The sequence below is a fragment of the Syngnathus typhle genome, linkage group LG14 (assembly GCF_033458585.1).
Source record: "Syngnathus typhle isolate RoL2023-S1 ecotype Sweden linkage group LG14, RoL_Styp_1.0, whole genome shotgun sequence".
NCBI lineage: Eukaryota > Metazoa > Chordata > Actinopteri > Syngnathiformes > Syngnathidae > Syngnathus > Syngnathus typhle.
In genome coordinates this window covers 10,487,646-10,550,000 of record NC_083751.1, presented here as the reverse complement: position 1 = coordinate 10,550,000, position 62,355 = coordinate 10,487,646, and the positions used below count along the sequence as shown (strand labels likewise).

General features: G+C 43.5%; 1 protein-coding gene and 3 non-coding genes across 4 annotated transcripts; 3 read left to right on the top strand and 1 right to left on the bottom strand.

Annotated features, from left to right (window-relative positions):
• Positions 1 to 10,788: 10,788 nt before the first annotated feature.
• trnah-gug (transfer RNA histidin (anticodon GUG)) lies at positions 10,789 to 10,860 on the top strand. Its single transcript has one exon. It is a non-coding gene; the product is annotated as a tRNA-His (tRNA).
• Positions 10,861 to 10,925: 65 nt separating this feature from the next.
• On the top strand, positions 10,926 to 10,997 carry trnah-gug (transfer RNA histidin (anticodon GUG)). The gene has a single exon. It is a non-coding gene; the product is annotated as a tRNA-His (tRNA).
• Positions 10,998 to 11,318: 321 nt separating this feature from the next.
• On the top strand, positions 11,319 to 11,390 carry trnah-gug (transfer RNA histidin (anticodon GUG)). Its single transcript has one exon. It is a non-coding gene; the product is annotated as a tRNA-His (tRNA).
• A 6,930-nt stretch (positions 11,391 to 18,320) lies between these two features.
• Positions 18,321 to 41,579, bottom strand: brinp3a.1 (bone morphogenetic protein/retinoic acid inducible neural-specific 3a, tandem duplicate 1). The gene is made up of 8 exons (XM_061298402.1): positions 41,079 to 41,579; positions 40,353 to 40,663; positions 33,216 to 33,406; positions 31,548 to 31,732; positions 24,775 to 24,880; positions 24,221 to 24,457; positions 23,466 to 23,688; positions 18,321 to 20,103 (listed from the first exon to the last, which is right to left on the bottom strand). Exons 2-8 carry the CDS (start codon positions 40,607 to 40,609, stop codon positions 18,987 to 18,989), a joined length of 2,316 nt encoding a protein of 771 aa, XP_061154386.1. The 5' UTR covers positions 40,610 to 40,663; positions 41,079 to 41,579; the 3' UTR covers positions 18,321 to 18,986.
• Between the last annotated feature and the right edge of the window lie 20,776 nt (positions 41,580 to 62,355).

Here is a 62,355-nt window from a genome sequence, read left to right as displayed (position 1 = left end):
CTGAGTTGAAACCCAGATGGTACTCAAAATTGGCATCACACATTCGAATTATTTTGGTTTAACTTTACAACAGTGAGTCAGATTTTTTTTGGCATTATTTTGGGCAGGGATAATTAAGTAATTTATCTATTTATTTATTGTTTATTTATTTGTTAGCCTATGGGCGGATATTATTAACGGAAACTTGTCAGCGGTTATTAATGAAATGAGAATTATTTTATTCACATAAAATGTTTCCAAATAGGTAATTAAAAGGTAAAAGTAGCTTGGATAGGCTTCAGCTCAGCTAATGAGGACAATGTTCGATGGAGTCCTTCCATCTTAGACAACGCTCAACATCAGAACGCCTAATAGTGAGCTAATACCAGCATTTAATGGACTTATATGTTATACAGTATTGATATTCACCCGTGGAAGTGGCAGTAGTTAAAAGACGCACCCTGGGAGAGCAGGTGCGATGGCACGATGGCACCTCGACGCATACATGTGACTGCACCGTGGTATCAAGGCTTACTTTGTGCATAATGAGAGGTCTTTATCAGTCGTAATTTTATGCAGGTGAAGGTCTGCTGACACATTCTGTTAAAAGTACACACACACGGACACACTCTAGTTCCAGATTAGTCCAGGTCCCGAAGACAAACGAAAGTCTGTCGTATACTTTCTAAGCATGGAAGAAGAAAACGTAGCAGTTGGAGCAGGAACAATTTTAACGTTTGAGAGTCCCCACCTTAGTGACATTGATTTTTTTAAGCTTTGGATTGCTACAGTTGGCCTGTTTTTAAAGCGTGACCATGTCAGTGGCAGTTTGCCTTTGTTGACGGAGCAGTTAAGGGACAAAATGAGAGTCGCTTCCAACATGGGCGGCCTCCGGCGGTCGGAGACAGATTTGAGCAGACAGTGTGTTGACACTGAAGTTGGTAATGGCTCGCAGGAGAGCACTGCCACCTAATTCACAGTCATGACCTGAGCAAACACGGAGCTTTGGGGACGCGCGACTGTCATATCCGCCCAAGCGCACTGTATTTCCACGTAATGAGCACCGGTGGCTTGCTTGTCTGCTATAGACTGGACAAGATTTCTGGCTTGGCCTCAAAATTTTGTTAGAGTGGTGACAGAGCTCCGGGCTACTGGAGGGATGCCTGAGCAGCTGTCTTGACCCTGTATTTGACTGTTATTATTTTGTACAGGCAGAATATTAAGCATGTAAGATCTTATCACTCACCACTGAAAGGCATTTTAAACCATTGCAATATTGACAAAACTCGCTGGGCAGGGTTGTAGCTGACAATGCTCCTAAACTCACATGACAAAATTGTTGATCAATAAAGACCTTTTTTTGTTTTTTTGACTGAAGGCTATTGTGCCTAAAGGGCATATAGTGTGCCGGGCAAAGGAAGTGACTGGTTGTGGAGAAATGCAATTTATGAAGCACTGTGAGCTTAATGTCATGAAACATTTATTGGTGCATTCATGTTTAATTTAGCATTCCTTCCTGTAATAAGCCATTAGGTGCTATGCTATTATTCAGCATTTGGTGCGATAACGTCACTCAGATGTCCTTGAATTTCGCACAAACAATACGCCTGCCTGCCCTAGTGTGGATTTAAAGGGACAGGGTGTAAAATGTTGTCATTATTTAATGTTCATTTATTACAAAAAACAGATTAATTTTAAGAATATATATAAACGTTCTGTTATTCAAGGTACATTTGTTTCTATATATAATCTACTACCGACGTATGAGCAAAGCAAGGGAATGCAGACCAGGCTTGTGTGAAGAAATGTGTCTCATAAAATTGCCTAATTGTATGCAGCATTATACCAGACAGATGAAATAAACAACCTCGCCACCGGATTCATTAGCTTGAAGAAATGTGTTTGTGCTTTTGAGGATTGGAGTCTTCCAGTGATGAAAAGGAATGAAAAATATGCAAAGGTGTTGCAAATCCCAAAGCTTCCGTGGCTCGCCATCGAGGCGGCGTTTAACTGAGGCGGACAAGTCAATGCTAATGAGATAAATAACACGCTTGCTTGGCTCATTGTACGCTAATGTATGATTCATTACGACCTCAAGTGACTCGGAACCTCGATCTTGTATGACAGTTAAGAAGGCGGTTGCGGCATAACCCGAGGAAAGATGACCACACCGATGACTTCAATGCAGATTGGCAGCGCAGACTCGCCAAGGTCGACGGCTGCAACAGAAAAGGTTATTTCTCCGCCGCCGCCACGTTGCTTCTCTCGTAAACTCTGGGCTGCTTTCACCCAGCTCATCCCGTTAAATTCTTTTGCGCTCTTTTCGCAAACAGTCTGACACCCGGGGCTTTAATACAATTTCAGTTTTCATGACCACAGGTGTCTGATGCAGATTAGAAAGATCAGAAGGTGAGAAAAGCCGAGCAAGGCCAAGGTGTTCGAACGCACTTCACATCAATTCAAACAGTTTTGCATTCACTTGGCAGGTCTTAAAACTTATTAAGCTCACAAAGCCACGATGACTCGGGCGCCAGACGGCAAAAACACCTCACGAGGATAAATGCCAGAGTTGTATTATTGGTCAAAGCAGTCATGGAGATAGTGAGAATGAGATTCTCTGACCTTGTGAAGGCGTTTATAAGCCACGAGGTGATAAAATTGTTGTGCTTGCCACTGTAATCGAATGATGAACTGACTCTGCAGTTTGCGCAACACACACACCCGCCCCCACTAAATTTGCAGTTCTTATCCTTCAGGTGGGAGCACTGGCGTCACAGAGAAGGAGAACAGAACAAGATTAGAAGCTTTAAAAGTGCACATTGTGCATGTACAATAAAATGGCAGACTTTTGCAACGTTAAACCCGACGCCAATAAAATCTTTTCCGTCAGGAATGTAACCGACAACACTCAGTCGGGGGAAGGGAGGGCGAGAGGGAGTCAGCACACAAGGTGCCTCCGATGAACCCCAAATAAAGTTCAGGCATTCTAGGAGGCTTTTGCTGCCATATTTGTAGTCACGTTTTAACGATGGACACGTTTCAACGGGCTCATCCTATCTACATGACCTGCCTTCGGAGTTTCAATATGCCGTTGCGGTGCATCGTGGGAAGGCCTGGCCAAGGCCACTGATATAAGCCCTGCAAGTCACAGCTTTTGAATTTATTGCTTGTGATAAAGTGCAAAGACATATTTTATTGGCTTGAATCATGCGCCTGACACTTTTTATGCTCAAAAAAGAATGGCATGAAATATTGAGCCCCAACAACTGACTTGATGGTGGTTCATGGTAACAAGAGGACAGCAGCGCCTAACGGGCGGGTCGCAATGTAATGAATTTGTTTCTGAACATTAGCGTGAGATGCTCGCTCATCAGGAGCAGCGCAGAGTCGACTCGCTGCTCCGTCGCATTATGAGGACCAAGTTGAGCCGGCTCGGGCTTCTGGTCAAAGCGGCTCCTGGCGAGAGCTGACGACTGCAAGGGGTGTTGTAAAGAACGTCTCCCTGACCACACTGGTATTTAATTTACTTATTTATCTCCATATAAAATAACCACATTCATAAGCAGGCCACCACTTTCAAATGGCTCTGTGAGCACGTCTGGTTCTGCTTGAGCTGCTGCCTGTTGTCTCGCTCACGGATCCGTAGGGGCAAGGCAATGTGTCATTTTCCTGCCCACTCCCGAAGTTGGTTTAAAGGTCACCTACTCAGGGTCACATTTACCGCCACCACTGAGGCTTATTGCTCCATGACTCTGCCCTCCTCTGTGTCAGCTGTCACTGCTTCAAGCTCCAAACAGGAGCTCCTCAAGCGTTTCCTTCGCTTCGCTTTCCACGAACATATCGACTTGTGAAGGCAGATCTATAGCGCTCGTATAAACATTTTTGAAATGCCGGAAACAAAAAATGTCTATTCAGCGATGCAATTGTGAAGCTTCTAATTTGTAAATGATTTCACAAGAAGGAGTCGTGCATTTTTCACAAAGACTTTTAATTCTACTTTATTCTGCACTTGCGGTGCCGTCATCGCTCCAAATGGCCAAATGCTCTTTAGATGAAGGCAGTCTCGAGCACTTTTACACGCGTGGCGACATTGTATGCAATCTGTTCATGTGAAAACATGCGATTTGTGCTCTTAAAGTAAAACAAGGCAAGCAACATTATGATAATGAGCACTCACGCAGCAGCACTACAATTACTTGACTGCTCTGCTCTTTAATGTATTTTCTGAAAATAATAGTCGGTGGCAGTCTTATTTATTGCACTGCATGGCGGGGTTATTTCGGGAAGTCACCTGAAACACAAATGCACTTCAGAGAATCTTTGAGCAAGTATACATCAAGGCCATGTCGCATTGACACATTGCAAAAAAATAAAAAATCAAGTGGGGTCTATTTATGTTGCTGTTCCGAGGGCCATTAGTTGGAAATAAAATATTGTATTTTCCGAGTTGAATGCAAAGCAAATCAAAAACTGCAATAACCCACAATAAGAAGAAGTTGTGCGAGCGACCGTATCGTAGCGCTTTGATGCATTGGGTGGCTTTGAAAATTAAAAACAAGCAAAGTTATGATGGGAGGCAAAAATCATCCCTAGGTAGTCCTTTTCGATTCAGGAAACATGTGAAAGTCTGATGTTTGAGTGAGAATGGGCCAAAACCAACATGGCCTGAGACAATTAGGGCCCTGATAAATGAGCAGCCAGTGGCAAGGTGTCAACACGAGCCGGGATATGAGCTACGGGGGACGTATTGAGGATAGCGCGGCCACGGCGGTGTTTTGGAAGCAGACTAATGGGACGCCATTTAGGCTTTGCCCAAGATATAATTACAGTGCCCACCTCGCCCACTCAATGAGGCCAGGGGCCTCACGGGAAAAGGCTATTTCAGTCAGGTAATGGAGAGCCCCTGCCTGGGAGTGTGGGATCAAATTGTCTGCGCCATTTCCCCCCCCCCCCTCCTGATTATCCCCAAAGACATAAAGAGCTGAGCCAAGTATTTTTACCTCTCTATTAGAGACGGTCCCCTTGGCAAAATAATGGATCGCTTGTGTAGCTTTGTGGAGCTACGCTTGTTTTGCAAGCTGCGAAAATGGTCGCCAAACATCATTATAATGTATGTGTTGTGGTGGAGCGGAATGCATGAATGCATGAAGACGCTCTTGAAAATGTGCCGAGCAAGATGACGAACACATACATATGCAACGGCATGTGGACAATGATAGATTGGGGATAGAGAGGCATGGCAGAACCATCACATTTCAAAAAGTCAATTTGACCAATTTGTACATGGGAAAACATAGTCATGAACTGTAAATGTGTGGACTGCTCAATGTCCCTCGCTTGGGGTGCGCTTTGAGCCGATGGCAGCCCAATGGGACTAAGTGACAGCTTACACCCATAACTGATGACAAGTCAATCACACGAGTGACGAACAACCATTCACACCTACGGGACATTGACAGTCGTCAGTTCGCTCAACATCCACGCAGTTGGATTGCGGGGTCCCAAGAGGGTCTTGGCATCTGTCATCTCTTCTGTCCTGCTGGGTGTGGCTGCCGCCATACTGCATGATTGGCGCCAACGTGTGCTGAAAGCCTGCTCATCTTCTTCTTTCAATTGGAAATGTGTGGCTGGCACATTTCAGCAACTTCACGGATGCTCACGTGCACTGTTGCTATTCTGCTCAAAATACACCCAATGGAAAGCACTTGTTGATTTCCGTTTGAAATTGCAGATCAAAATTTACGTTTATTGCACATGTGGCAAGTACACAGCACCAAAATTCATTTTGCAGTTCCCAGCTGTCTGTCACAGGCAAATAAAATGACTGTCGTCACCCGACCTCCCCTAGAAGGGCTTGTGTTACCATGGCAACCGGGGGCAACTCTGCAAAAGAAAACTCTGTTTTCAGCCCGGAGTCTGAGGACAACGGCGACGCAGGAGCAGAACAGAAGAAGACGGACATTTGGATGTGTGGAGGCAGCGCGTCATCACTAAACTGCCAAATTATTACACAATTCCTTTGTGGATCTGAATACATGACAGACAATGCAAATGCAAATAGGCGCTACTTTGATGCTACTGAGGTGCAAACTACTGAGCACAAGCATCAGACAGAAAGAGGGATCAGAATAATGAGGACTGTTTTTCTTCAGGGCAATTTTCTGCTCCTCCAGGTAACATTTCAACCTCCACAACAGATAATCCAGAAACCGTGTAAACCATGTTGAATATTTTGCTTGCCCACATTGTAAAATTGATCGCACACAACTAAGATTTTGTAAGACGATTGCAATTGAGTATTTGAGCTGGGTCCGAACCACCCACAAACGGCAGGCGGGGGGGGATTAGCGTAGCCTCGACATGTCGATGTTGTCAACATGTTGTTTATGTTGTCGCTGAGTGTTTATCAATATGTGACAGCGTAATCTTCCTTCCTTCACTACCCTCCATTCGCCGTTCCTTTCTCCTCCGTCTGGCCTCACACATTTGAGTGATTGATTTCTGGCACGGTGCGGGATTGTCTTCAATCCCCACGGAAATTAATCTCACGTTTGCTTCCTTCATTTGCTTTACTGGCCTTTTAATGACCCGATAAATGAAATGCAATCTCACATCAATTGTTAATGCCGTTACATGGGGTCATCCTTGCAATCTTTTATTTTGGCATTGTGCTGGTGGAAGTGGGCCATCTGAGACGTGAAATAACGACTCATTTGAGCCACCATTGGAGAACAACGAGGAGGTGTTGGAGTTGTAACCAGCGTACTCGTAAAACCGCCGCTGGCAATGTCGGACAAATGAATTCCAATGCACCAAAATAATATTTTATATGCTATTAAGTCACAGGGACATGCGGCTACTGTTCATGATGGGCATCTCGGTTTGGGAAACAAGCTGCAAGTAGTGATGCAGTCAAAATGTCTTGGGAAACTCTCATACGGAGCTTTCGAACCCGAAGTAAAAATTTGGTCCGGTCTATTACCTCGCTGGCATATCCCAAGATGGTTTAAATATGCCGAGTGATGTAAATATAAGGACTCTAGCTTATGACCTCTATATATCCTTCCTATATATTTTAGTGGCTGCCATATTGGAAACGGAGTGCCCCACTAAAAGCATTTCATCATAATCATAAAGCCTGTCCCTCGGGAAAAGGCCTCACTTCTTCATTTGGCTCTGACACCTGAGGTTAGTGAGAGGTGAATGTCTCTTTATCTTCCACGTTGAGAAGAATAGAGCCTCTTGTTTCCTTTCTGGCCCCTAAGCGCTCTCCATTTCGGGCATCTATAGTGTGAAAATGCTCCTCCTCTTTCATTCATCATCACCCTTATAATGTCTGCAAGAAATATGCTGCTCTCCGTGTCATCATTCACGGGTGTCACAGCAGGATTCGCACACCTTCTGTTGGCCAGCGGGGGGCATGACATTTTTTCCTCCACGTACAAACACATTCTAGTTACAAATGTCCAGGTAGACATTTGACCTGCATGGCTCACTCCGAAAATGGTAGAAAGAGGAGTGCGATAACTGAAGACGTTAGATTTGACAAGAGCAACATTACAGTTTTGCAGGGCATTTGGATCATTTGCCTTTGTTAACCAAGGTGATGGAATGGTCCAGTTTGGAGCAAGAGAGACTTCTCCTCAGACATGTTTGTTCACCTTAATCGAAATGATGGCAGCAGCAAAATTAGTCTACAGATATTTTGTTTTCCACGGAACTAATTATTCAGCGCGCGGCGCCAAAGTGTCAAAACAACAAAGCATGTCAACGGGGTCCTGAAATAGAAGGTTTCACACCACACAAAGCCTAAAAGAAACAAACCTCCCTGTTACTTTTGAATATTTAATACAAATTCTAGATTTAACGAACATATGTCGTAGTAAATGAAAAGTCCTTCCCAGTGGTTTGGAAAACAAAAATGTGCATTTCCAAACAGCGCTAGTGTTTGCTAACAGTCTCGGATTTACAGCCGCAATGAAGTGGATGACCTTGATCAAATATGAAGGATCAACAACAAAAATGAAGGACTTCATTTTCCACCAGGTCTTCGAGAGAAGCTCCAGACATGGCAAACGAGGAAACTATCACAAGTTTCATTTTTCTATCATTTCTGAGCTCAGGCGAAACGTCAGCAATTAATGACTTGTTGGTCATTTTTATGAGGACTCTGCCAAATGCATATCACCGAGGGATTTGGAGATTGCTTCGTGTGTCTTGCCCTATTACCACTTATATGAAACAATAAAGAGAAATATGACCGTGACAGCGAGGCTAAGATTATATGTCACATATAATTTACATTTTGTTTTCGGCTCAGCATATTATACTGCAGTAATATGAGGATCCACCCGCCCGGTGGGAAAAAGCTGCAAACACTTGCAAACACTACTACAATGCCACCGGTACTCTCTTTCATTCAAATGAACATCGGTTGTGTGTGGCCCTATTAAGGACAAGATGTGTGTATACGTATGTATGTGTATAAATATGTATATGTATGTTAATGTACTTCTTTGTATACGTATTTATGTCTACGAATGTCAATGTGTATATGTATGTATATATACACATTGACATATATATATATATATATATATATATATATATATATATATATTAGGGGTGTAAATCGCGGGTTTTGTCACGATACGATATAATATCGATATAAAGAACTACGATACGATATTTGCCGATATCTTAAAGCCTGCTGCGATTCATTCACGATATATCGCGATATAGTGCTCTACGATTGATTTTTTTTTTTTTTTAATAAAAAATATAGAACAATATCCTGATTTATAGCAATTCATACGCAAAATCAACAAGGTACTGCAAACTCTTTATTTAGGAAATGACAAGAGTATTGTAGTATACAAATTGCTTACTTTAACACTGAACTTTGATGTCGTGTTTTTTCTTTAAATGTGCGGCGAGATTTGTGCTCCCTGAATATTTGATCACCGCATGGCAGGATTTACAAACTGAACATGTCTTGTCCGTTGAGCCATCTTTTCTTTGGAATCCAAAGTGCTTCCAAACGAATGACTTGAAGCCTAAAGGGGAGCAAATTTCCTCGTCTTTTTGGACACTAGCCATAGCACCAGCCCAGGAGCCGCGTACTAGTTGTCGCCTCCCCTTTCACGTGCGTGCTCTGCTCACAACACAACAACGCCGGGCGCACTGCTCCCGGAAAGAGGAAGCAAGCAACAATGAACTGGATTTCAAAATAAAGTCGCGTCTAATGTCCGAGGTCAAACACGGCGATATAAATCGATGTTTACCTTTATCATCGATGCCAATAAATCGTAGAGCATTATATCGATTAATCGATGTGTATCGATGTATCGTTACACCCCTAGTGGTTAGTACTCTGCGTTGTGGCCGCAGCGAATCCGGGTCACGGCATTTTAATCCGGTTCACAGTCCTAACAATTAAATAAACGGAGAGCTCTCGCCAGAACTCGAGCACCAAGCCGTGATCGTATAGTGGTTAGTACTCTGGTTGTGGCCGCGGCAACCCTGGTCCGAATCTGGGTCACGGCATTTCAATTTGGTTCTCAGTCCTAACAATTAAATAAAGAGAGAACTTTCGCCAGAACTTGAGCACCAAGGCGTGATCGTATAGTGGTTAGTACTCTGCGTTGTGGCCGCAGCGAATCCGGGTCACGGCATTTTAATCCGGTTCTCAGTCCTAACAATTAAATAAAGAGAGAGCTCTTGCCAAAACTTGAGCACCAAGCCGTGATCGTATAGTGGTTAGTACTCTGCGTTGTGGCCGCAGCAACCCCGGTCCGAATCCGGGTCACGGCATTTTAATTCGGTTCTCAGTCCTAACAATTAAATAAAGAGAGAACTTTCGCCAGAAATTGAGCACCAAGCCGTGATCGTATAGTGGTTAGTACTCTGCGTTGTGGCCGCAGCAAATCCGGGTCACGGCATTTTAATCCGGTTCTCAGTCCTAACAATTAAATAAAGAGAGAGCTTTTGCCAGAATTTGAACACCAAGCCGTGATCGTATAGTGGTTAGTACTCTGCGTTGTGGCCGCAGCAGCCCCGGTCCGAACCCGGGTCACGGCATTTTAATTCGGTTCTCAGTCCTAACAATTAAATAAAGAGAGAACTTTCGCCAGAAATTGAGCACCAAGCCGTGATCGTATAGTGGTTAGTACTCTGTGTTGTGGCCGCAGCGAATCCGGGTCACGGCATTTTAATCCGGTTCTCAGTCCCAACAATTAAATAAAGAGAGAGCTCTTGCCAAAACTTGAGCACCAAGCCGTGATCGTATAGTGGTTAGTACTCTGCGTTGTGGCCGCAGCAACCCCGGTCCGAATCCGGGTCACGGCATTTTAATTCGGTTCTCAGTCCTAACAATTAAATAAAGAGAGAACTTTCGCCAGAAATTGAGCACCAAGCCGTGATCGTATAGTGGTTAGTACTCTGCGTTGTGGCCGCAGCAAATCCGGGTCACGGCATTTTAATCCGGTTCTCAGTCCTAACAATTAAATAAAGAGAGAGCTTTTGCCAGAATTTGAACACCAAGCCGTGATCGTATAGTGGTTAGTACTCTGCGTTGTGGCCGCAGCAGCCCCGGTCCGAACCCGGGTCACGGCATTTTAATTCGGTTCTCAGTCCTAACAATTAAATAAAGAGAGAACTTTCGCCAGAAATTGAGCACCAAGCCGTGATCGTATAGTGGTTAGTACTCTGTGTTGTGGCCGCAGCGAATCCGGGTCACGGCATTTTAATCCGGTTCTCAGTCCCAACAATTAAATAAAGAGAGAGCTTTCGCCAGAGCTTGAGCACCAAGCCGTGATCGTATAGTGGCTAGTACTCTGCGTTGTGGCCGCAGCAACCCCGGTTCGAATCCGGGTCACGGCATCTGAATCCGGTTCTCAGTCCTAACAACTAAATAAAGAGAACTTTCGCCAGAAATTTAGACCCAAGCCGTGATCGTATAGTGGTTAGTACTCTGCGTTGTGGCCGCAGCAACCCCGGTTCGACTCCGGGTCACGGCATCTTGATCCGGTTCTCAGTCCTAACAACTGAATAAAGAGAACTTTCGCCAGAAATTTAGACCCAAGCCTTGATCGTATAGTGGTTAGTACTCTGCGTTGTGGCCGCAGCGAATTCGGTTCACGGCATTTTAATCCGGTTCTCAGTCCTAACAATTAAATAAACGGAGAGCTTTCGCACGAACTTGAGCACCAAGCCGTGATCGTATAGTGGTTAGTACTCTGCGTTGTGGCCGCAGCGAATCCGGGTCACGGCATTTTAATCCGGTTCTCAGTCCCAACAATTAAATAAAGAGAGAGCTTTCGCCAGAGCATGAGCACCAAGCCGTGATCGTATAGTGGCTAGTACTCTGCGTTGTGGCCGCAGCAACCCCGGTTCGAATCCGGGTCACGGCATCTTAATCTGGTTCTCAGTCCTAACAACTAAATAAAGAGAACTTTCCCCAGAAATTTAGACCCAAGCCGCGATCGTATAGTGGTTAGCATCTGCGTTGTGGCCGCAGCGAATTCGGTTCACGGCATTTTAGTCCGGTTCTCAGTCCTAACAATTAAATAAACGGAGAGCTTTCGCACGAACTTGAGCACCAAGCCGTGATCGTATAGTGGTTAGTACTCTGCGTTGTGGCCGCAGCAACCCCGGTCCGAATCCGGGTCACGGCATTTTAAACCGGTTCTCAGTCCTAACAATTAAATAAAGAGAGAACTTTCGCCAGAACTTGAGCACCAAGCCTTGATCGTATAGTGGTTACTACTCTGCGTTGTGGCCGCAGCGAATCCGGGTCACAGCATTTTAATCCGGTTCTTAGTCCTAACAATTAAATAAAGAGAGAGCTTTCGCCAGAACTTCAGCACCAAGCCGTGATCGTATAGTGGTTAGTACTCTGCGTTGTGGCCGCAGCAACCCCGGCCCGAATCCGGGTCACGGCATTTTAATTCGGTTCTCAGTCCTAACAATTAAATAAAGAGAGAACTTTCGCCAGAACTTGAGCACCAACCCTTGATCGTATAGTGGTTAGTACTCTGCGTTGTGGCCGCAGCGAATCCGGGTCACGGCATTTTAATCCGGTTCTCAGTCCTAACAATTAAATAAACAGAGAGCTTTCGCCAGAACTTGAGCACCAAGCCGTGATCGTATAGTGGTTAGTACTCTGCGTTGTGGCCGCAGCAACCCCGGTCCGAATCCGAGTCACGGCATTTTAATTCGGTTCTCAGTGCTAACAATTGAATAAAGAGAGAACTTTCGCCAGAACTTGAGCACCAAGCCGTCATCGTATAGTGGTTAGTACTCTGCGTTGTGGCCGCAGCGAATCCGGGTCACGGCAATTTAATCCGGTTCTCAGTCCTAACAATTAAATAAACAGAGAGCTTTCGCCAGAACTTGAGCACCAAGACGTGATCGTATAGTGGTTAGTAGGGGTGTAAATCGCGGGTTTTGTCATGATACGATATAATATCGATACAAAGAACTACGATACGATATTTGCCGATATCTTAAAGCCTGCTGCGATTCATTCACGATATATCGCGATATAGTGCTCTACGATCGATATATATTTTTTTAAATAAAAAATATAGAACAATATCCTGATTTATAACAATTCATACGCAAAATCAACAAGGTACTGCAAACTCTTTATTTAGGAAATTACAAGAGTATTGCAGTATACAAAGTGCTTATTTTAACACTGAACTTTGATGTCGTGTTTTTTCTTTAAATGTGCGGCGAGATTTGTGCTCCCTGAATATTTGATCACCGCATGGCAGGATTTACAAACTGCACGTGTCTTGTCCGTTGAGCCATCTTTTCTTTGGAATCCAAAGTGCTTCCAAACGAATGACTTGAAGCCTAAAGCGGAGCAAATTTCCTCGTCTTTTTGGACACGAGCCATAGCACCAGCCCAGGAGCCGCGTACTAGTTGTCGACTCCTCTTTCACGTGCCTGCTCTGCTCACAACACAACAACGCCGGGCGCACTGCTCCCAGAAAGAGGAAGCAAGCAACAATGAACTGGATTTCAAAATAAAGTCGCGTATAATGTCCGAGGTCAAACACGGCGATATAAATCGATGTTTACGTTTAGCATCGATGCCAATAAATCGTAGAGCATTATATCGATTAATCGATGTGTATCGATGTATCGTTACACCCCTAATATATATCTATATATCTATCTATATCTATATCTATATCTATATCTATATCTATATCTATATCTATAGAAAGATATATATCTATATCTATATCTATATCTATATCTATATCTATATCTATATCTATAGAAAGATATAGATATATAGATATAGATATAGATATATACCCCTCCGTGGGTCGTCACCTTATCGTGGTGGAGGGGTTTGCGTGCCCCTATGATCCCAGGAGGGTCACCCATGGCGAACGGGTCCTAGGTGAGGGCCTAGACAAAGCACGGCTCACATTAGCCCCTTATGATGATAAAAACAAATGGATGTTGTTTTCCCTCACCCGGACGCGGGTCACCGGGGCCCCCCTCTGGAGCCAGGCCTGGAGGCGGGGCTCGAAGGCGAGCGTCTGGTGGCCGGGCCTTCGCCCATGGGTCCCGGCCGGGCACAGCCCGAAAAGGAAACGTGGGTCCCCCTTCCCATGTGCTCACCACCTGTGGGAGGGGCCAAAGGGGCTGTGGCCGTAAGGTCATTGGTGCCTGTCGTGGCGGCAAACCCCTAACCCGCTGGTGGACACCGGCGGTAAGGGATGCCGTCAAGCTGAAGAAGGAGTCCTATCGGGCCGTTTTGGCCTGTGGGACTCCGGAGGCAGCTGACAGGTACCGGATGGCCAAGCGGAACGCGGCTTCGACGGTTGCTGAGGCAAAAACCCGGGCGTGGGAGGAGTTTGGCGAGGCCATGGAGAATGACTTCCGGACGGCTTTGAGGAAATTCTGGTCCATCATCCGGCGTCTCAGGAGGGGGAAGCAGTGCAACGTCAACACTGTTTACAGTGGAGACCGTGTGCTGCTGTCCTCGACTCGGGACGTCGTGTGTCGGTGGGGAGAATACTTATACCTCGTCAATTCCACCTACACGCCTTCCATTGTGGAAGCAGGGCCTGGGGACTCTGAGGCGGACTCTCCAATCTCTGGGGTCGAAGTCACTGATGTAGTTAAAAAACTCCTCGGTGGCAAGGCCCCGGGGGTGGATGAGATCCGCCCGGATTTCTTAAGGGCTCTGGATGTTGTGGGGCGGTCATGGCTGACACGTCTCTACAACATTGCGTGGACTTCGGGGACAGTGCCTCTGGATTGGCAGACTGGGGTGGTGGTTCCCCTCTTTAAGAAGGGGGACCGGAGGGTGTGTTCCAATTACAGGGGAATTACACTCCTCAGCCTCCCTGGTAAGGTCTATTCAGTGGTGCTGGAGAGGAGGGTCCGTCGGGAGGTCGAACCTCGGATTCAGGAGGAACAGTGTGGCTTTCGTCCTGGCCGTGGAACAGTGGGCCAGCTCTTCACCCTCAGCAGGATCCTCGAGGGTGCATGGGAGTTCGCTCAACCAGTCCACATGTGTTTTGTGGACTTGGAGAAGGCGTTCGACCGTGTCCCTTGGGAGGTTCTGTGGGGGGTGCTTTGGGAGTACGGGGTACCGAACCAACTGATAAGGGCGGTTCGGTCCCTGTATCACCGATGACAGAGTTTGATCCACATTTCCGGCAGTAAGTCTGATTCGTTCCCAGTGAGGGTTGGACTCCGCCAAGGCTGCCCTTTGTCACCGATTCTGTTCATAATTTTTATGGACAGAATTTCTAGGCGCAGCCGAGGCGTTGAGGGGTCCGGTTTGGGGACCTCAGCATCGCGTCTCTGCTTTTTGCAGACGACGTTGTGCTGTTGGCTTCTTCAGGCCGTGATCTCCAGCTCTCACTGGAGCGGCTCTCAGCCGAGTGTGAAGCGGTCGGGATGAGGGTCAGCACCTCCAAATCCGAGTCCATGGTCCTCGATCGGAAAAGTGTGGAATGCCCTCTCTGGATCGGGGAGGAGATCCTGCCCCAAATGGAGGAGTTTAAGTATCTTGGGGTCTTGTTCACGAGTGAGGGGAGGATGGAGCGCGAAATCGACAAGCGGATCGGTGCAGCGTCGGCAGTAATGCGGACTCTGTACCGGTCCGTTGTGGTAAAGAAAGAGCTGAGCCAAAAGGCAAAGCTCTCAATTTACCGGTCGATTTACGCTCCTACCCTCACCTATGGTCACGAGCTATGGGTCGTGACCGAAAGAACGAGATCCCGGATACAAGCGGCCGAAATGAGTTTTCTCCGCAGGATGTCCGGGCTCTCCCTGAGAGATAGGGTGAGAAGTTCGGTCATCCGGGAGAGACTCGGAGTAGAGTCGCTACTCCTCCATGTTGAGAGGAGCCAGATGAGGTGGCTCGGGCATCTCATCAGGATGCCTCCTGGACGCCTCCCTGGGGAGGTGTTCCGGGCATGTCCCACCGGTAGGAGACCTCGGGGACGACCCAGGATGCGCTGGAGAGACTATGTCTCTCGGCTGGCCTGGGAACGCCTTGGGATCTCCTGGGAGGAGCTGGATGAAGTGGCCGGGGAGAGGAAAGTCTGGGAGTCCCTCCTAAAGCTGCTGCCCCCGCGACCCGACCTCGGATAAGCGTAAGAAGATGGATGGATGGATATATATATATATACACGTATACATACATGTATATGTATGCACTCACTTCATGTTGCAATTTTCTTCTGCTTGGAATTCACCATCAACCGTTTCTTTACCGCCACTGATGTCTTTGTTTCCACCTTATAGCGCCTGTCGTCTTTGCCCTTCTGCTCTTTCTCAGCATTTCATCTCTTAGTTTCCAACCAAATTTACGTCCCGTGCATTGTGTGTATTTGTTCTCATCTCTATCATGTCCACTTGTGGATCCCTCCCATCTCTCACCAACCAAGCCCCGTTTTGTCCTCCATCTGTGCCTGACTAAACAGAGCCGCGACTTTATTTCCCTGCCTCTATCAGGGATAGCGAGACTGTCAGCCCCAAGCTCTTTTTAATCACTCAGCCAAGCTGACAGTCCAGCAGCTGGCCGTCAAGTTCCTTAGCACAAAAAGCAAGCGCAATAGGCGAAGGGAGTGAAGAAAAACTAATCCAGCTCCATACGGAAACGGGATATTCTGTGTCTTTTCAAGACTTTAAATATCATCTTAATCATGGGCAGTGTAATATTTTCTTAACAGGATCAAATGGATATTCTACAGCATATTAAATCACATGACATTCCCTTGACCAAATGTGTTCATTTAGTTCCTGCAGCATATATATTTGCTGTAGTGAAATAAACCAAGCCATCTGTTGGTCCTGAGGCTGTGGACCATCTATATTGACATGCTTGCAATTTGGCAGGTGCGGTGGCTGGCCGTCTCCGGTGTTTACAAGAGAGCATCATTAGCCCGGCTGTCTCGCTGCCTTGAAATTTCATAAATCCGCAGTAATGAAGTGAATCCCCAAACTTGCGTGCCTGCTGCAGCGCCTACATTAATCCAAACATTCCAACTCTGCGACCAGAGTCCCTCTACTCATTAGCCGTGGCACAAATCAAGATCGGAATAATGAGCAAGCGCCCGCAAGTCAAGACAGAGATTCAAGTCCAAGGAACAGGAGAGATAGCAGGAGAGAGCCAGTTACCTGGAATCAGATTACTGCAATGTATATTTTTGCTTAGAAAAGGTGAGACATTTTTGCTCCTCGGAACATACATCCAAAATGTGCTGATTAACTTTGGCGTGTCTCGAGGTGAAAAAAAAACATGAATGCAAAGAAGCTGCTTAAAAAGCTTTTCCCAGGTGTGACCTGTTTAGATTTTATTTCCAGGGAAGTAATCTGCATCCGATTCACACTTTTGCAGCTTTGCAGGAGTATTTGCAACCAACCGCGAGAAGTTTATTTATTTGAACACAAGGAATGTCATTGTGAGAACTAACTTGATGAATATGATGATTTCTCTCACTTTGCATGACCCACCCCAGTAGAAGTTGGTAGTGTTGATTGAGGAACACATTTGCATTTAGCTGGCCAAATCACTATTTTTATAGAGCTTCCTTGCGAGTACACATTGCCCCACGTTAATGGAACTTGCAGATGAAATTAGTTCTTTATGTGCGCTGATGCTTGTAGGCCATTAATTTCCTTTTTATGGCTGCTGAATTAGATCCACTTGGATTGAGGGCCAATGTGTGCTTTTGTTGTCAAAATATTCTGCTTCAGTACGACGGGAAGGCCAAGGGTCACCCGCACCCTTTGCTGGCCAGATGTTGCTGCATTTGAATATTGGCCAGCGAACATTTCAGGATGTACCCAAAAGATAGCCAGGAGAGGCTCGAATACATTAAGGCACAGGTGTCAAACTCAAGGCCCGGGGGCCAGATACGGCCCGCCACATCATTTTATGTGGCCCGCAAAGACAAATTGTGCATCAAATTTGTGTCATTACTAGAATTGCAAATTGTTTTAACTTTTAATATCTTTTTTTTAAAAAAATATTGGACCAGTTTTTACTTGTCTGATTTGAAAACGAGTTATTTGTCAGTTTGTTTTGTAGCTTTTACATTTATTTGGGTTGACAGTCATAATGGCCCTCCGAAAGAAGCTATGACTACAATGCGGCCCGCAAAAAAAATAAGTTTGACACCCCTGCATTAAGGGAATGATTTGACATATATGAGTGTGATAGATGTGTGGGAATTTTGTTGCTTTGGCTACAGCACAAGTTATCAAGATGCAACTGTGTCATTCTTCAAAATCATGTACAAAATCTGTCCTTTCCCTGCAGGGAAAAAAGCATCTGGCAGACAACTCTAAAGCCAATCATCCCCCTCACGTATATTCTGATGTTCAATGTTATCTTTTGATGATGTGACATGTATAGTATGTGGGAGACCGCCGCTTAAAAGTAATCGTCTCTCTGAAAGCAAAATGCTGCATTTGGCCACTTTCAATGCGGTGGAAGCGTCTTGTGATGCGAGACAATCATCGCCGTGCATGATTACTTGCATTTCATTTTGCCACACATTCAAGACCATGAATGCCAGCCTCAAACATAGTAAATACGTAGTCAAGCACATTTCACATGTATGCTACACCGTCAGTGGAACAAAAATGATTGCAATTACAAATTTTGGTATTCCCAGGTCTATTTTTGTAAATATGAAATGCAAATTCCAAAGATTGATCTTGACTTTATAGTCCCCACTCAATTCATGAAAAAAACTGAATTTTTCAAAACTCAATGCGTCATATGATATTGGGGAAATGCACTTTGTGTCCCACCACAAGACACGTACGCTAGCTACAGATCACACGTAAAAAGCTTTTTATTTGGTGTAATAAAATTTCTATAATACAATTTTATACGCAACATATTTTTTTCCCACAAAGCACAATAATATAAAAATAAACACAGATGTAACATATTGTGATCATGGTCTATTTTGAACAATTCTTGTGGAGTACATGTTATTGGATATAGTCGCTTCATACAAATACGTGTAAGACTTGATCTTTCAAAAACTGTTATCGTCACAGGAAACTCTGAAAATAGGAGCTGCCACTCAAGTCACAACTTCAAATCAAAGGTCGGGATATATCAGCAAAATATCGTGTTTGTCTTGACCGCAAAATACAGGCTGCCAACAAAAAGAGAAAATACGGCGGTGGAAAAATATATGCATCACATTGTCTGAACTGTAACAAAGGCTTTTCTTTGCTCTTGAAATTTCTGCCCTGGTGGTGTCAACTTAATAGCGATCGTAAAATTTGATTCTAGCGTACGTATTTCCGTTTTACAAAAAAAAAGGAAAAGTGAGCGAGTCTAATGTTGTACATTTACGTGGAGGCTGAAAGTGCCCTCTTGAGATTGATGACGACCTTGAGAGCGTCCCTCACACATCCTTTCCAGAAATGCTCTTAACCGTCATCGGGAGTGTGCGTGACGACAGTTTGGCCATCTGTGCGGCTGGCCACCTGCCCACTTATTAGCTACATAATTTGGTTGTTTCATATTCCATCGAATTGGGCTGCTTGGCGCTGAAGGTCTGCAGCGCAGCCTGGATCCGGGCCACGTCTGTGGTGGACAGTTTGAGTCGATGCCGCAGCAAGCACGAGAAGAGATCCAAAGGCTGAGGCCCGGGCGGGGAAAGACGATTAACCCGGTCCCGGATCTCTAGCAGTTGCAGCAGGGCCGAGTCTTGCGATCCCTGAGTGTACGGGTAGTCCAGCTGTAAAATCAAGTCTTGGATTGCGTCCGGGTCAAAGTGCATGCTATACCCGTACACCTGGATGTGGTTTATTTTCATGTAGCCAAAATTTTGCCCCGGTTCCAGGTACTCCAGCGGTTCGTAATAAACACTTGCGTTCCCGTTGCTCGACGGGCCCCGGATCCGACTCCGTAAGTAAAAGTGAACTGTCTCAAAAAAGGTTTTCCACTTGTTGCCCAAAGTCAGTGTCCAGTTATAGCAGTCATGGGAAAGGTCTAATTTGGCCCTCTTCCAGTCAGGGTAGTTGTTTTGCTCGGTGGGCATGATCCAACTCTCTGAGTGACTCCCCCCAAAGGGATTGATGTAGACAGAAACCATCGGATCCACCGTGATGTTCTTGCTAAGGCAAATCTGAAGAGAAATCCCCCAAAGCATGTGGACGTGGTTTGACTTGTATTTGTTGCTTTTTAGCGTCAGCAGCATTCGCTTGCGCCACGACGGGTCAAACCAATTATTGAGCCTGACATCGTTGCTGACAAAGATGCCGTGGATGCCGACGCGATCGTCCTGTTTTTGCAGGAGGTATCGCAACTCCAAATCCTGCAGGTCCGTCTCGAAGCCGATGTAATGGTCAATGGAGTCCGGAACTTCTCTGCGACACGTGCCCTGACTGAGCATGTAGCCCTGGTTGCACGTGGCACAGCGGGAGCGGTTCTCGTAGGAGCAGGAGCCACACACGGTGCCTTCGCCCACAGCGCAGGGGATGGCGCTCTGGCAGGAGGGATGCTCATAAGGGCACGAGCAGCTGCGCATCTCCTCCAAGTACGAGCCGATCTGATTGTTTTCGCTGCAGTACATTATGGACAGGATGTAGTTCAACCAGTAGCTCACGGGTCTGAAACAGAGACACATGACAGGCGCCTCAGTTTTCAGACACGGACAAGACTTAACACATTTTGATTCAATATTGACATGGTTACTCAACTAATCAATTCTGAGTCATTGGTGGTTTATCTGGACTAAAACAAACCAACGGTGGAATGTTTCCAGAAACTAAATTACTGAACAATATGGATGGATGTTGTTAGCACCATTAGTGCTGCTGGTGTGTACCATGCTCACAGGAAATCAGTTGGCTAATCAATTTCAGTTATCACATCCACACTAGTATGATGCAGTAATTGACTGTTTTCCACAACCCAGCTGTCACGAGGGGTGTGCGAGGTTGAAGGGAACCAGGGAGACGGGGAAAGATTGCAAGACATTTTAGTTTTTTGTTTAGTTTTTTAGTGTAGTTCAGTTTAATCAGCAAAATATATACCATAATTTTCGGACTATAAGTCGCTCCCGAGTATAAGTCGCACCAGCCATAAAATGCCCAAAAATGCGAAAAAAAACATATATACTGTAAGTCGCTCCGGAGTACAAGTCGCATTTTGGGGGGCAATTTATTCGACAAAATCCAACATCAAGAACAGACATGAATGAGCAACAACAGGCTAAACGATACGGTATGCTAACGTGACAAACACAAACGAGGAGCTCAGAACGGGCCTGACGTAACATTCAGTTATTTTAAAAAAACTATCACATAAATAATACGTTTATAAAACCATCTGTGTCACTCCAATTCATTAAATCCATCGATCGTCCTTTGTCAACAATGCCGTGTGCCGCGCCGCAGTTCAAATTATTCCACAGGCCCATACAACGCTATATAAACTATATTTTAAATAACTATCACATAAACAACAATATTATCAAACCATTTGTGTCACTCCAAATCATTAAATCCATCGGTCAAATTTCTCGTCCTTTATGTCATCCTGGTGACAGAGGACATGTCCAGAGGATATGGCGCTTTAAAGTGTTAATTACTTTATTTGATTTTTTCTCTCTATTTTTCACATTTTGAATATGTTCAAGATAAAGATATCAAAGCATGTGAAGTGATCAACTATGCTAAAAATAACATGTGAAGTGGTAAACTATACTTGTAAGTAAGTGAAGTGTTAGTGATCAAGTAAAAATTTGTGAAAAAAAAACATATATAAGTCGCTCCTGAGTATTAGTCGCCCCCCCACCCAAACTATGAAAAAAAACCGCGACTTATAGTCCGAAAATTACGGTACATCATATTCAGTACGAAATTATCCACAGAAAGCTAAGAAAACAATAGCAGAGAAACAAAACAAAATGAAAAGAGCCCTAAAGCTCAAAGTTCACACGGCTGACCGAAAGGGTGAAGGCTGAAGCTAAATAGCTTGTAAATGCCCTAACCTGTTTACCTTTAAGTATTACATGTAGGCATATGCAGTACACATGCATACATCTAAATACACATACGTATTTACAACAACTAGTGCATATGTTCATACATATACATACATGCCCATATACACACCACCTACCGCCTATACATTTAAATACACATACACAAATAATATAAATATAAAATGTCCCATGGGTCCTGATTTACCTTCCATCATATTTGTACTTCTTTAGAATAAAGTTTTTGTCAATCTTTTTTAATGTCAAAAGAGCTAAGAAGGAGGCAAACAACCACATGGAAGAAAAAAAAAACAAAGTCCATAGAGAATTGAATCCAAGTTACAAACATATGACTTGACTTGGCGACAGGACAACTGACAGCAAACACAAACAGACGCAATGATCCAACAAGACTGAACAGAAGCAGGGCACAAGCTACCCAATGAGGAACACCTGAACGACACAAGTGGCTGAGGGAGCCAAAAAAACAAGACATACCACAAAACCAAACCAAAAACAACCCGGCGAAAAACACAAATCATGATGACACTGACTTTTCATGCTCAGGCCACTTGAGTTGTGTTTTCAACAAATGACAAAATGCGATGTGTGCGGCTATCTCATCTCACCAATCCCTGTTAGTCAGGGCAGACATTTTTTTCTTTCATATGCTCAAATCTAATACACACTGTGTTGTGCCCAGCACGTTGTTCTGAGCGCAAGCGTCCAGGGTGTCACTTAGCCAGGAGAAGGTGCAACAGAGATGTCGTGATCAGACTGCGAATTTCCAAGCACGGGACACACTGTCCGTGCCTTGTGATGAGAGCAATTTTGTCTGTAGTGTTGACGTCGCCACGCAACTATCATCAAGGAGCATACGCTTTGGGAAATTGAGATTGCTCTGAAAAGCACATGTGAATAAATTCACAGAGAAGATTTTTCAGATACATCCAATGTCACTTGCAAGAAACCGTTTGTTGAATCCCATAAATATAAATATAAATATAAATATAAATATAAATATAAATATAAATATAAATATAAATATAAATATAAATATAAATATAAATATAAATATAAATATAAATATAAATATAAATATAAATATATACGTATGTATATACGTACATATATACAGAGAGAGACAGAGAGCAAGAGAGAGAGAGAGAGAGAGAGAGAGAGAGAGAGAGAGTGAGAGGTTTGTTAAACTCGAGAACAACCTAACAATTTGTAATTCATCTCCTTATATCGTGAGTGTGTTCAAAGGTTTGCCGTTTCCTACGTTTGCCATCTGTTTGTCATGCACATCTCATTGCAGCCGAGGCTGCGCGCAGCAGGCGAGAGGAAGCTGTTGCGCCATCCGAATGCACACGGTGTCAGCGGGACATGTAAAGTGTCATGGAGACACAGTTTGAGCGACAGGCAAAGGACGAGCTGGCTCCTAACACTGCTCTCTTCTAACCTCTCTTCATATCCATCATCACAATCGTTTAAATTCATGGAAACCAATTATGAATAGAAACATGTTTTACAATCTTTTCTAAGTTATTCAGTTCTGCTAGAAATCACAGCGAATGATTATTTGACTTCTCACGCAGTGTAGATTAAACATGGGGGAAAAACAGGATCCAAATCGTTGCTTTGTCTTATCTTCACCAAAAGCTTAAAAGTCCAGCAGAACTTTGATTTTTCGAGTACAGTCAATTTCCTAACAGTAAGGCGGCTTGTGTATAAATACAGCCCGATAATCAGATGTGAAACTGAAGCCAACATCAGGAACCCTGAATCTCAAAGATCGTGTGGCGGATTAGCATAATGTCAAGTCGAGGCCATGCCAAAAAGTGCTGCGCCGAAGAAAAGAAATGAGCTGTGCCACTTTCCAATTGCTTGAAAGGACATGTGACGTGCGGCCGGAGGCGTGAGCACTTGCCGGCGTGTCCAAAGCAAGGTCAGCAGGAATGCTCGAACAATGGCAGACTTGCTCACCTCTCCCTCAGCAGAAGGATTTTGGGCTTGCTGCGGCACCTCTTGCTCAGGCTGAAGAGCTTGTTGACGATGCGGCCGGCTTTGGCGAGAAGCTGCCGGCCGCTGAGCTCCAGCTGTTTGTAGCGCTGATGAATGGCCGGTTCCGTTTTCCACAAGTACTCGATGGCTGATGTGTTCAAAGCGTACAACGTGGGGAGCCTCCGAACAAAGTTCTGGAACTCGTCTGGAAGGCAGGCGGAACAATGTGAGCGCTCTCTTTTTTCTTTTTTTTAATTTTCACACACAAGCCTTCTCCGCTTTGCTCCGAGTATATTTGGCTAATTTAATCAGACCAAATGAGAGAATCCCTTCACGCAGGCCACACGGGCAGCTCCCGGGCTAACTGGAAGTGAAATTGTTTGATGCATATGATAATGAAAAACGGCAGAGCTAAATAACAGCTTGGGGTATTGCTTTTTTTTTTCTTTTATGAACTGCCACAAGCTTTTCCAGAGCTTATTTCTTTTTGGAAAGAAAATAACTATGACATGGAGCACAAGGGAAGGCAAGTCTCTGAGCAACTTTCAAACAAATATAAGCACAAGTTAAGATATGGTGCTCGTTTAGAATTTATTCATTCTGACTGATCTGAAAGTCGGACTGCTTAGGAGATTGGCCCCTAAAAAGCTCAGGTTTGCCTCATCATTGGATATTTGTCAGCATTCGCTGGTGTCAGCAAAAGGTCACAGAATGTGAATGGGAACAAAAACACTGACCTGACTCCACAAAGTCCTGGTTGGCCATGTTCCAAGAATGTCGAATTTGAAGCAAACTGTCCTCCATGGACCTCAAGTCCGACTGTGGGCAATTACATTGCGGGAAATCGGCGGCGCACTGGCACCAGCAGTCATTGTTGCGGCACACGAAGCGGCCCTCCCCGTTACAGCCGATGTAGCTGAGCGCCGCCTGCACAAACTTATCCCGCAGATATTCCGGCAGGATGGCGTGAAGGCCTGAGTCGGTCGGGGAAAACAACATGGAAGACAAATGTTTCTGCAATACGGCTCGCTCGGATTCTCTCGTGTTCTGACACATTTTACGTGTTCTAAGCATCGCATGCAATATGCTGATTGAACGTTTCACAATTCTGCTGCTTTTGTTCTTAGTCATTACCGCCTGGTTGACACTTCAAAGTCCTCCAAATGCGGATTGTAAAAAAAAAAAAATGGGACTACAGCCAGCTCGATTGCTTGCGACACAAGTTTGCCAGAAAAGAGCGAGTGTGACAATTCCATCCGAAATGGTGCGAGTTCAATTATGAATGGCCAACCTTGCAAATGAATCTTGTTTTCGGGGCTCTGAACCAAAACAGAACTGACGGAGTCGAGGTTGTCATAGTTACTGCATCCAAGAGGGCCTGTCCTTGTTTCAGTCACCTAAACGGGGAGGGGAACAACACAGATGCATCACGATTAAATCCAATTGAAAAGGGACACGGCCAAAATATGATGTAGACTCCTATTTTTCAATTCAGTTCGAGGAAAAAAAAAACGTTATGTTTCTATTTTGCTTGGTATGCGAACGCAGGTTGAGATAAACAGGCTGGTAAGATAGCTAAAGAAAAAGATGAAGGTGCTGTCACTCACTTGCTGGAGGCAACACGAGCACTAAAGATATTTCAATGTTTGGATGCTCGAAAACAAATGATTTGACAGTGCAGAAATAAGCCATTCCCCACTGCAACGATGAACCTGATTCATTTACGTTATCTCTTTTATTGGACTGTCGTGACTTGGATCAAATGATTTGTTTGTGTGGGATAAAACACTCAGCAGTACTCGTTTGCATACGCAGCTTGTTGCAGTTTGTTGTTGAAAAAGTCATCCAGCAGAGGACACGGAGGTAAGGACAAGGACGTTGTCAGCTAAATGAATGCTTGACATTTCTACTAAGCACGCTAAGGTAGATTCATGTGTATGGTTCATTTCATACGCAAGGGTGATGATGATTAAGAGTACAACATTTAAAAGAGGCAAAAAAAAAGAACTAAGTAAAAGCACTTTCTAAAAAGAAAAAAATGCTTTTGAGCAGGGGTGTCAAACTCATTTCTATTGTGGGCCGCATCGTAGTCATAGTTTCCTTCGGAGGGCCATTACGACCATCAACAAACTGATGAATAAATTTGAAACCGGGGACTAGTAGTTAAAACTGTAAAACTTCTATTTTTAAAAGATCAATGGTAACAAAAATTGCTAGCAATATCTGTATTTTTTAAAAGTGAAGACAATTTGTAAGTTTATTATTGACAGATGAAGTTGATGTACAATATGTCTTTGAGGGCCACATACCGTTTTTTTCCGTGTATAGTGCGCCCCCATGTATAGTACGCACCCCTAAAAATGGCATGCTGATGCTGGAAAAAAGCTTGTACCCATGTATAATACGCACCCAATTTTTATGAATTTCTTTAAAAAAAAAATTTTTATTTTTTTTTTTTTTTTTTAAGTCCCAATGATCGTCACACACGCAGGGAGGCAATGGGTCCCATTTTTATAGTCTTTGGTATGGTCTTAACTAGGCTGGATGTAATTTTTTTTGTTGGCGTTGATTTCTCCGACTGCCCGTAAACGCACCACCGCGCTCCGTGCGCATGGAGCGTGTTTGAAGTGAACAGCAGAGAAGAAAGGAACAAGGCAAAGTGTTGTGAAATAAAATATTACCTGTAATACGGATTTAGGTAGAGAACTGAACTCTCGCTCTTTATATAGCTGACGTGTCTTGCTCATCCGTTCTGCGCATCTGTAATGGCGGCCTCCGTATGATATCCGGTTTGCGTGTGTGCGAGAGCGAGAGAGAGCGAGAGAGAGAGCGTGCGAGAGAACGCTCAACCGTAGCGCGCCGCCGACCGCCCAACTGCACCGGGCTGGTCGATTATTGTGACAGAGCCGTCGCTGAAATTTAGAAGATATTTTTAAAGTCCTGATGTACTTTCTAAAATTTAAGTGGACCTCAGTGCGCACTGCGCAGGGAGCTTAATTTGGTGCGGTCGCGCAACCGCAGCGCGCCGGGCGCTCACTGTCGCATTGCTTAAAGAGCGCCTTTGTGTTTTAGGATGAACAGCAGACACCAAAGGAACAAGGCAAAGTGTTGTGAAATAAAATATTACCTGTAATACGCATTTTGTTATTTGCTGATTGAAACTGCTAATTAAACTGTGAATTGAAACTAATAGGAAGAAAACAACTCTCGCTCTTTATATAGCTGACGTGTCTTGCGCATCCGTTCTGTGCATTTTATTTCACAACACTTTGCCTTTCTTCTCTGCTGTTCACTTCAAACACGCTCCATGCGACCGCAATGCTCTCGTATCAGACGCTTGCTCGATCACCTGCTCGTTTGCTGTCCCGTGCGCGCACGAAGCGCGGTGGTGCGTTTACGGGCAGTCGGAGAAATCAACGCCAACAAAAAAAATTACATCCAGCCTAGTTAAGACCATACCAAAGACTATAAAAATGGGACCCATTGCCTCCCTGCGTGTGTGACGATCATTGGGACTTAAAAAAAAAAAAAAAAAATATATATATATATATATATATATTTTTTTTGTACCCATGTATAATGCGCACCCCAGATTTTAGGATAATAAATTAGTTAAATTTTGCGCACTATACACGGAAAAAAACGGTAAAATGATTTGGCGGGCCGTATCTAGCCCCCGGGCCTTGACTTTGAAACCGATGCTTTAGAGCAGGGGTGTCAAACTCATGTTTGTCACGGCCGCATTGTAGTCAGTTTTCTGCGGAGGGCCATTATGACTGTCAACCCAAATAAATGTATGAACGCCTCATATTGTATACAGTGTAAGCTACAAAACAAACTGACAAATATGTTTTCAAACCAGACTAGTGAAAACTTATAGTTTTAAAAGATTTTAAAAAGTGAAGACAATTACCAATTTTAGTAATGACATGAATTTGATGCACAATTTGTCTTCACCGGCCACATAAAATGATTTGGCGGGCCGTATTTGGCCCCCGGGCCTTGACTTTGACACCTCTGCTTTAGAGCATGAGACCTAGACTTCCATAACTTGAGCACTAAGAGTCCATTTATTATCCCGTTTATGTGCAGCACAACCAGTAAATGCCGCTCCACCACGTTTGGTTGGAATTGTGGGCTCCACTATTTTGGTTTCACATGTACAGTCATGTGGGAAAGACCCATAAGTTGACCCTATCGAGGATAAGTGCTCAAATTGTCTGGCTACTTACGCGGGACGTTGCCGCTTTGTGTGTGCGCGCCCGCTTATGCTGATCAAAAGCCCTCCGCTGCCGCATCATATCCAATTACTGCTCACTCACCCTGCCGCCGCTCCGCTCTAACGGCATTCGGCTTCAGAGTGGCTCATGGACGACGTCAATTGTGACCACTGGCCTGCACCCATGCAGGAGTCGAGAGCCATTCAAATCTCCTGCGCAGATTTATTTGAGGTGTCGGTATCCATCCATCCGTCTGTCCGTTTAATTATCTGTCCATCTATGTTACTAACAGCCACAGGCAAGGGTGAATGCACTGCTGGATCATTTTTGTTATTTTCTAAATAATGAAGGAGCTAAGGCCTGAGAAAGGAGCGCAGTGTATAATGTAAAAATCAAAGGCGTTTCTAGGACCAAGAAATGCAGAGCAGATAAGAAAGTAATTTCATGACATCATATTGCAGCATACCTCTGAGTCATTGCTGCAAGTCATTGACTTTGCCCCCACAGTATTTAAACTGTTAACATGGTCCATTGAGACGCATGGCTCTGAGGCACATCCATTATTTAAAAATGAAAGAATTAGCCGACATATTAGCAAGGCAGTTGCACGAGTGTATTTTACTGATGAACCTTTAACTACGCTCATGAATAATTCCACAAAACCAGCATAAAAGTGTCACTTGCAGCGCTCGCATTGTGAGATGACATGAAGCCCTCCACTCCATTTTGCTTACTGCAAGAAAAAATGGAGGTTTTAATATTTCATGAAAAGCGTGGCTTAGTTGGAAATTGCCTCATTTCAACACCTTGGAAAACTGTCATTTGCCTAATACGAGACGCGCAGGTTTGCATTTGCATCTTGGATGCAATTGTGCCTGTTTATGGTTTAGAATTTGAACTGCCTTACACGGCAATGTCAAGCAGGGAGGAATCAGCTTTTCAACCACGCACACAAATAAAATGGGCTGGGTAGCATCACAATGAGAATATTGTGCAGTCTCCAAAGGAAAAAATAGATACTCAAAGTCTCAATGGGGGAAAAGGCAGTCCGAATTCTATGGGAGGAGGCAAATATCAAAATGGAAAAATGCCAGGTATTGTAAAATAACCATAATCATAACAATAATGATAAAAACAACAATACAGTACAATAAAACTTCATTTATATTATGCTTTACACATAATAGGTGAAATATAAAATGACACATACCGTTTTTTTCCGTGTATAGTGCGCAAAATTTAACAAATTTATTGTCCTAAAATTTGGGGTGCGCATTATACATGGGTACAAAAAAAAAATTTAATTTTTTTTTTTTAAGTCCCAATGATCGTCACACACGCAGGGAGGCAATGGGTCCCATTTTTATAGTCTTTGGTATGGTCTTAACTAGGCTGGATGTAATTTTTTTGTTGGCGTTGATTTCTCCGACTGCCCGTAAACGCACCACCGCGCTCCGTGCGCGCACGGGACAGGAGCGTGTTTGAAGTGAACAGCAGAGAAGAAAGGAAAAATTTAAAAAAAAATCATAAAAATTGGGTGCGTATTATACATGGGTACAGGCTTTTTTCCAGCATCAGCATGCCATTTTTAGGGTGCGTATTATACATGGGGGCGCACTATACACGGAAAAAAACGGTAATTGGTCACGTCACAATGGAGCGCCAGGAACGTTCACCTTACATGGTGTATCAGGCATGCATATCAAGATACAAACATGTCTAGCTAATTCTTTCAAAATATGAACCTAGCGCAAAATATTTTGTGAACGTAGAATGAACCGAGTTGTCAGAACAATTTTGACATGAAACAAACCTGTGGCCAAGTCGACTCGTTCTTATTTTGAGAAATATAAACCCAGCATTGATCAAAGAAATGATCAAATACTTTTCAGAATCTTCAATGGTTACATTGAAGCGAGAGGAAATGATGATATAGCCAGAGACAGACTTAGCCAAATATTTTTGGGATATGTTCAAAATTTCCTCCCAATGAGAAAAACTGAGTGCTGGCACTCGTCTGGCGAAAGACTTTGTGCCCATTTTCGACCTTGAACGAACCTGGCGAAAGCTCAACGTTGGCTACCTCGGCCAACTATCTTTCGGGCTTCAGAGTTTCAAGTCAACAAGAGTCATCGCCAGTAGCGGGCACCAAGGCAGAGTTGCGCTTGTCTTTACAAATTTTGCTACGCCCATTCCTCAGCAGCCATTATTTGTTATGTGAAGCTCAGTCCGAGCGGCGTTCCTTCCTGCTCTGACAAGTCAAGCGTGCTACCGCATGACTGACTGAATCTTCAAGGCAGGCGCAGCAAATTGGGTCAGACATTTCTTATCACTTCTCCTCCCCATCGATGAAAGCCCCCCCCCCCCCTTCCGTACTTTAATGAATCTTCAATACAGCGCCGGGCTGCAAATCAAAAGGTTGAGCATCGATTGATGCTGCTTTTCTGCCATACCTAATGTCGTCCTTCCGTCGTGGGCTAAAGGCCTGCTAAATAGGACGCGCGTGTCCTCATCAAGTCTGGCGTCAAATCGCTTTCGTTCGACACATCAACGCCAAATACAAATAAAAGAGGCCCTCAAAGGAACTGGCAGACGTTGAACTTTTGATTTATGCATGGGGAACGCTTCTTCTGAGGATGTGAGTTCAAATCCGGGTTTCAGTACTCCTGCGTGGCATTTGCGAGTTCTCCCTGTCCTTGCTTGCTTTTTCCTGTTGGTAGTCCCCCCGCATACCCAAAACTGAAGTTTTTTTGACCAGCGTAGTGTGTGATGATGACAGGCTTTGTACAAGAAGAGCCTTAAAACGCATTAAAAAAACACAAATGTGAGAAACCAGCTAAGAATTCAGTGTGCAGTGCAAAGGGCAAACTCAGCCAATTTCATTCATGGACCATGATAAGAAGTGACAGAGTGATGAATGAACACACCCCGAAGGTATTAAGTGCTAAAAGATGCACAGTGATATTTACATGCACAAGCATATCTCGATATGCAAAGTTGGCTGTTTGCCTTCCGAGCCAGAGAACACACGCAAGAGAGAGAGATGAGCAAACGGGAGCCCTCGCTTCATCTCTTGCTGCTTTTGTGGATGTCAACTCAGATGGCACGTCACATCATTGACTCGTAGCTGAGCTGGGAAAATGTTTGCCGCACAAGACCAAAGCAGCATGATGCTTTTCAACAACTTTGTACAGCATATTATGAATTTCAAAACCAAGATACGATCTCTGTTGGACTCTGCTGAGGTGGAAACACCTCGGCTGTCATCGAGACGGCATGGCAGCATCGGCACGCCCTGAGGGCTGCTCAGGAAAGAATCTGCCAAAAGCTGCGCGTGACCCCAAAGAACATTTTGCACCGAGGCAGAACGACGGCGGCTCCACAGAGCACGGGATCGTTGCCCGCTGCCGGAAGGAGACTTTCACGTCCCGTCACCTCAGAAGGCTATCGCAGGTGACAACGAGCGTGCTGCCCGGCACCTCTTTTGACACGCTGCCATTTGAAAGTTGCCAGCAGTCCATCACGAGTGCAAAACACACAGACGACTTTGTGGATGTGTGTCTTAATGTCATTGCACTGACAATAAAAAGCATCCATGTATAGTACGCCTTTTTTTTTTCCGCCTCTGTACTTGTGTAAAATACTGATTTGCTGCTGGTTCTTGTTAATCTGAGCGACTCACATGAAAGCACATCAATGAGGTGTAAATATTTTTTTACTTCAATCCATTTTAAAAACAATGGGGGTTGGGATTTGGGTTAGGGTTAGGGTTAGGGTTAGGGCCTAACCGTTAGGGTCTTTGAAAGTATTTTTAAAATCTTATTTTCGGGATTTGGTCTTTTACCTTGATGACGGAGGAGGCAATCTGCATGTGATGCAGCCTGTGCAGGGTGCTCTCCCTGTCGATAAAGTAGGAGGCGGCCAGCTGGTGGAGCGCCTCCAGAGTCACAGCTGTGCCATTAGCGTCACTCAGCTCACTCGATCGACTCAACTTGCGCTTGTCCACAAAGATCATTAAGGACTCTTCTCCTATGAATTGACATTCAAATCTCATTAGAGGTGATTCAATGTCAAGTCAAATGTCAAAAACAACAACAACGGGAGACTCATTCACAAATTAAAGCATCACTCATCCAAATAATGCTTCATTAAAACTCAACATGTTTGCAGTACGATTTTATAAAACGTTTCTATTTTGCAAACCTGTGCAAATGCCCCAACCCTTGAAGGACACTCCGGACATTTTATTAAGGACACTCAGTTAAAGAGAACCTAATAAAAAACAACAAAAACAAATATATATCTCATGTATTTTGTGCAAGTTTGTGTGTGTGTTTCTCCACAATTGACTAGATGATTGTGTGGCTTCAGCTCAAGCCAACTTTCCCATCATGCAAATGTCCCATTAGGGCTCTCAGATAGTTCTGGAGCAAATACGGAGCTGTCAGAGCATTGTCATGTCATAGAAGTTAGCGATTGAAAAATCCTTCAGCCAAAATGAGCGCTAATGGCTGCTGCGCTGCTCATTTCAACAGAGCCTGCAGCTAACAAAGTGTGGTACAGAGAGCATGACACTTCCAATTTCAGGCTTTCATACACTGAAAAAAAAAATCAAATTTTCATCATACCTAATGTATTATTTCACAATTTTTGTCTTAATGTCTTAAGAAACGATCTTTGCAATTGTTCAGTCTCATTTTTATCTCCTAGTTTGGCTTGAAATGAGTTATGCAAATGAACTGCTGCTCAGCCTTTGTTGTGTTGTCAATACAAAGTGTGCCTTTCGCAGGAGCAGTGCATGAAGTACAGGTACAACACTTAATTGATTAATTAGCCACTAACTCAATTTTGACAACCGAATAATCGTGTAGCGACCTTATAAAAAATATCTATCTTGGCCCCATCTAAGTGCATAAAATTCAAGGCCAGTCGAGAAGTACCACACGCAGCTGACGCAATGGAGTTCCGGTTTAATCAAGAGGCTGACTTTAATACAAGCTCCTGGAGTGCGTGCATGTGTGACCTTTCGGATGATTAACAGATCACAACAAATAATCGCCTGTGATGTCTGGCAGATTGCGCATGTTGGAGATTTAATTAATCCAGTGTCTGTGCGCTTTGGGAAAAGCCTGCCACTATCTGCAGAATCAAAATTCCACTTCACCGCTTTGTATTTACATTTGAATTAAGGGTTGTTGGTTTTTTTGCTTGCCTTTTACATATTTGTTTTTACTCGGCAATCAATTACATTGTTTATGCTGTCCTATTGTATTTGGTGGATTTTTACTCCTCTTACATTGAATACAGTACATTTATGTTGCATTAATTATAGAATAGAATTATTATTATTATTATTATTATTATTATTATTATTATTATTATTATTATTATTATTATTATTATTATTATTATTATTATTATTATAACAGACCCAAAGAAAAGTATGAACGGAAGCGATTCAAACATGGGCAGGCAAGGAAAAGACAATTCTATTTTCTTTGCGTGGATTTACCTCCCAGCGTGGCAGAGAGGAGGAAGTGTGTTCCATATTTCCTAATGATGTTGTCAGTGATGGCGCTGAGACTGGGCCGCCTTCCAAGAAGCCGAATGGTCTGCAAGAACTCCGGGTCCAACGGAAAGGGCAAGCCGTTGTTCACGTGCCTTTCCAAGGCCAGGCTGTTCACCTTCCATCGTCCAAACTCCCTGAAATGTCACAAAGAGAAGGCTGACCATTCATTATGGGAAAATAAACTAGTCAAGGTCATCTGACTAGTTAAAAAATGCTCACATGCAGGTGTGATCTTATTTTGTTCCTTCTGGCTTTGCAGCACAGTGGAAAAAACACAGCGTTTCTAACTTCAGGGGATTATTCATAAATATATTGCCCAATCTTTTCTCATCTACACTTGCCATGTGCTCTTTTTTTGTGCCTTTCTTGGTTTCTTGGATAGACCCTTGCTGCTGTGAGCACTTCTTTTGGTGCAGGCTAAATCTGAAAGCATTTGATATCGAGCCTGGCCTTGGAGCATGCCAAGCCGTCTTTATCTGTCGAGTGCACAACCACACGCTTGATACTGAGATGAATACTACTCAAATACTGCATACAGGATATTCAGTGATTTGAGACACCTTTCGATCTCATAGCTACTCAACGTGTTGTCCGATGTATTTGAAAGGTAAATGCATTTTAGTTCTTTTTTCTTTCCCCCTATATAAAGACAAATGGAGCCACAGATATGGCAGCAGCAAACAGCCAAACAAAGCTGGACGAGTTGAAACCAATTCTCGATTGCCCGGAATATCATTCAGTCCCTTCGGGTGCAGGGCTGCTGCCAATCAATTTCCCACCAATAAAAATGGTCGCTTGGGAAATACACGGAACCGAAAACAACTCATTAAATCTGCTCTCATGTCTGCCCCTCCCTTGACGAAGTCACCATGAGAGATATTTATTCGTCATCCACGGGGATCTTTTTTTAAATGGATGCATTTGAGCGAGTTATGCACTTCCAACTCGTTGACACTGGAACTCTATACACACATCATCGACAAAATCATATCTACAAAAGGATAGATGCTTCTGCAACACTGATTTGGCGCTGAGATCTTCAGTACCTCTAATGGCCAATCACACACGAGAGCCTCAAAGCACGTCTATACCTGTCAGCTCCTCTTTTCCTGAGATTGTATACCAGCGGGACTCAGCTACAGGGCTGTGATCAGACGAAGGGGTAGTAACCTGTTACCTGTCCGTCAGAGGGCCGCTGTCTCGGATCCATCTCGGCGGTGAGGCCGCTCGAGGGTGCAACCCTGTGCTGAACATAGCAAATTGGGCAAGCGAGCTGAGGAACGGCCGATGCAGTTAAAGTACACCAACCGTAACAATGCCGGAGACGAGCACTTAGCGCAGCCACTGATAAGTCATTTAACAAACAGGGAAAGAAAATGTGGCATCATCGTGTGCCTCACCGGCAGATAAGGTGGGTAGAAAGAAAATTGCTTTCAATTATTTATTCTATAATCTCTGATCAGAGTTCCATCCCGTTCTGCCAAATTGGCTATTTGGCTAATCGGCAAGAACCATAACAGCACAGGTAGCATGAAGTCTTCTGCCCTCTCGGAGGGGCGTTTTGAAGGCTCAGCTGAGAGAAAAATGCGCAAAATGTCTGACAAATTTACATAGGGAGCTATTGGGTGAGTGCTGTTTTCGCTTGGTCTGTTTAGACTTCTATGTTTGTGAACGAAGAGTCACAGTAGGTTGAAACAACCTTGAATTGTTGAATGAAGGTACTTTGCAATTCTGAAACCTCTTCTTCTCACTTACAACTAGAATTTGCAATTCCTGAAGGAATTGCGTGTGAAGGTGAAGAAGTTGAATAAATATTTAAGGAATGTTGCAGAATGATGTTGAAACGAGTTGAATCGGTTGAAAAATGTAGAAATGAGAAGGGAAAAAGGAAATATTGTAGAATTGGGTGTGGATTTCAAAATAAAAGATGTGAATTATTTGGTAAGTTGTGGAATAGGTAGAAAAATGATGAACAGTTGAAAGTTGGAATGGGTTGAATCGCTTGAAAAATGTAGAAATGAGAAGGGAAAAAGGAATTGGGCGTGAATTTCAAAATAAAAGATGTGAATTTTTTGGTAAGTGGGAAGTTGTGGAATAGGTAGAAAAATGATGAACAGTTGAAAGTTGGAATGGGTTGAATCGGTTGAAAAATCTAGAAATGAGAAGGGAAAAGGGAATTGGGCGTGAATTTCAAAATAAAAGATGTGAATTTTTTGGTAAGTGGGAAGTTGTGGAATAAGTAGAAAAATGATGAACAGTTGAAAGTTGGAATGGGTTGAATCGGTTGAAAAATGTAGAAATGAGAAGGGAAAAAGGAATTGGGTGTGAATTTCAAAATAAAAGATGTGAAGTTTTTGGTAAGTGGGAAGTTGTGGAATAGGTAGAAAAATGATGAACAGTTGAAAGTTGGAATGGGTTGAATCGGTTGAAAAATGTAGAAATGAGAAGGGAAAAAGGAATTGGGAATGAATTTCAAAATAAAAGATGTGAAGTATTTGGTAGGTTGTGGAATAGGTAGAAAAATGATGAACAGTCGAAAGTTGGAATGGGTTGAATCGGTCGAAAAATGTAGAAATTAGAGTAGAAAAAGGAAATTTTAGAGAATTTTGGTTGAATTTCAAAATAAAAGATGTGAAGTTTTTGGTAAGTGGGAAGTTGTGGAATAGGTAGGCAAAAGATGAATAGTTGAAAGTTGGAACGAGTTGAATCGGTGGAAAAATGTAGAAGTTAGAAGTGAAAAACGAAATTTTATGAAATTTTGCAAAAATGTATGCAAATTTTAAAAGTGAAAACGTGAAAATTTTGAATTTGGCAAGTTTGGGAATGTCCCCAATGTGATTTGAATGTGTTGAATCATGTGAATTTGAAACTGGAACAACGTAAATGTGAAATGTTGAATCTGCCATTAAGAATGAATGGGGCAAAAATCGCCATAAATTTGTGAATTATGCGAAAACGGAAGATTTTTGGAATGAGAAAAATGTGAGCACCCATGCCATGAATTTTTGGAATAAGTGAAAAGTGGAATGGAGTGAATCGGTTGAAGTATGTGGAACTAGTTAAGCGCCAAAGAAAGCTAACGGAAAGCTAGCGCAAAATGTTGTAGAATAACAATAGTGTGAAGGTCTTCACCTTCACACTAATTATGTATGAAAATATTAGGCATGTCTTTTTGTCAATTCAAGTAAAGCGGGAGAAAACAGCACATGCTTCGAAACTACTATTGATCAACCTCCAAACAGCACGTGTCGTCATCTGAAGCTCCATTGTACTCCCGAATCCCACTCAATTTGCCAAGGACATCAAAGTGAGCCCACCTCACGAGTGTCCAGTCAATGAGAGGGCTGAATGCTTCGAAACGGAGGCGATAATTCACAGTCAGTCTCAAAGTAACCAAGCATGCTTGTTTCCCGCCGGAGGATCCCGGCGGAGCCAAAGGGAAAACATTCAAATCCAAGGTTAACGATTCAACGGGCAACTACTCAACGTTTCTTCAACATGCTAATGTATGCTGACCTACACAGTGTACTCCCAATGCGGCTAATCACTCGACTAATTAAATGTCACACAGAAGGAAAGCAAATAAAATAGCGTAGTTCTATTTGTGCGTGCTGTACTGTAACCTTGCTTGGAAAGGAGAAAAGAAGTCCTGCTGAGCGGGGCAACACACTTGAGCGTAATGCTGCTCTGAGCATCAGTTTTGGTGAGATGCCTGAGCCAGGTTAAGGCTTTTCCTCGATTATTTGACTGAATGGGCATCGATTGAAGTTGTGTCGATAATCAGCAACTGAGCCCACTGTGAGTCGGTGAGATTCCCACCGATGATTCTTAACGACTGAAAAGCATGCGTGTTATGTATGTTGTCTGCAAAACATAAAACAATAATACAATTAAGAGAAGCATGATACCTTGTTTCATCCATTTGCAGATTTATCTTAACGAGCCAATCAAACCTCACGACAGAGTTCAATCCTGAAAGAAGCGTGACAATAGCACACAAGTGCAGGAAGAGACTTTTTATGAAACAAGGAAATTGCCGTATTGATTTGTTGCTTCCGTGAATGCCACTGCACCCCTGACAATAGAAAACAACCCGAGTCAGCGAGGGAGCCTGATTTGCACAACGCTATGCTGACAGCCAACCTACTGATCCCTTTTGTATAGCAATTTGTCATTGCGCGTTTGACAACCGATGAGCGTTCACGCGCAAACAAGAAAGCCACTCAATTGTTTGATACATAATGAAGCATGAGTGCGCATTTCTACCTAAGGTGCAAACATCCACAAAACACAAACAACAGACGGCAGTATCCAGAACGGTGCTCTTTACGATACGCCGACTCTCTGGAGGGTCGCTACACCGTATCGATTTCAAGATAAAACTCAAATATAAATTATAATAACAATAATGCCGTGTAGCTGCACACAAACACACATGAAAATAAGCATCTCGGCTGTTTGATCTTGTGTCAGCATAGTGCGTAAAAGTCTGAAAACAACCATCAGTGATGCTTCATCTTTTCAACATCACATTTTACGGCGGGTAGGGATCTTCCCTCCATCTCACACTTGTCACAAGTCATAAGCTCCGCGCCGTCTGACGGCCTCGTCATTGCCGTTGCGGCTGATAAGGAGAAGGACTTTGCGCTATTTCTTCAAGACACGCTCAACTTATGACTGCGGGACAAAACAGTGCCCTCGTTCACAACTGCCGCAGCGGACATACGGTCATTCATGTGTACGTACGATTTTGAAATAAAAAAAATAAAAACAAATAAAAATTTGTCTCAAGACACAATCACTTATGCCAAAAGTACAGGACTTAGTACAGTACCCTGATGGACTAATAGTGCCAAGACAATCTCAAAATTGCTTCAGAAGAGGTTTTGCTAAAATGCAGCTAAAGTACAAAATTACTTTTGGGGGAATTTTACTCAAAACATCACACATTTATTGATTTGTCTTAGGGCACATGTTTTCATGATAGGGCTTTTTAACATTTTCATCGCAATTGCCAGATGCAAATAATGGTACTCGGTGCTGGGGAGGACTCCAAGATAAGTGCTCGTACTTAGTCTGGAAAAAGCGGCAGCGTGCATCCCTAATAATTGTGGAACAATTACAAGGGCTATTTACATCCAAGAAAAGCTTTAAGACACTCCGAGGGAACAAGAGAAATGAGCAGATAAAACATGGCAGATGAGGCGTGATATCAAAGTTATGGTCCATGAAGAGGAGAAAGGAGGAGCTGACATTTTGATGAATATGCTGATGCCCAGACTATGCGAGCCTCTCATCTCCCGTTCTCAACACCGCATAGCAAGATTTTGCTCATTTTACCACCAATTCCCACCTCTGTTACCACAAAAAAGAAAACACATCTGAAACTCCTTCTGTCAGTGTGAGAAGGAAAATTGTCAGTGAGGACTGACATTAATTGCCTGACAATTTCTGCATGCATTGCAGTCAAATTGCTTCCCGCAAGTGCTTTCAGACCTGCGTTTCATCGCTTCCTCTTTAATGAGTCCATTAATACGTCGAGACAGCAAATTACCAAACCTACATTATTTCACATCACTGTCTTGCATTTTTTAAATTTGCACCTTACTCATATGCGAGAGTCTGTGCTTGCCGACTGACAGATACCCTGTTTTACATTTTATGCTATTTCAGAAATATTCCGTTCAGTCGGGTTTCTGCAAATTGGTCTTACGAGTGGCAGCCACCCACCAGCAGGGGGTGATAACCAACGTGTCGGTTCCCTGCGAGTTCAGGCCGACTGCCTTCGGCCTTTCATCTCTGGCTTTCGTGCCCCAGTGACGGCGGGGGCCGCCAGAGCTCTGTCGAGTATTTATGAGCCAGAAAAGGAAATTAGTTTGCCATTATTTGACAGGGGGTGCTGTAAGAAAGTCAGCTAAAGGCTTTGATGGGGAAAAATAGGTGAGAATGAGAAACCCAGCTTGTTAGATATGTTGTTTAACAAATGTATTGATTGGAAAATACATGCATCCAGCCCCCACAATGTCTTAACATGTCTAGCTCACAATAGCCTGAGGATGAAGGAAGGAAATACAAGAACACAGTTGCGGGACCAAGGGCAAGGACGGAGCTGGTTTTAATTGAGTGTGGTTAGCAACTGAGCCTTCATCCAGAAAATGTAATCATCAACTGTAATTTCACTCCTGGCTGCAGCACTTCATCGACCAGTCATGAAATTGCACTTTCATGTGATGGTACAAATTTGGGACTGTGAACAATTTCAATGTTGTGGATGGCTAGCTTTTTCTCAAATAGATAGTGCACAACATGGCTGTGGGCACGCCACCTTTTGTATGCAAGCAATTAAGTGGTCAGCCTCCTTTAAAACTACAAAAGGCAATCGCCAAGAGAGGTTCACACGGTTATTTGTACATTCAAGAGAGGTCGGATCCCTGCCTGCCATTGTCACCTGGAAATTACTAACTACGACTGTTGTGCCCATTTTCAAGGTGAAATGATGAGAATATGTTTTCCGTAAACACTCACAGTGTGCAGTACAATTCATGTGTATCGTTGTGTGCAAGGTTGATTTTGAGCCCCGATTTGGAGGTCTCTGCATCCTAAAGAAATCTCAGAGCGTAGCTTTCCAACAATAGCCCGAGGCTTCGACATGCGCTCACCCACTGTGCTTTGTAACACGCCCTCCTCTGAAGCCATTCGCTAAAGTCTGCCACGCATCAGCTGGCTCGGTCAGATATCGCATTTGCTCAAACGAGTCTGTGCTATGTTCACAATTGACTGATGTGCAGCCCCAATGTTTGCCATATCACTTTTCCCATAGCATTCTGCAATTAATTGGCACATCTAAAAAGGGCTTAAAAATGCACATGCTTGGTTTGCAGAAAATATTTAACCCAATATTTATCCTTAAGATCGTCTGCCAACAATGGGAGGTTTTACAGTGACATGAAAAATGAATAAAACATCAACACTTTCCTAGCTGATATGTGCTTCAAAATCAAACATGAATTCATTTCTTTCTTAGATGTCCTTGTTGATCGTAAACAACCAAGTTATTTGCATGTAATTGCAAAGTTTTACCTGTAAATTTTATATTTTGTGGTGAATCCTTGCTGGTAGCGCTCTGTGAAATCAAGAAACTCCTGCGAGTGGTGGAAAGGGCCCTTGGCTGTCAGGAGCCAGCCCAGAGGCCCCGTGGAGCCGGTGAAGCCAGCCGATGCGGGCTCAGCGGCGGCCCGGACCCCCGCCAATATGCAGCTCACGAGCAGGCTTAGTGTGATCAGCTTGCATGGAAACATGAAGGCCGTCAGGCTAACACTGATGCAGGGGCCACTCATGCTGCTTCCACCGTCCCCGCTGACTCCTCATTCTTCTTGCACTTCCAAAGAGTCCTCAAGGAAATCAAGAGGGGAGGATGAGTTGAGACAGAAATGAAAAAACAAATAAAAACAGAATAACTCATTTTTTTCAATATACTATATTATTACTAACGTGTTACTAAATATATAGACATGATGATATCTGAATTTATTGAATTTTGCATGTATGGGTAGTACGAATGGATATGGTATCAGTTTGGACTTCAGAGTGGGTGGCCCCTTTGAGATCCACCATAAACATTGGGCCGAGTGATTAAATATCAAATGAGATTCCACAGTCAATAAAAAAATAAAGACAAAGTAGTAAAGTCATTCTTGTTCTATAAAACGAATTCAAATAACTGAAATATAATTCATATGAAACAATAACCCGAATCGGATCCGATTAAACATTTACCATTGCTTGATTTGAATTAATGTCAAATACCTTATTAAGAAGCGCTTCGTTCCGTAACTTGAAATTGCTCAACATAAAATCCGAAGTTGGGAAGGCTTCGACGCACAGACAATTAGGCAGCATTAAGAAAGTACTTCTTCTTTTTTTTAGCACTACTGTATCATCAGCATTTCAACAAACGCGCCTTTGAAAGTGCTCAAGAGAAGACTGCCCGACCCCGTTGTTGCATTCCTGCTCTTTTCTCCTCCTCTCGTTGCTCTATCTTGTATTTTTTAATCCACTTGAAATGATGTGGTGACAGGCATCAATCCCAAACGCCGAGCCGCAGATGATCCAACATTCGTGCACAAAGCTCATCCATCCATTCTTTCAGTCCACGTCGATATTTGTACTGCAACTAAAATGTCAAGGGAAAGTTTCACGAAGCTCTCCAGCAACTCGACTGCAAACACCTCAAGGCGCAAAAGCAACGCTGATCTGACTGCGCGCAAGCACGCGTGTGGATTACGCGAAAGGCGCGTCGCGGCGCGGCGCCCCAGCTCTCTCTCGACTCGCGCTCTGCCTCATTTTCTAATTTATTCTAGCAGCGAGAGCACTGCCGGTTGGTTGGAACGTGAAAGTGGGAGGTGTGCGCAGGCAGGCGGTGGTCAGAGGATGCAGGATCGTGCGTCTAATTTTCTAGGACAACCTCTGATCTCCCCTTAACGACATCGATTGCCACTGATTTGTATCCAACCCCTGTTTACACCTCCAAATTTAGTTTGTGTTCATCACATCTGCATTTCCAGAACAATTACTAAAGTGGACACAATCCATGCTCAAAGGACAGCCTTACTTGATAGTAATGATGACATTCATTTATGTGACGCTTGCTCAATTAGAACCAATATGCAAGACTTTATTTTAGAAATCACTTCCATTGTTTACATTTTTAAATAATCACTTAATACCATTGCTGGCCACATTATAGAACCAGATCACCTCCTGATGAAGATCATGACGAGGGACCCGTAGAAAACCTTAAAGTGGTTCCAGTTCTCATCTGGCGACTCATTCTTCCAGCACAATAATCATCACTCTCAGCATACGTAAAGTTAATTAGATCTGCTTCATCCCAGCTTTACTCACGTCGGACACTCAGAGCAGCCGAAAGAAGCGAGGGAGGGAGATGTGCTGTCTTTCAGCCTTTCTGTAGATGTTCAAAGGAAGGTTTTATACCCAGATTGGATTATAGAAATGAACACCAGTGAGCCGAGAGATTCACTGACTCCCAAACTCAAAAGGAAGCTGCAATCCCGTGGCACAGCGACTTGCAGAAAGAAGAAGGAGAGAAAGGGCTGATTTGTCACGCTTTCATCATCACCTGCTTTGCTTTTGGCACTTCTACATCCATGATGACTTGTGAAGGACAACTACCTCCTCGAACCAGCACAATATCAACTTGTATATACGTATACTTGAGCGTATATATATATGTACGTATATTAACTTGCACACTCGCATTCAGATTGTTCCAATTTATCAAACTGTCTGACCTTGAGAGCAGCACAAATACAAAATATTTGCCATCCTAACACAGTCTAGCTGCAAATGAAGAAGATGACAACACAGAAACACAGCAGTCCTCATCCTGTTTGCGCCTCTGAGGCCCCGCGCTTTCGAGTAATCATTACACACAGCAAAATAATAACAAGTGTGGACGAACAGCTGGTCCGCGGATCCGGCGCCGAGGTGAGAGATGCATCAACGAGTGGCAGAGAGCACTTCGCCAGCCAGCCAGCCGCGTTTACTCAGCACTGAAGCAGTTCGTCATTAGGGAAGTCAACATTCACTTAAGCCCGCGCCTGCCCATTGATGCCACTCAGGGAGCTGAGTGAAGCCGAGTCTTTTAATTAGCTTAAAAAGCCGTCTGCCGTTTTCTGCTCGCTCTTTGACACGCCCGTGTTTGTTGGTGGCACCTCTTGGTGATCCGTCGAGGTGTGTTTATCTATGTGATGACCTTTACTTTCTCCACATGAGAAGGACTTGGGCAGATTCACGCAACTTAACAGCCTCTGTGTCTCCAAAATGAAAAATGCTCCCAATTAGTTGGGCAACACACACACACGCACACACAAGCATCCACGCACAGACACGCACGCGCGCGCACACACAGACACACAGACACACACACACACACTGCTGACACATGGCGCTTGAGGCACACAAAGTGGTGATTAAAAATCTCGGAGACAAAGTTTTACATTTGAGAGCGTGAGCACTCAATGACAAAAGTGCAGGCTGAGTACCTTGCTGCTTATCTCCTTGATCATGGTCCGATACATTAATGAGCGCTGTATGGAAGATGGAAGGATAGATAGCAAGTCGGTCAAGTATTTTATCATTTATTTCCAAGATATGACCTGACGGAGAAAGGAAAACACACCGCCAATGACGACGGCGGTCTAAGTAAAGTGAAGACGATGATGAGATAAATGTTTGCCTACTAATGCTCTTGCGATGAATTATATGCTGAGTGTTTGCCTGTGTTGGATCCCAAATTGCTTTGTAATGAGTCGCCAGCGCATGCACTGCTCACGTGTTAATGACATGCAAATTCCATCCATGCAGGGAGGTTGAATTTGATTTTGGGCTAAGCCACTTCAAGGAATTCTCAATGCTATGAAATTAGCCTCTGGCCTTTTCTCTTCTGAGCAGGAAGATGCTGCTATTTGTGGAGGCTTAAGTGGCAAATGTGTTGATGATGATTAGGAAACTTTGGCTTGATGGATTATGAGACATAATGGAGGCCAAAATCATCAGCACAAAGTTCCCATTGCCGAATAATAAACGATGCGTCTTTTTAGGAAAAATATTTAACCTCGGTTTCAAGATCTTGCACATCCACACTTGAAGTATCCGAAACGCAAGTGTGTCATTGCACGAGGTCGCACTCGGCCAAGCGTTGGGGGCTCTCTTTTCTCTCTTTTTTTGGACGAGATGGAGGGAATCGTTTGTTCGCAAAACTTGAGACTTCTGCTTGGAAAATTTTACTGGAAGATGTGCCCTCCATCCGAGGTTCATCAGAGGCACTTGAAATGGTGGCAGGTGTGTACTGTTTGGTCATGGATGGTTTATTTTGAACACCACGGTAATGTTCAAAATGGTTGGCACACGAAGATTGATTGATTTTTGTATTAAAGGGAAATGTACTTTCGGCAGTTTGCAAACATATTTGATTAAGGCTGCGTTAGACATATATAATCATATCAATATAATTTCTAGTAGTAGTGTGCTCGCATATTAAGTGGAAAGGAATGTGCAGGCTACATGAATTTGTTTTCTACAAAGTATTGTGGAACAGGATGTCCAGACAGGGAGGACATCTCAAGGCCGGTGAGGAACGCGAATAACAACTCGTCATTGTGGTCCAGATCCAACCGCCCACAACTGAGACCAGACACCTGCGCTGAGCAGCGGATGACCATCGACCAATCACCACACAATATTTTGCATGCTTGAATATTCATATTGTGTTTCTTTAAAACTGGGCAACCCGGAAGAATGTGTTGTCTCGTGATGGTCACAAGAACACACGAATCTTAGTGTGAGGGACCCGGGGGACCCAGGCGCCTGTATTAGTTTGCTTTGTCAGGATTAAAGAATTGGTATAAATTCGGCCTAATTGATCTACTGGTTTTCTCTTTGACAGAACAAACTCGCAAAATTGTTAGGTGCGACAGTGTGTGGATTTGGACATAACAATTCTTGTGTTAAGTGTTGATCGCAATTTGGAGTCAGATCAATAACTAAAATCCGTAGCCTAACAGTATCCATTGCACCGACCTATTCGTCTCCCATTTAGACAACTTGTTCAGTCCAACTGCACTAATTATATTGAAAGCCACACAATTTTGTTGAGTGTTTGAAATTTGACACGCTATTTTGCTTATCTTTGATCTTATAATGTTATCTAAGCTATATGCTAAAGAAATAGACGCAAGTATGAAGAAGATGGATTAGGCTCAGCAAAAACCGGGAGAGTGGCAATAAGAGCAGCCTTATTGCTTCTGCATCTCACCAAGCAAAATCATTGTCATCTTTGATCCCATAACAATGCAGATTTGATTTGGATCAGCATTCCATTATTTGGCAGAACGTTATGAATTCATGCATTCTGCTGGCCTTGACATTGAAAAAGATACGGGTTGCTCGCTGAAGGATTGTTCAGTAAATGAACAAAATCCGCCACTGCATAAGTGTCAGGTCTTGATTTCCCTAATTACACTTTAATTCAATCGGACACGATATTGACACTCTTCAGTAGCTCGCTCTCAGACTCGTGGCTGTCCGCCACTATCACTCTCTTCTCTCTCAGCCCTGAGGTCTTCTCCTCTTGGTCGAGTTGTGGTCGTAAAGTAATGCTTCTGGCTCTATTAGCCACCATTTTTGCCAGCTTTCTATATGGTGCCAAATCATCTGAGTTGAACTGACACAACATAGAAAAGTGCGCTGTGGTTTGTGTCACGGATAAAGAAAGGCATTAAATACAAAAGTCTCAATTTGAAATCAATTGAATGGATGAGCAAATCACTCTATTCTGATTTTATGTACATTTGATATAAAATTCCATCTTCATTGAAACTGCGCTTTGTATTGAGACTGGTCAAAAAATCGACAGCACATGGTCTCCACATTCATCACGGAGGAGACTGCAGCACTTGTCCATCCAAGAGAGCTTTCAGTGTGAGTGGACTACTAAGTCAACAGGCTCGGTCACTTGGCAGCAGACAGCAATCTTTTCAGCAACACACACGCACGCACGCACACACACACATCATAGAAAAAGCTTCGCCATGGGTGGCTTTAACAAAAATATGCACTGTGCTAGAACGTAACAGAAGATGCAATAAAACCTGAAACAAGAGCAGTTAATAGAATGGCCCTTATGATAATTGGGAATGATTGATTGTGGAATACCATCGGTCTTTCTTTTACGACCAAGTAGCATCAATTCCGTCCATTCATTTGCCGTCATTAGAATGAAATGTTATTTCTCCTTGTTAGGTTTATAGCATTGGCAAGTAGTCCAGGATTAACAGGAACACTGAACATGCCAGTTTGTATGTTTGAATATGTGACTTCATTTCAATGGAATCAGCGTCTACCTTGGCTCATAATTTATTCTTAATCCAGCTTTGCTCGCACGGAGACATTTTTACATCCAACTTTAATGTCATTATCTCAAGTGTTATTTGACTAAAACCCACGGGGGAGAGAAGAAACGTCGGTCTGTGAGTTTCGAGGCAGGGGAGAGCAAATCCCTCCTTGACATCTACTCGTGAGCAGGACGTGCTCGTCTGATGACAAAATGCTACACATCAAATGGCCACAAAACGGACGTCCAGTAGAGCAGGCTAACGGCCACAAGCTCGCTTGCGATCAGCATTCCGATCGAGCGACTTAAGAGCCGTGAGCCAACTTGTGTGTCTTTGAAGGCTCTTAAAGTGCAGGAAGGAGAATGCACGGATGCGGTTTAAGCCTCTGCATCATGTAAGAGTCACAATGTGGTGAAGAAAATGACGGCCTGGGTGCACGACGGAACGCTGCCTAATATGTGTTTAGTGACTCAATGCTTTTTTAATGAGACTATTCTGTTCATTCCGTGTCAATTTAAAGAAAAACACACACAATGAAACCGGCAGTGTTAATGAATAAGCATACAAACATGCATGAGGGCCTCAGGCGTTCTGAATCCAATCCCAGGCCAAATCCAATCTGGGCCAGAGGCTGGGCATGCACGGCAGACCGCTCGACAACCAATCACAGGGCAAATCGATGAATGAATAAATATCAAATTCTGCCATCTTGAGATGAGATCTCGGCAGACAGTAGCTTTGAATTTCCTCATGGTGCATTTGAGGCAGAACATTTGAAAGAATGATCTTCACCAGCTCAAGTTCCACGTCTCGTAGAATGTTTTTTTCTTTTTGAAAATGCTTTTGGCTTTCGGTGGCGCTTCCGCAGGCATTCAAAAGCACTTCGCGATCCCCGGAGGCCAACGAGCTGTGTTTGTTTTCTAAATGGAACTTGGGTATACTCTCACAATGAAAACTCACTCATTATTCATAGTTATTTATTTTTTTCCAGGCTGTTATTGCCATATGAGTGCATGGAGGTAAATAATGAGGGTTAACTCGAGGAAAACAACCAACGAAGAAGCAATAACACCACACTGCAACTTGTATTATTCACAGATTCAAATTTTCAATTACTACCGCAAGTAAGACGTGGATGGGCTCCTAATGAGGGCGAGTGCAAATGATGGATGAATGTCATTATCTTTCCGTTCATTCGCTGCATTTTGCTTTAATTTGTGAGTTTTGCTTCTTTTGTTGTGTCTGAAAAAGGAGAAAGACGTCATTACGCGGAGGTACCGTGACTGATGATGTTTGCTTTTTCCGTCCACAACTCAAAATCGCGTTCACCTGTGAAATGACTGGAAATTCCCAGGAACAGATCTAGCGCTATGTTTTGGAACAACACAGATGGCACTCTACCATATTGTATTGTACTAAAAGATCCAATAGCTACATATTCAAAGAGAATGTAAATAACGAGACCTTTTTAATTAATTCAATGGCCTTGAGCTGCTTCTTCTGGCGTGTGCGTGTAGGGAATTGCGCAAAACATTCCAACACACCTATGATGCACGTTGCTTTAAAGATGAAACACAAAGACCTTCTGACCGAAGCTGCATATTTTTGCTAGTTTTTGATTCTGTATGTTTTTCTTTTATATTTTCTTCAGATGTTCTAAAAACTGAATTAATATAGAGGCATTAGAAACCCCTGAAACATAGAATGCTACATTTGTATTTTGCAATTTACTCATTTCTACTAACATAACAAACGTGTTTTACCTCTCAAGCTTCCACTCCACAGACAAGAACGTATCAGATCCTGCCCCAACAGCAGACCTCAGTAATGAAGAGTTGTACAAACGTGCTCCTCTAACTTTTGCACGAGACCTCAATTTGACTGACTACATCGACCATTTGATATTGTGCACATCTTATTCCCTACATTTCACGAGTCCTTGAATGTTTTATGAAAGTTCTTCTTTAATGCTTCAATGAAATGATAGCAATAAATAGAGCATCATTTTGTTGCGGCACGCCACGCTCAGGCAATATGAGTATTCGTCTCTCTGAATGTCTCAGTTTTGCTGGTGCACAAAACTCGCCACTTTTATCTTATTTTCCAATGTCCTCAGTACTTGATTGAAGACATAAACACATTACATAATAGCAAATGTCATTTTTAGTGCGGATATGTTGTGAGGCACTCAAAACAAGCCACAAAGTTTGGACAGTGTTTCATCGTTGCCATCTTCAGCTAATTCCTTTTCATCCTCTGAGCAAGATCACTTAGGGACACACACGAGAGATGTTGATGGCCCAAAGTGATGCCCTACACTCGCGTGATAGACAAAAGCTTGAAGGGCCGCCCGTGGCAGCCTCCTGGCCGATCCTTAATCTTGCCCCGGCTCTGCCACTGCAGATTACCTCCATGGTAACCAGCAGCGTTTGGCTTGCATCTGCGAGCTCCCGGCAGCTTTGGCAGCGGCGGTGTATGTAATAACGCAGTCTTTCTCACACTGAAGGGGCGAAGATAAACATTTACTTTTTTCCGGCATCGTGGTAGGATGTTTGCTGGCTGCTTAGCGACTGACTGTTAGAGTCACAATCAAAGTTATGTCTTTGAAGACTCCATTCCACTGTGGACTAAATCTGCACGACCAAAGAGAAAAGGATTAGCGGCGATGAAAGCCTTCTGAACAAGCGATTTAAAATAGGAAGCAAGTAAGTCTGTGCTGAAAAAAACACCGAAGAAAACATGCCCATTGCACTACTGGATGTGGCTATTCGATGCTATTTCATTACTTTTCGGACTAAAAATCGCTCCGGAATATAGGTCGCATTAGCCATAAAATGCACAATAACGTGAAAAAAAACATATATAAGTCGCTCCGGAGTATAAGTTGCATTTTGGGGGACATTTATTCGACAAAATCCAACACCAAGAACAGACATGAATGAGCAACAACAGGCTAAACAATAGGTAAGCTAACATGACATAAACACAAACAAAGAGCTGAGAACGGGCCTGACGTAACATTCAGAGTTATTCAAATAACTATTACATAAATAACACGTTTATAAAACCATCTGTGTCACTCCAATTTATTAAATCCATCGATCGTCCTTTATGTCAACAATGGGTGCGCGCCGCTGACGGCGCTTGCACTTCAAAATATTCCACAGGCCCACATAACGGGCGTGCGTAAAAGCCATAATAGTTTTTCAAACCTTCTGTGTCACTCCAAATCATTAAATCCTTCAAACTCTTCATCCTCCGTGTCACTTACAAACAAAGCCGCTAATGGTGCCGGTAGTACGTGGGGCCCTTGTCATCTTCGTCATCCCGTGATCAATCTTTGTCCTTTTTGTAAACAACCGCCGCGCTGCTGACATCACTTGAAATTCAAATTACAGTAATCCCTTGCTACATCGCGGTTTGTTTATCGCGGTTACACTTTTATTTTATTTTTATTTTTTTGAAAAATTTTGAAAAAATTCACATATAAGTCGCTCCTCAGTAGAAGTCGCCCCCCCACCCAAACTATGAAAAAAAATACGCGACTTATAGTCCGAAAATTACGGGACTCAACATTTCCTTTGTCAAACCCTCATTTTTTATTTTTATTTTTTCCAGCTGTAGCACCAACACATTATTCATCGGTTGCATTGTTGAAGCCACAAGCGAAACGATCTGAATCAAATGTTGACCACATTAACGATGCTTTCTGTATTCCCTCTTTTCGTGTCACTGAGACACGACTAAAGCTGCCTTCACGTCCTCTGGTAAATAAGTAAATACCAAAAACCGACGTCAAAAATGCACATGAACACCCACTCACATTGTAATTCCCACTGGAAAGCTGGAAACACGAGCTGCAGAGATGAGATGAACTTTGACCTTTCATAATGGCGGAGAGCAGCAAAATTGTCGTGAATGATGAAAATATTGCATTTTTAAATTTTCTCTACTGTTAGTTGGTTAATTTGTGGCCTCCATGGTGCTGTAGCATACACAATTGGGATAACATCGCCATTTATATTTGTTGCCGTGTTTAAAAACACCGTTTTTGGTTCTAAAAAGCTGACGCGAGCAGTCATTCGAGGATAACGTTGTTGCCGCCCGTAGGAAAGTACACGGTGTGGTCTGCGTCCTTATGCAATTTCCTCCTCTTCCTGCAGTAGCAGATGAATTAAGAAGTTCAATACTGTTTTACCTAAGTAGCAGGTAAGGGTAAACTCTGGATCTGCCCTGTTTCCCTTAACTACGTCAACAAAAGCACTTGAACACATCACACTCGTAATTTCCACAAGTGGATAGGATCATCTTTCCCTTACCATGTGAAGGCAGCATAAAGGTGGAAACACGATTGCCTTGTAAGCGAGACTTGCTCCCAAGTGAGGTGACGGACTCGAAAATGAGCTGGTTTTCTTTACCTTTGGGCAAAACTCCACTTCCAAACCACATTTATTATGTCTACACTGGCCTGGGGGTTAAAGAGCTCATTAAGATACCACAAAGTGAAGTCCAAAAGGTTGCCATTGTCTGCTTTAGAGTGTTTTGGAACCATTTAGCTGCAAAAGAAGTCACCAAATTTAGCTTTAGTCGGAAATTGCTTATTGCAGAAGAGAAGCTACAAAGAAAAACCTGTTAAGAGGGGCGCAGATGGGATAATACTTTTCATTTTCTCCCTGCGTACTGCTTTCATTACCCCTGATTGTTCAAATCTGTACTCTCTCTCCCAAACAATTCAATTCCTTCGTACTTTGCAGATATTAAAACCCCGAACTGGCCACCGCTTCCGCCGTCACAGCCAACCTTTGAGTAATTATCTGTCTGTCGCTGAATGTTATCAACAACAAAGAAAGGCTGCAGCTATCACGTTCTTTCCCCGTTTGTCTCCTTCGGAAATAAAACAAAAAAAAAATCGAGCGGATTTTCTAGTGGATAATGCTGAATTCCAAAGGGAGTAAATGACCTTTTAGAGCACACGACGCAAAGAATGGTGACACTGGCTTGCAGCAACAAACATTCACGTGGCACAGTGGCACAAACGGAGCAGTGGTGCTCACTCTTGTGCCTACATTGGGGCTGTCTGAATTCGGTCGTGAAGGGCAGCAGTCCAGATCCAACACACGTGATTCAAATAATCGGGGTTGTTCTCAGGTTTCTTCGGAACTTGCTGACGAGCTGATCCATCCGAATCAGCTGTGTTGAACAAGGGAGACATGCAGGAAAACAGACAGGACAGCGGCTCTTGATGACCAGATCCGGACATGCCGAGCCTGCAACGTAATTTGTGTTTTTGATGGTTCGGAGGAGAAATAGAACAAAGAAAATGAAATCTGAAATTGGGACATCTCTGTCCTGGCCGCTCATCGCTCATAATAGAAATGAATGAAATGTTAAATTGTCCTTCATTGTCTTGTCTGTTAAATAAAATGAAACAAACAAACATAAATAAATAAATAAATAAATAAATAAATAAATAAATAAATAAATAAATAAATAAATAAATAAATAAATAAATAAATAAATAAATAAATAAATAAATAAATAAATAAATAAATAAATAAATAAATAAATAAATAAATAAATATTAGGACAAATATAATGAACACAAACAGAAGTGTTAAAAACAATCAGGTTTATCAAGTATAATAAAAATAATAATAATAATAAAAAAATAATAATAAATAAATAAATAAATAAATAAATAAATAAATAAATAAATAAATAAATAAATAAATAAATAAATAAATAAATAAATAAATAAATAAATAAATAAATAAATAAATAAATAAATATTGGGAAAAATATAATGAACTCATTTGTCACAAACAGAAGTGTTAATAATAAAAGACTACACGCTTTGCAAGTATAATGAATAAATAAATAAAATAGATAAATAAATATAATGAACACATTTCACTTTACTTTTTAACAAAACTGCCACAAACAGAAGCGTGAATAATAAAAGACTACATACACGTTTTGCAAGTATTGCCCTGTGAGTCAGGGAGAAAATAAATACCATCTATCAGTCATGTGCACAATGCATCAATCAAATGCTGCTAAATTTAGCAATTGAATGCAGCTCATTAAAAAATATTTACATGTGAGTTGGATCTTCAGAAAGCACACCTGTTTGATGGTGCAGAGATGCGTGAACTCATGCATAAATTGTATTTGAACACAGGAAAAGAAATGGAAGATCTGCTTTATAGTCAGCGTGTACGCATTCCACAACATGCAAATTTTGTTGTCATTCATAGCCACATGGCCTTGGAAAACATTCCAGCTGTTAGAAGGAGGCATCATGCTTTCTTTTTAAACGGCTCATCATTGTTCTTTTCTTCAAAACAGGTGTCTTAAACAAGATGGCCACCGCAGTGTGATTTTCATCTGATAACCTTGAGAACAGGACAGAGCTTAGAACAAGGCAGCCTCCTGCAACCATGGCTAGTGTGCAAGCAAATCACAATCCCATTTGCCATCACCTGGCCTCTTTACTGTGTGACCAAGTTTCAGTCCAGCCTAGTTGCGGAAACCCATCCAAAGTTACTGCAGAATTATTTTCTCTTCTCTATCTCACCCCTTGTATGATTCCTGCCGAGTTACATCATACACAAAAAAAAATCTCAGACTCTTTCTGCTTCTTTATAATGTACTATGGCCGTCCGTGTAGGCTACAAAGTCATAAATTACATGAGTGAGGTGGGAATTATGCCCAAGTCGGTACGAGTCAGCGCAGGGGAAACAAACTGCAGATAGTTTAGTGTGCAGAACGGGACAGGGAGAGGTGGCTTGGTTACAATGTTGAGATTAATACGCGTTAACAGAATAGCCATATCGCAGCAGCAGGTACTTGAGTGAAATCCTTGCAATTGCACCAAACTCAGAGGATAAAAAGCATGCACAGGTGTTAACAGGTGTCTTCAGTTAACGCAGGTTTCTTCACTTAGACGAGGAATCAACAATTTCTGTCATACCAAGAAATCATAAATAAAACATAAGATAGACACATATCATTGACAGCGTGACTCAATCTACCTGCTTTCTAAACGATTTTAAGTACAAACACGGCGTAATCAAAACAAACGGGGCATGCATATCTTCGGAGGTGGCGTCTACAGCTCAGCGTCGGAAAGACAGTCGCAGCGGCATACCACCTTAGCACCAGAGAAGCCAGGAGGGAACTTGAGGTGCGCGTAGACAACAAATGTCTGGAGGTCCAGCAAGCCCCGAAGTACCTTGGAGTGCGCCTGGATCGGACATTATCCTTCAAACAACACCTGGAAGAAGTCAAGGCCAAGGGGACATCCAGAGCCTCGCTGGAACAACCTGGGGAGCCTCCGCTAAGACGCTGCGAATATCCACCCAAGCCCTGGTCTTCTCTGCAGCAGAATACTGCAGCCCAGTCCGCATGCGAGAAAGGTCGACGTGGCTATTAATACCTCCCTCCGGATAATAACTGGATGCTTGAAACCTACTCCTGTGTCCCTCTTGCCGGTCCTCGCGGGAATAGCACCGGCCGGCCTCCGACGGGAGGCTGCCACCCTTGCCCTGGCCAGGAAGGCACAAAAATATGACTGGCACATGTTGCACAACACCACAATAACACCAGCACCTCCAAGCAGACTCAAGTCCCGCCACCCCTACAACAAGCTCAACTCCACCTCTGAGGACATCTCCAGAGATGCATGGTTGGCAGCAGCTTGGAAGCAGGAGTGGGAGTCGGCCGGACCCTCCCGAGTCCACCGCTACATTTGGGACCCAGGAGATGGCGCCATCGGAGGAGACGACCTACCACGCCGGCAATGGACCACGCTGAACCGCCTACGGACTGGGGTCAGTCGCTTTGAGTCATCAATGAGGACGTGGGGCTTAGCGGACAGTGCGGCATGAGAGTGTGGTGACCTTGAGCAGACCGCTGACCATATAATCAACATCTGCCCCAGAGTGAAACACTTTGACACTCTGTTGCTAGCGATGCTAGATGTTTCAGAAGGACATGCGCTGGTGAAAAGTGGCTGTTGGCTCCAAACAGCACACAGGAATAATAAGCGGCGTTGGAAACAAGTTGGGTGAATCCGAATGAATAAACAAAACACCATTGCAAGATGTATAATCATTCACTTGCCGAAGGACGCGGAATAATTTATACGATGAATTTTAAACTTGTATCACCTCTTTTGAGCCGAGTTTGCAGTTTTGTAAGAAGTCAACTAAACTCCAGATAAATGTACCTGCTTACTTTTATTTTTACAAATCGTACATAGAGAATGTGCTGCAAAACACTGACAAACGATCACCTGTTTTACGCCTCAGGCCTCCTGCACATTACATTGCAGCTCGGCAAGATTAACCGCTTGGCCACGCCCACATGTGAACTGCTACAGTGCAGATGACCTTCTCGCCATTTTATCAGTATTTCAGGGAGATTGTCCAAATCAACCTCATCCGCAGAGGAGCAAAGGGATTGCAGATAGTTGCTGTACAATATGAGGATTGCAGTCCATTTCACCTGAGCCACAAAAATACTAATTGACTTTGACTTAGCCTGCAGAATAACTGATGACTTTGAGAACAGCTGTTGAAGGACTGCATATATCTAGCAGATGGATTTCGTTAATAACTTCAGTAGACATCTTTGGACAGAACGCATTTGCAAAGCTTCATTTCCAGAACAGCTTGATAAGACACAAAAGATCAAACAGTATAGAACACCCGTGCATGTGTAAACACTCTTTCAGGAATCGGATGGACGTCAGACAACGCAGTGAGCTCATCCAAGCACATGTTTCAGTATTTAGTTTTGCATTGTTTTATTTTGAAAGAAAAGTCTGTGTGTTTTTGCTTCCTTCACCCCAACTGTGCCCATTTTGCGTATACAAAATCTGCTTTAAGGTCTTCAAGTCAAGCTGAGGTCTGTTTGCTTTCCTCAAAAGATCAGATGCCATCTTGTGACACACTAACATTCCATCTAGTTGGGCTGCCAACCCATTTTTTTTGCTGATTTCTTGATAATCATCCTGGGCTGCTCCCATGGAGCGCTTTTGGAACACAGGCTCTTAACTGCAAGAATATCCGATACAGGTACTTTAGTTTCAGGACAAGACAAAAGCAATGCATAGCAAATTTTGTGGCTCATGTAGCTAATAGAATACAAATGTAAAATAAATTGTCTATCTGGCAAGCTAATTCACCATAGGACACCTTTCCCGCAAATAATAATATGAAACAAATATTCTATTTGTTATACAATAAAAAACAATATTAGTTGAGGGCCGGTGTCCCGCATGTTTTCAATGCCAGCTGATTCAAACAATCTGGATGGTTGTCAGCTTGCGCAGAACTTGCTCATGATCTGCTCATTCGAATCGGGTGTGTTGCAGCAGAGACACAAATACAAAAACATGCACGACTCCGGCCCTGGAGGAGCGAGCTTGATGGAAGCCAATGTCATTCTTCACCATATGCACATAGTACTTCCCTGCATATTTCAGCCATGAAAATGTATCGACTTAAAGCCTCCAGTGGCTGGAATACATCCCACAGAGTCGTCGGCGGGTTTCCACACCCCAACGAGACGCGCTAATAGGCTCCCGGAGGATCCTCGGCAAACGGACTTTAAGCTCGTCAGCTGCGTCACCTCCTCGCTTGCGTGTAGGTCCACATAGTCGGGAAAGTCAACCACACACGTCCTGCTAGATATGCAGTATACGTACCGCCATTGCAAATGGACAGTAACCCGGCAGCAGCATTAAGGAAAAATGAAGCTTCCAATTGGGGGGCCTCCGCTTAATCCACTCAAGTAAATACGACACCTAATTTGCAGCAAGGCCACATCGGCCTGCCACGCTTGTCAGCACAATGGGTTAACTCCATTTGCTGAAGGACAGCAAGGTTATGAGGTGGCCGTAGCCTCCTCATCTTCACTCTCAGAGCCCGGTACTGTTCCGAGTGCACTGCCGATCTGAGATAAAAGCTGCAAATTGTGCTGGGATGCGAAAATGACACTGAATGGATACCATTTTTAAATCTGATTCCTGACATAGCTTCTTAAAGGAACCATTTCATCTGCTCTTTGTGGCAAAACCTTCCACCGCTGTTGCTGGGTAGTTGAAAATATAAATTCATGCTTTTGTCCTTTTTTGCCGTGGTGCGGTTGTCTCTAATTGCTTGTCAAAGTGCGAGGCACCAAAACTGCTTCGATTGCTCGTTTGCCGCACAACGATCACGACTCCTTCGCTTCAAAGTACAATCCCTGTACATCCAGAGAGCAAATGACAAGAAATCTAAAGGAATAGAGAATGTCTTGAGTGGAAGCTCATAGTGTGATATAAAACTCGTCTCAGTCACCCACTGTGCTGCTTCTCAAGAGACTTTTAAATCCAACATCCAAATAAAGAGCGGCGTAGCCACAAGCCGAGCGGGAGAGAGCGAGCCGAATAAAGTCAGGCTCGACGCAGCCTCCTTTTCACACTTGCTGCATTTATCCTTTAATTCCCGATTATGTCGTGAGCCGCAAGGTGTGCTCAATTTATAACAGAATTGCGGACACCCGAGCTGCACCGGTTCAATGCATTTTTCCTGATCTGTTCAGTAAGGTCCAACTTGGTTGCGATTATTCGAGCATTTTTGCAGATAAGTTCAAAGTACTTCCGAACATATTTGCCAGTCTAACATTGGCAGCTCCAGATCTCCATCATTTTTTCAACACTGGGCGTACGTCAGTGTTGCTTTGCCCCACCCAACAGCATCTTTCAAAGAATCAGCAGCAGTAAGGAAAATTATGTTGACGACGATCACCAATTGAGAACGTGTTAATGACATCAGAGTAGATTTACAAGCTTTATCAGGCCACCGTTCTCAGATAATGGCAAACACGAGCTTGTGTAAACGGATCTTTAGAAGCGGCAACGCTTAGTGTGTTGTAAACACATTTCTTATCTTGCGAGCTCCCGCGGTGCAGGAATCCAATTATGTTCCCAATATTAACCCCTTTATAGAATTAACCCACCAGACCTCGACTCTGAATAAATAAACGTGGGGACCCACTGCTGATGTTAAACAGGGAGAGAACAAAATGATGCCGGCTTTGCCCATGTCCCTCTATGCCCCGGTGATCCAAGCCACTCGGGGGGCCTCTAAATAAGGTCCTGTACTGGTTGAACAAAGCACAGTAGTTCATTGATCTTGACCCGGTGCTAAAGCCTCTTCCTGCAGGTGGGCCTCTGAAGGTTGATGAGAAAGGGCATCAAGGATAAAAAAAGTACCAAAGAGAAATATTCCCATCCACAACGATGATGGAGAACTGTGTGCCTTGCAGGAGGGGTCGAGCACAGCAGCAGCTCATGTATAAAATTGTGCACGTCAGACTGGTGGAATACGCCCAAGAAAATCAAATGTGACATCTTCTGAAGTGCTGTCACATCTAGTCACTTAATCGGTTCTTGTATTTGTCGGTTTGCTATGTAGCAGATGGTGCTGCGGATTGTCTCCATGGACAAGCAAATGCTGTTTTTAGAAGCACCAGAAGAGGTAGCCTCCGAAAATCACATCAAGGAGGGCTGTCACGTGGCAACAGTGACCATTTCAATTTCCAAATCCAACGGTAGCTCAAAACGGACAGATCACGCAAAAATCGGTTCCAAAATAAAAGTATGCATCCTGTCTTTACCGAGAATCTCGATCCCCACCAGCCCGAGCTCTCTGATGCGGGTGAAACATAATGGAAAGATTCAAGAATTTATATTCGCCATGTTTGGGCGTGCCAAACAAGTAATTTGACTTCGGTACATCACAGGGAGTGGATGATGGATTGCTCATGATGAATGGATAGATGGCTGGATAATACACAGCAGGGATCACAAAAACAGCGGTGGAGGGCATTCGAAAGCCAGAGCACTTCACGAGAAGATAAAGAAACCATGGCCATGCTGAGTGCTGTCGACGTGCTCACGGGTGCTCGTGCACTTTGTAGAAACGCAAAACGAGGTTGGATATGCTCATCCACCTGTTCAAAAAAGACAGCATTGAATCTAGGATCTCTGACGCATGTGGTGAGACTTGTGAACAGCTTGGCATGCGTGCAGATTGCTTGACGACTGGAAGACGTCATGCTGCTGCTGCAGCAGCAAGAAACCTACATGTAATTGATCTTACTGTTATCACTCGTAAGCACAAAAGAAAAAAAAAAACTAAGGACTATAGTATCTACAAACAAACATCAAAAACGTGGCTGGCTCCGATTAATTCTGTTCTTTGAATGCTACTGTAATGTTGTTCTGCTATTTAATGAGGAGAGCTGACATTAAAATGCCAATTGTGGGCAAATTTCAACTGGGGTGGCACAACTTCCATTTGCCAATTTGGCAAGTTGTATTTTGAATGGATATATACTGTACATGCCAAGATAGGCCGACGAGTTACCATAACGTAATCATTGGCAATTATCTAGTATTCAACATTTTGTTGAACATTTTAAATCCCTGCAGACATATGGCGTAGCATACGGTAATTCATTTCTTATTCCGGTTCTGTTTATCAAGTAGACTTCCCAATTCGACTTTCAGATTCTTGAGTTTGAGCTGCTGTCGTCTTAGAAAATACACAAGAATTTACAAGCGGCTGCCTACAATTATCCAAACTATTCATGCTGTTGACATGAAATTCAAAACGGACAAACTGTACATTGAACACTGGACAGAAAAACTCGCCTACCTCTTTGGGGTATATGCGGCTGCATATGTGATGCCATATGCCCGACTTCTCACACTCTGTCTCAAAGCAATACTTGATAGGAAAAGTTCATGTGGGAGAACAAAATGGTGTGAAAAGCTTACTGGCAGTGACGGTGGTGCCAGATGGCAGAGGATGGAGCTGCCCAGGAGAGGCGCCAGGAAGTAGAGACGCCAACCCAACTGTGTGAAACAGGAGCTCCAGCTTTTTCATCCAAACCAAAAGCAAAAACCTCTGCCAGATGCTTTCAATTTCTTTGTCACCCAAATACCAATTGGAGCCAACCCACCAATTTTGTTGAAATAACATTTGTTTGATCTTGAGAATGTGAGGTTGACATTCTGTTCCATACGGCTTGAACTTAAAGTTCCAGCTGCACGGCCCAATAAACAATTCGTTTGAGTCAATATACCTGCAGTAAATTCAGAGGTCAGATTTTCATCAGTTTGACACGCCGCATTGGTTGTTGCGCTTATATTCTGGCTTGCAAGTCGGTTCCGTTGACAGGAAGGACACACGTCTTGTCAGCAAAGTCATCTTTCCGCACAACATCTGTGCTTATTTTGTGCTTCACTGTAAGCAGGTCATTAATCTCAACCTAGAGAATTCCTTATCATGTCGAGTGACAGTCACCCTCACAGTGTGCAGAGAATGAGAAATATATCTTTGGATTTTACGCCTCCACTGGGTTTGTCTTGTCTTATCAACCACCATCTTTGCTGCCCCGCGGCCGACTCTCTTTCGCAATGCAAGAAGGAAATAGCACTTTCAAAAATAGAAGCTCGCCACTTAACCCCATTTTTGGGAGTGCTTCAAACTCAGCGTTGGCAGGAGGCGTGGTGATGCTAACGCCGTGACATTCGATTGTATAAGGCAACACAATGACATTCCCATGAGCGGGAATCGATAATGCTGGCATGGGACAAAAGCAGCCGCTTCCCACTTGCACTGTCATTGCAGTCGTCCACCCCACCAGCAGCGCAATGCTGCTGTGATTGGAATAGCAAGAAAACACTTTGACCTTCAATTCAGGATGCTTATCCGACTCGCGCAGACCTTGCTGATTATCTTGGTTATACTGTACCGAAAGAAGAATTGTATTTTTACCATCCAGTGGAGTTAGAAACAGCTCTCAGTGGGACAGGATACCGTTCGCCGGAGCCTACGCCGAATGGAACATGTGTCGGTCTTCAAACATGCACAGTCTGCGTTCTTCTTCTCTGACAGTCACAGATCAATCTCACATTCAGTCACGTTCAAGTTGCTTTGGTGTCCGAGCGTGTCCCGACAAACAAAAGGCAGTTTGTGACGCTGCAGGTGGGGAATGCCTTGTCCATCATCTCCAGTGTGGCAGATGTGCATTGCAGAAGCCAAACCTTCAACTGTGACAGGTCCTTGGCGGTAATAGGAGCCACCTGGGTTTGGCAGGAGAGCTGAGGTGGACTTGCCAGCCGCTGCTGTGCTGCCTAGGTCAACACCTGTTGGGATTCAGGCCATCCAGCTCCTTGATAGAGGAGTTGTGTAAAAAGTACTGAAACCACTGAGAATCTGAGAAGATTCCCCCAAATCCCAACCGTAACCTCCCAAATCTAATTAAAGCACGGGTGTTCAAGTCTACCAGGTCTGTTTTCAATGCATCTGAACTGAAAAGCACATGATTCAAATCATCAGAATTTTGTTTACCTTTGCTTTATGTTGTATGTGAAGAAGTGACAATTGGTGTTCAGCACATATAATCACCCAGGAACTGGATTTGACCATCTGGGATAGGAAACATAAAAAGACATTGCTCCTAGCAAACGCCATGACAACCGTGCTGCTCCTTTGCACCGCGTCTCAGCAAACATCTGCCCGTCATCCAGAATGGCAAAATGATGAGCGAATTATAGCCCCATCTCAGAGATAAAGTGTGCCTTAAAAGATTCACTATGGTGACGAATCGACATAATGCTCTCCTTTCATTTTCTGCTTCCGACTCAGCCGTGTTGACGAAATGAGCTTCTATGCATGATGATGCATCCATCCGTTCTGTGAAGCGTTCATCCTCACTGGGGTCACATCTGTGCTGGATGGGTCAAATATTCAGTGCTAGCTGAAATCGCAGGACTTGTGCAAAATGCATTGCATATGGGATCTTCATTGAGATGTGTCAAGAATCATTTTGTGTCCACCAGCCGCACAGTACAAAGTCTATTGCCGTTGCACACATCAAACAGACGGTCTAAATAAGGTAAGCTTTGTAGAGTCATCCATAGCGCTCAATCCTGCAAGTCTGATGAGTTTGGCACAAGGGGAGAAAATTGTGTGCCACGCTGCCAAGTTCCTTCTGTTTCTCAGTTTCATGAAATTTGGATGTCATCCATCACTCTACTTTGAAAAGGGGGAACCTCACCGCCTGCTGGGCTTCTTTTTGATGAAATATTGCATCACATTACATCTGTGATTTTCAAAATTTACGACACATCTTAACACACTAGAGTGTGTACTTTTAGTTTAAACTGGATCGTTTACTATTGAGTACAAGCAAAAATGTTAATCTGTGTGGGAAAGTCCACGACTCTTCTGCCACTGTTGTGTCTGCGTCACAATTACTGTGATCTTGCCTGGATGGATGTTGCCGAGTTAAAATAACAATGGTTCTTGAGCCAGACATTCTTTGGTGTTCAACACCAGCATTGCCTTCCCGCAAAGATTCAGTTTATTCTCGGCAATGAAATTGGTGGTGACAAGCACTGTGACGCAAGTGCTTGATAGCAGGTGCTTTGGGCTCCATGCCCACTCTGAACTGGCCACAAAGGAATACCTGTCATGGCCGGTTAGCGCGGTTGCTATTTAGTTACGGCACCTTCCGTTTTTTAGGTACCCGGCAGAACAGAGGCATGTGATTGTGGCTAATTATCTCTTGCATGCACTGTAGATGGGAGGGATCCAAGTGTCGGGGAGTAAAACACAAGAGAGAATAACGAGCATTGAGTGGGGGGCGGATTTAAAACCTCTACTGGGTAGATGTGCAATAGGGTAGATATTAGGAGATCATGTGTCTGTCCTTGAAACAAAACATGTGAAATTACCCGCAAACTAGGACGTCAGTGTGGTTCAACAAGCAAATCTCTCGTTTGGGACATTTGTGTCCTCATCTCAGCTTTGACTTTTTTCACTACCCCAGATAGCATTTTATGCTTATTTTTTTTCTTCTGTGTACATTTTTTTTTTTTCGAATATCTTTTCTTTTTCTGAGAAGGCTGCATTGTTGTTGAGAGCCGATTGAGTGCAATAATGGCAGGTTGGCTTATTGTTAAACTGCGGCAACCGAGCTTGTTCCCAGATGGAAATACGGCGGCATGGAGCTTTTCAATACCGAGTGATGAGCTGTGCGTGAATCATTCTACATTGGATCAGACATATTGATTTCTGAATGTCGGCACTTAAATCCTTTGAGC

Excerpts from the sequence above, each read along its gene's own strand:
- brinp3a.1 (XM_061298402.1), bottom strand. The coding sequence starts at position 40,609 with ATGAGTGGCCCCTGCATCAGTGTTAGCCTGACGGCCTTCATGTTTCCA. Across the intron at positions 33,407-40,352 it reads ACAAAATATAAAATTTACAG|GGAGTTTGGACGATGGAAGG; the intron begins GTAAAACTTTGC and ends GTGACATTTCAG. Across the intron at positions 24,881-31,547 it reads TTGCCTCCTCCGTCATCAAG|GTGACTGAAACAAGGACAGG; the intron begins GTAAAAGACCAA and ends CTCCCCGTTTAG.